Source organism: Castanea sativa, chromosome 9 (genome assembly GCF_040712315.1).
Source record: "Castanea sativa cultivar Marrone di Chiusa Pesio chromosome 9, ASM4071231v1".
Taxonomy (NCBI): domain Eukaryota; kingdom Viridiplantae; phylum Streptophyta; class Magnoliopsida; order Fagales; family Fagaceae; genus Castanea; species Castanea sativa.
In genome coordinates this window covers 1,062,200-1,134,288 of record NC_134021.1, presented here as the reverse complement: position 1 = coordinate 1,134,288, position 72,089 = coordinate 1,062,200, and the positions used below count along the sequence as shown (strand labels likewise).

General features: G+C 34.9%; 6 protein-coding genes across 8 annotated transcripts in view; 5 read left to right on the top strand and 1 right to left on the bottom strand.

Annotated features, from left to right (window-relative positions):
- LOC142610100 (heat shock 70 kDa protein 1) overlaps window positions 1-2,618 on the top strand; it is a 3,225-nt gene extending 607 nt beyond the window's left edge. Inside the window, exon 2 of the mRNA XM_075781816.1 lies at window positions 631-2,618. Within this exon, the coding sequence (XP_075637931.1) occupies window positions 631-2,357 (1,727 nt within the window). The 3' untranslated portion in view covers window positions 2,358-2,618. The remainder of the gene's footprint in view (window positions 1-630) is intronic.
- An 8,432-nt stretch (window positions 2,619-11,050) lies between these two features.
- Window positions 11,051-13,729, bottom strand: LOC142610176 (uncharacterized). Of its 2 annotated transcripts, none has more exons than XM_075781921.1 (2): window positions 13,422-13,729; window positions 11,051-13,253 (listed from the first exon to the last, which is right to left on the bottom strand). In XM_075781921.1, the coding sequence occupies exon 2, from the start codon at window positions 12,784-12,786 to the stop codon at window positions 11,296-11,298; it is 1,491 nt and encodes a 496-aa protein (XP_075638036.1). In that variant the 5' UTR covers window positions 12,787-13,253; window positions 13,422-13,729; the 3' UTR covers window positions 11,051-11,295. The 2 variants fall into 2 exon arrangements, with proteins under 2 accessions (XP_075638036.1, XP_075638037.1); XM_075781922.1 differs by having other exon boundaries at window positions 11,051-12,936.
- An 18,356-nt stretch (window positions 13,730-32,085) lies between these two features.
- Window positions 32,086-32,550, top strand: LOC142610447 (RING-H2 finger protein ATL52-like). Its single transcript, XM_075782257.1, has one exon. The coding sequence runs from the start codon at window positions 32,086-32,088 to the stop codon at window positions 32,548-32,550; it is 465 nt and encodes a 154-aa protein (XP_075638372.1).
- A 6,248-nt stretch (window positions 32,551-38,798) lies between these two features.
- On the top strand, window positions 38,799-39,278 carry LOC142610446 (RING-H2 finger protein ATL33-like). The gene has a single exon (XM_075782256.1). It carries the CDS (start codon window positions 38,799-38,801, stop codon window positions 39,276-39,278), a length of 480 nt encoding a protein of 159 aa, XP_075638371.1.
- A 23,081-nt stretch (window positions 39,279-62,359) lies between these two features.
- On the top strand, window positions 62,360-68,493 carry LOC142609642 (transcription factor-like protein DPB). 2 transcript variants are annotated; one of them, XM_075781279.1, is made up of 10 exons: window positions 62,360-62,460; window positions 63,925-64,088; window positions 64,295-64,359; window positions 64,559-64,602; window positions 65,472-65,534; window positions 65,619-65,759; window positions 65,974-66,042; window positions 67,280-67,381; window positions 67,917-67,987; window positions 68,071-68,493. In XM_075781279.1, exons 2-10 carry the CDS (start codon window positions 63,958-63,960, stop codon window positions 68,243-68,245), a joined length of 861 nt encoding a protein of 286 aa, XP_075637394.1. In that variant the 5' UTR covers window positions 62,360-62,460; window positions 63,925-63,957; the 3' UTR covers window positions 68,246-68,493. The 2 variants fall into 2 exon arrangements, with proteins under 2 accessions (XP_075637394.1, XP_075637393.1); XM_075781278.1 differs by lacking the exon at window positions 62,360-62,460 and having other exon boundaries at window positions 63,868-64,088.
- Window positions 68,494-71,941: 3,448 nt separating this feature from the next.
- The window catches only part of LOC142610005 (dof zinc finger protein DOF2.4-like), a 1,765-nt gene continuing 1,617 nt past the window's right edge, over window positions 71,942-72,089 (top strand). The window contains exon 1 of the mRNA XM_075781722.1: window positions 71,942-72,089. This exon is cut by the window's right edge and continues 48 nt beyond it. Within this exon, the coding sequence (XP_075637837.1) occupies window positions 72,087-72,089 (3 nt within the window). The 5' untranslated portion in view covers window positions 71,942-72,086.

The window sequence follows — 72,089 nt, the reverse complement described above, 5'->3', positions numbered from 1 at the left end:
CTTTGGATCTGTCTAGCTCTGTTTTGAGCTCTCCGATCTACTGTTCTTGTTTTAGATCTGAGTTTATATGCTATTTGCAAGTTTGGTATGGTAGTTTTGATGTTCATCTTTGGAGTTAGATTTAATGTTAATGAAACACGTATTTACTTATGGTTAAAGTAGTTGCTTAAGTAAATAAAGTAGTTGAGAGGCTGTAAATAGTTGTTAATTCAAATAGGTAGTCTTAGATTCAAGAGAAATCATGGTTTTTGTCCTGTGTTAATACTGTTATTGAATCGAAGGTTAATGTTAGTTTTATTAAGATGTAATGGTTTTAAAAAGAAAATACTAAAGCTATTACAAATTGCTGATCAGTGATACATTAGTTTGTAAGCTTAAATGATTGGAGAGTTGTATTATAATCAATTTTATGGAATCTAAATTTAGTTGAAATAATCTGAAATTTTGAAAATAATAAGCTTCTTGATACCTGTTATTATTGGCGAGTCATGTTGGATGACTAAATATATGTGAAATTTGGGTCTTTTTCTGTTTGTTTGTTTGTTAGAATCAATGTTTTGTTCTTTTCTGTTTGTTTGTTTGTTTGTTATATTCAATGTTTTGTTCTTATATTGTACCTATCCTTTGCAGATGCCAAGAGGTTGATTGGACGGAGATATAGTGATGCCTCAGTTCAGAGTGATATTAAATTGTGGCCGTTCAAGGTCTTTAATGGACCTGGCGAGAAGCCCATGATTTGTGTCAACTACAAGGGTGAGGAGAAGCAGTTTGCTGCTGAAGAAATCTCATCTATGGTTCTAATGAAGATGCGCGAGATTGCTGAGGCATACCTAGGTTTCCAAATCAAGAATGCAGTGGTCACAGTTCCAGCATACTTCAATGACTCTCAGCGTCAGGCTACCAAGGATGCCGGTGTCATTGCTGGTCTTAATGTCATGCGTATTATTAACGAGCCCACTGCTGCGGCTATTGCTTATGGTCTTGATAAGAAGGCAACAAGTGTCGGCGAGAAGAATGTTTTGATTTTTGATCTTGGTGGTGGTACCTTTGATGTGTCTCTTCTTACTATTGAAGAGGGTATATTTGAGGTGAAAGCCACTGCTGGTGACACCCATCTTGGTGGTGAAGATTTTGATAACAGAATGGTCAACCATTTTGTCCAGGAGTTTAAGAGGAAGAATAAGAAGGACATCAGTGGCAACCCAAGAGCTCTTAGGAGATTGAGGACATCATGTGAAAGGGCAAAGAGAACTCTTTCATCTACTGCCCAGACTACCATTGAAATTGATTCTTTGTATGAAGGAATTGATTTCTACTCCACCATTACTCGTGCCAGATTTGAGGAGCTTAACATGGATCTCTTCAGGAAGTGTATGGAACCTGTTGAGAAGTGTTTGAGAGATGCCAAGATGGACAAGAGCACAATCCATGATGCTGTCCTTGTCGGTGGTTCAACTAGAATTCCCAAGGTTCAACAGCTTTTACAAGACTTCTTTAACGGGAAGGAGCTCTGCAAGAGCATCAACCCTGATGAGGCCGTTGCTTATGGTGCTGCAGTCCAGGCAGCTATTTTGAGTGGTGAGGGCAATGAGAAGGTGCAGGATCTGCTGCTCTTGGATGTTACCCCTCTCTCCCTTGGTTTGGAAACTGCTGGTGGTGTCATGACTGTGTTGATTCCCAGGAACACTACCATCCCCACAAAGAAGGAACAGGTGTTCTCTACCTATTCCGATAACCAGCCTGGTGTGTTGATCCAGGTCTATGAGGGTGAGAGAACGAGGACCAGGGACAACAACTTGCTTGGTAAATTTGAGCTTTCAGGAATCCCTCCTGCTCCCAGGGGTGTTCCTCAGATCACAGTGTGCTTTGACATTGATGCTAACGGTATCTTGAATGTGTCTGCCGAGGACAAGACAACCGGTCAAAAGAACAAGATCACCATTACCAATGACAAGGGTAGACTCTCAAAGGATGAAATCGAGAAGATGGTTCAAGAGGCAGAGAAATACAAGTCTGAGGATGAAGAGCACAAAAAGAAGGTCGAGACCAAGAATGCTTTGGAGAATTACGCATACAACATGAGGAACACAGTCAAGGATGAGAAGATTGGTGCCAAGCTTCCACCAGCTGATAAGAAGAAGATCGAGGATGCCATTGAGCAGGCAATCCAATGGTTGGACAGCAACCAGCTTGCAGAGGCCGATGAGTTTGAAGACAAGATGAAGGAGTTGGAGAGCATCTGCAACCCAATCATCGCCAAGATGTACCAGGGTGCTGGTGGTGAAATGCCTGGAGCTGATGATGATGTACCTGCTGGAGGAAGTGGTGCTGGCCCCAAGATTGAGGAAGTCGACTAAATTTCTGAGCTGCATTCCCTGTAGTATCAAAGGCGGTTATTTTTAATTTCAAGCAGTTTTTTTTTTTAATCTTATTTTTGACTATCTATTGGGGCTTTGAAGTTATCAGTAATTTTGTTCAAGGCCATCTTATATGTCCCATGCTTCCGTTACATTCGGTTGCTGATTATTGTGGCATTGATGCCTGGAACTATTTTATTGCCAGGCCTTTCTTATATTTTTAAATTAAGTGTTTACATTTAGACACTTGTTCTGCTTAAACTATTCTGTTTGTGTTTTATTTTTATAGTCATGATTAACAGATGAGATGTTTTTTTGCTTCTGCATCATCAGTTGCAAGCCGAAAGGTGAAACCTACCAAAAGTTTTAAATAACATTACACACTTTTTTCACTCACACATAGATCAAAAACGCTCAAACAACATAACTCAACCACTTTTTTCACTCACACATATATCAAAAACTCTCTAACAACATAACTCAAACTCTTCTCTCGAACACCCTCAGTATTTTGAACTAATCTACATTTTCAGTATTGCTGTATTCATTCATAATTGAGGAAGTGGGTTGAGGCTCGGGACAATATTGATCTGCTTCCAAAAGTTGTATATTGATCTGCTTCCAAAAGTTGTTTACTTCAAACAAGTAACGCATTAAGTTTTTAGATGGATCTGAATTAAGATTGGTGAGAACGATTATGCCTAGGTTAGGAGCAAGATATCTGGCTTTTGTTCCTTAAGCTTGATGTCTGAGAGTTTCAGTGACAAACTAGGATCGAGATAACCAGTTAACCACTATGCCAAGATTGCATGATGAAATACCATGCCTAACAAGTTTAAACTCGAACCAAATGTAATTTTTTACCTCTTTTTAAATCACGTGGTAGCCTTTATTTATTCTTTCAATAGAACAGTTATATATATATCTAAGGGTCGATTGTTACATGCTAGCCAAACTTGGATTCACTCTTAGTTTGAGTTTGGCAGGAAAATAGAGAATTACTACCTTTACAGCATTTTTGACAACAAATTCTAGTTGGTGGCAAAAAATTTGGAGCCCAACTTTTGCCACACTTTGTCACAATTCTATGGCTAACTATGACTAGTAGAGAAATAATGAATAAGATCAAGTGAAAATGATGGCAAAAAATTTGGAGCCCAACTTTTGCCACACTCACAATTTTGTGGCTAACTATGACTAGTAGAGAAATAATGAATAAGATCAAGTGAAAATAGTGAAAGAAGAGAATATTTTCTGCACGCTCAGAAGACAACTGGCACTAAACCCTCACAAGTTTTGGACAACTGTAAAGAAGAGAGTCAGATTTCACATTTATTGACTGTAAAATATTGTGTTTTTGTAAAATATTTGCCTATATATAGGTCTTTTGTTCCCTTAGTTTAACACAGTTTTACTTTACATAGTTTGTCACGTAAGAAAGTTATGGTAAAAGTTATGGTTCTAAAATTACTGCTGGAATTTGGCAAGAAAATGATTACCAAACCCAACCACGTACAAAGTTATTTCTCCTGTTAAAGTTGAAGTGCTCAATCCGAAGCTAGAGTATGCGATGCGAGTTGATTGATCCTGGTACCCGCTGGTGAAAGTGGAACTAAACTAACCATTTACATCCAGTCTTCCTTCCAATTGATGTTGAGAGCGTAAAGAAAATCTCCCCTTTCCAATTTTAATGTAGCGGATCACATCTTTAAGTAAAAATGAGGCCATCCAAATTTACTTGGAATCACAGATTAGAGGGAGAAAATGGACATTTGTGGAATTCATTGAGCACATATATCTAATTTCTTCCCTGCCCAATATCCAATATCCATTGGCCATTTGCTTTTTTTGAGATAGTCTACGGAGCTGCGACATTGCCTGATTATAGTGAATAAAATGGAAGAACCTTCTATTCAAATCGGACCTACCCAACTCCTTTACTCTAGAGTTTAGACTTAGGTCTGTTTAGGTAGCGCTTATTTTGTTGAAAACTGAAAACTTATTGTTGAAAATATTGTAGTAAAATAATTTTAAAATGCAAAATACTGTTGATGCGTTTTTCACAAGTTGGCTGGTCCATGAACAGTGCCGTGGGATGAGCCAAAAAGAAAACGCAAAACACACAAACATCTGTTGGCAAACGCACACTTAGAGGCGAAGTTGTGTATACCACCCCGTTAGTTTTTCCCCATCTCTCTCTCAACATGTTAATCACAGTCACTCATATTTTTACTAGCTTCTTTAGTTGAGTTTTTTCGAAAATACTTTATAGCTTTTACCGTCTAGTCACCCAAAACTTTTTATCACTCAGTACTCTCACACTCTCTTCAATTTGACTTCATTAAAACTCTTCCTTAACAAAGCATATCCTAATAAAAAAAAAAGTATCTTCCTTAACAAAGAGTTTTGTAATATGAAGTTATGTGAATTTTGAGAGGTACACAATTCTTGTTTTGCCTTTTCATTTCTATTATCGTTCAATCTTTATTTACTAATCTTATGATTATGATTTATGGTTTTCTTATTAAGTTAAATTTCTATATATTTGAGAGGTACAAAAGTAATCTTGAATTTATTTTTTCACTATAGTAATCTAATTTGGTTGAATTTAGATTCAATTTATTTTATGATTGCTAATTGTTATGTTTAATTTCTATTAATCTTATTTGTTCTTGCAATATAGTCTAGTTTTATTGTATACTTATAATATATTTCTATGAAGGTTGTGGACTAATAATTGTTTAAAGGAATAGGGGGAACTCAAGGGGAAAAAATGACCTTAAAATGATTAATTTGTCGTTTAGTTTTATTAGTATTTTGGGTACTACTAAGTAATTAAGAATTATTTTTGATTAAAATTTCTAACAAAATTTTTGCCACATACTTCCAAGTTAATTGAGAGACTTTTCTTTTTCTGTTTTTGAAAACTAATGCATGATATATATATATATATGAGAAAGTTTATAGATACAAAAAATTTCACATTTGTTAATTGATGTGACTAATTGTTAGTTACAATTATAAAAAAGAATGATGTTAGTAGTGGACATAGGCTCAAAAGAAAACTAATAAAAGTTAATATGATAGTTTTGCTTTGATCCCTTAAATTAAATTCCTGACTCTGCCTCTGTCTATAGGCTTAGTCCTCGTAGCAGGGTTTCTTCCTCTTTTCTGCCTTTCATCCAGTTTGATACACAAGTCTACCTCACACTCATATTATCAGATGATGGGGACAATTTCTAGTTCAATAACTTGATCGTGTAATATGTTCATCAAAAAAAAAAAAAACTTGATCGTGTAATAATAAACTCCTTAAGGAAATAGGTCTCGTAGATAAAGAAGTTGCTGCCACTCATACGCCACACTTCATTAGATCTGCACATTATTTAAACCATATTTTGGCATCATCTTGGTAATGGAGAATGCAGACCCGGCCGCTCTTTGGCAACAATTTTATATGCTATATGTATACATCAACATTTTGAAAGATGGCTGCAATGAATTAATAATAATAATAATAATAATAATACATTTTTTTATTGGTAATGTACACACATAATATAGTACATCTTAATTTCATGACTCTACTCTCTTATATTATTATTATAAGAGAAGAATGTATTAAGTGCGAGTTTGGCTAGATTATTTTTACTAACTTATTTTACTATTCAGTTTATTTTTGGTACTATTCATGGGTCTCATTGCACTTTTTGGTACTATTCATAGGTTCTACTATATTATTTCAGCTAACTTTTACCTTTATCTACAATATTTTCAACAAAAAATTTTTAGTTTCATCAAAATAAGGGCATCTCAAACAGACCCTAAGTGAACTATAAATCATTTGCAGGGCACTATAAGAGTACTATTGTTATAAATTGAATATTTTTTTCCTTATACTATTCCTAAATAATTTTATTTACTTTCCATTCATTTCCTTTGAAAAGATAAAATGTTTGATAATTTGCTTATTCTATCACATTCTGTTCATTTCCTTTATCAACTCATTGAAGGATTATTTACAGTGTGTTTGGTTGCGGTTGGGTGAGGGAAAAGAAAAGAAAAGAATAAAGAAAAGTAAAAGGAAAGACTAAAGAAAAGGAAAAGAAAACATTTCTCTCATGTATGTTTGGAAATAGGGAAGGCAAGAGAAAAGAGAAAATAAAATAATATGCTTATCCAACCTTTGTTTGGTTTGTAAGGGGAAGAGAAATGAAAAGAAAAACATATAATTTTTACTTTTATACCGTGACAAAATAGAGAAACGGATGAAAGAGTTAATGAGTGAAAATTGAATTTTCAGAGCCAACTAAAATTTTAAAATTTTATTACTGATTTCTCTCCAATTCTACCCAAATTGGGTGGATTGTAAAAGTTTTCCTAGTGGATTGATTTTTCTTCACTTTTTTGCTTTCTTTTCTTTTCTCTCATACAAACCAAATAGCAGAAACTCTATCTTTTCCTAATTTCTCTTCCTTTCCTTCTTTTAGCTGTTCCAAATGCGGCCTTAGTGTCATTATCAACTGACATGCAGGCTGCACATTGGTTTGTTTTCTAGTATTCATCGTGAACTATCAATTCTAGGATAACATCTTTTTTTTTTTTTTCTTTTTTGTGCTGAACTGGAAATTTCATTTGAGAGAGAACAAACTATACATGCAGACAAGCTTCACCCTGTGAAGAAGATAAAAAGTATGAGATGGATCTTTCTTCAAGAAGAACGACGGAGAAGAACGACAGAGTGAGGTCGACGGATTGATACCGCAAGGATACATATAGGACGGACCTAATATTTGGTATCCGTCCAGTATGAGTAGTTGTCATGAATTCTTAATTATACATCACACGATATGTCTGATGTGGCTTTGCTTTATCTCCACACAAGCGTACACACCAGGAGTTTTTGCGTTACACGTTTGACCATAATAAAAAGACTCCTATATGGAAATGAATTCTAAGGGATACGTAAAATCCACGAGTCACTCTCCTAGAAGGAAAGAACTTCTTGACCAAGGCGTGAATTTAGGCCCAACGCAACTATAAATACCCAAAAACTCTTACAAAGCAAGGTACGCATAATTATCTCAACTCTGGCACTCTAGGGTTGTAAAATAAGACTCTAACTTGACCTTCGGAGGGTTTTTGGCGGGCACCACACCTGTGCTATCTTTTAGGTCCTTTATTCTCCTTTTACAGGTGTTGCTTTGGTTTGAGGAGTGCTTATAGCTTACTGGTGATTTTTTCGGTCTCATCACCCTGCATAACAGAAACAAAAGAAAGGGGCCGTTACCAATACCAAAAGAATAAAAAAAAAATACAAACTAAAGACCACTTTGCCAGAGAATGAGAAGCCCCATTGCACAACTTGAGCACCCAATAGACATAAACCTTAGGTGAAGATGCCAAGAGAACCCGAGAGTTAACACAAATAGATTTGATTCTCCAATGGGGGGCCGATTTCAAATCAGAATGAAGATTGGAACAAAATTATATGTATTAGGTATATGTGACACCCCTCTCATATTGGGTAGACTTCACAAGCATGAGACCAACCTCTATATAAGAGAGACATTATATATACTCAATCCACATACCTTCTCAATTTTCAAACTAGTAGCATTGTAACAGGCTTGAAACTCAGAACAATAAATTCACCTTTCTTGGCATTATCTAGGATATATGCAATAGGTGCTGTACACGATAAAAAAGATTGGTGAATATAGTTGTTGGATTGAGATTCTATTGCACCATACAATGAGCATCTCATGTGAAATATAAAAGTTGATTTTCAACCTTTAATTTTTATCCTATTAGTTTTTACATATTACATAAATAAGTTTTTACATATTACATAAATAAAGTATGAGTACTTGTAGGGTCTGGGGGATAAGAGCTGGAGTTCAAGTCTTCAAGAGGGAGCTTCACACATATATATACATTTAGATTATGTTAGTAAAAATTTTACCTTGTATAAAAAAAAAAAATTATATAATTTAATAGCCCTAATTATTGTACCGAATCCAGAGCTGTTTTCCAAGGAAGCCTACTGCCTAGTGGTATTAAGTTATTAACCGGGATAAACTGAACATTGTGAAATATAAAAGTTGATTTTTAACCTTTAATTTTTATTCTATTAGTTTTTATATATTACATAAATAAAGTAATTATATGGTGTAATATCACTAATTATTGTACCAAATCCAAGGGAGCCTACTGCCTACTGGTATTAAGTTATTAACCGGGATAAACATTCATGTTTTCTATGCACAAAAAGAATAGTTTTCCGTTTAGTTGAGATGTATGAATCATCAACAAAAAAACAAAACAAATTGTTTGCATCAAAATATTTTGTTTTGTTTATTTTTATAATGTCTTTTTGTCCTTTTGAGTTTAAAATAATAAATTAAAAAACGGAAAGCAAGAAGACATGTGGATGTGGATCTGACCTCACTCATGACGAAAATGCATTTTTCTACTTTCCTAAACAGCTCTATATCTAAGCCAAGTACCATGTTCCTTCGGCTATCATCTGTCTCTGTAATCTACTGACAGAAATGCCTCCCTCGTCAGTTGTATATAGTATTGGCTTTTTTTTTTTCGATGTTCTGCTTCAAAATCTCCTTCTCTAACTTCAAAAAATCAATATTACCTTTACAAAACCTAGGAAGCACGAGTATTGTTATCGGTATTACATCAACCATTTTTGGAAAATTATAATATAAAATAACTAATACAATACTGATATGATATAAAAACGATACAAATTTAATACAAGTATTAAATATCTGTGCTTTTAGCCAACTTTTTAAGGATCTTAATTTGATCCAAGGCATATATAGAAATGATTGATCTTCTATAGTTGCTTCAACTAAAGAACAAAGTTTTTCACCAAACTAATTTTGAGAGAAATTCTACAAACTCATCATGTATCTCTATATTGAGTGAAGTTTGAAAATCTAACCGTTAGATTGTATATTCTTATTATATTCTTCATGTATGTAAAATTTCAAAAAAATCAAAGATCAATTGCTATCTTATCAAACAAATATTAAAATTTCAACTTTTTTTTTATCTAAAATTGTGTATAAAAAATAAGTTTATTGATCGAATAGTAAATAATATCCAATTTGAACTAAATTTGATATGCATGTAAGAACATAAGTAACATGAAATTCAATGGTTAAATTTTTAAAATTTACACCAAAAAATAGATATATGAAAAGTTTAAAAATTTTCTTAGACTAATTTGAAGAGAAATTTTGTTCTTGCAGTACATTCCATCCCTCAAATGCATAAGGAAACACCTAGGACTTGGAAAAGTAAACAAAAGCACCATTAATTGACACTGTTGTGTGGTAAACTCACGCACGGAAATATCATTCAATGCGACGCCGTCCTTGACCTCACCAGTCACACCACCACCAAAGTTTCCTCCAATGGACCTCTCACCACACCCAAATAGACATTTAACGTTGACTCAGCGTTCACATTGATATTGATCAAAACGTTTTGGTTTGGCCCTTCTTTTTATCCCAAAATATCATTCAAAAAAGTCATCTTTATAATTTATAGAGAAACATCCTTTTGCTTAAGTGGCAACACAGTATTGGCTTCTGAAAACTTTGAGACATGGATTGGTGCCTTTCACAATAGTTAGGCACAACCATGAAAAAAAGAAAGATCATAATTTAAATATTAAACAGGCACTGTCTTATCTCTGTCAATGCTGCTCTCAGTCGATACCTGTTTTTTGCAAGGATTATTTATATCAAAATACGCAACCAGTCTTTACCCACCTCAAACAGACCCAAATTTGTTCTGAAATCCGATGATGTATTCTCTGTTACTAAGTTTAAATAAACTATTATATATATAATCAATTAAATAAAAACTATTTGATTCTGCTATAGATTAAGACCAATATGGGAATTGTTTATTTGTTTTTCATTTTATAAAAAGACCAACATGTGAATGAAGGTGTGAGTGTGCTTAGTATTTAATATTTACATGTAAATTGTCAGAGCAAAGTTTAGGTGCTTGAGGAATAGGTGCTTAGTTCCTTAAGATTATATTACGTTCCCAATTGAATTTAATTTATACAATTGTATTGACAAATACAGTAACCAGGTTGTTCATTAGTTAATGCAACCACACGGCTCAATTTGATTGAGGAACAGTACTGCATTTTTGGGTCACCTGAGAAATACTCATGCAGCAGATGATTTCAAGAGCAAGCTTGGCCCCCACCACTGAACTTCCTAGCTGAAAATACTCAAGCTAGGCATGATATTTTGGATGGATCAGTGCATGCGCATTGTTTGTTCACATACAAAAAATAACAATAATGACAAGTCATACTAACTGATGGAAATCACTAGCTTCTTCCAAGAGAAAGATATGCAATGAGAGACTGGAAAATGGAAGTGATTTAACAGCAGGCAAAATTGAACAAGTAACAAAGCACTTGGCCGCAAATTTTGTTTTTATTGGAGATGCTTGACTACACGTAACAAAGTACCGTACGGAAACCGCAGCAAATCAAATCAGAAAGAAATTATTGATGTCAACATACAAGCTATCACAGCAAAATCCCTCTGGATAGCTCATATCGAAACTTTATAAGCTATCAATAAAAGGTGCGAGAGTGAGACAGAAATTTACAGAGGAAGACATGTCCAGGCCATGAAAGGTGATTCAACTGAAGATAAAATGACTTTATAAATAACTTGATTCCAATATAGGTTGAAAAGAATCATTACAGTAAAAGCTGAACAGATTCATGGGCACAAATACCATAACAGTTAGTGAGCTAAATTTGCAAAGACAAATGTGAGATGCACAATTTGTTTCATAGAATACACTGTATGGTACAAAGTTAGTAAAACAATGAAGCACCAACCATGGCAACAATGCCTACAATTTTTAATAAACGCCTATCTCAAGTCAACATAAGATCATTGCCTCCCAGGTGAGGGCGAAGGCAAACACGAACCTCATGTTCTTCAGGCCCCACACGAAGTTTTGGCACTATAATCTCAAGCACAGATCCTGGCCCATCATAATAAGCTTCTATGTTAGCGTCTTCGGGAATCCGGGTTGAAAGTGAGATTTCTCTAACAAATTCCCCTGGAGGACAGTGTTCGGAAGATGGATCTGTAAGCTTGAAAGTCCTATCATGTCTCTTGATAAATGGAATGCCAGATGTGCTCACACAAGATACCTTTATGATACCACGAGTGAGAGTATTCCTCCAAGAAACTTTCACCTTCTGAAGATCCACAAAGGGCAAACTGACAATGATCAAATATCCTTCTTCATCCTCATAGATTGTTTTTGCAGCTGTAACAGGTCCATATACATTCTTCATTACCCCACTAAAGTCATTCAACCAGAGTGGCTCATTAGAGGGAATTACAATATCCGGAATTTTAACAGCCAAGAAGCAATCATCATCATTCACATGTGGGAAAAAGTCCTTCTTCCTCTTGCTGCTGGGTGATAGGTCCATCGCATCACCATTGCTATGATTAGAAAGCTGAGTAGACAAATTCAGGCCAGAACCATTAAGCAATTTTTTTGAGTTGGAATTTGAGGCAGTCTTTATTGGAGGAGCTGGCCTCTCAAGCTCAAAGTCTGTGTTAGGCAGGTTTCTCCATGAACTAAAATCACTTGCTTCTGTAGGGATTGTGAAGTTCAAGTCCCTGCCCGTGAGTTCCATCCACCTCTTCCGCTCTTCCTCATCAAGACCCATAAGATTGGGCGCTGGAACAATTTCAATCCCATGCACACACTGGGGATTCGACAGACCCCTATAATGCTTCCGTTGCATCCTGTGAGATCGGACAAAACCCCTATCAACGCTGAATGGAAACGGACGCTCACCTTGACGAGAATGTCCATTCATGTAACTCCTCAGCTGCATCTTGCCCAATGCATTCTCTGGCCTCTCCTTGAATACCCACATGTACATATTCTCCATGTCATGCTGAACCATGAAGACATCGAGCTTGAGATCAGATTTGTCAAACCCAGACACTCCATTGCTGTCCCGGACAATCTTGGCTTTCGATTTCTCATTTAATGAGGGTTTAAAGTAAAAGCTAAAGAAAAACCAAGCACCCCAAATACTATCAATCCGCTTGGCACATTTCCTTCCAGCCTTGGGGATATTAAGGAAAGTCTCAGTCTCATAGACTTGTGGAGCAAGCCCAACATCTAAAATATCACAGGGCTCCGAATTCCACAATGGCGGAGGCGGGCTGCGTTCGGCTGACAAGGGCAAATTGATGTCAGGTGGACGGGACAGTATGATTTGCCGGTTCATCTCCAAATCTAAATCGTCATGGGAGGAGGCGCTGGAATCCATGGACAAAATGGTGGATGGATGATGATTCTCCATTGAAAGGGCAGTGATGAGAGAATCTACCATTTCTCACATCATCATCTCCTTGGTTGTGTCTGGTGAAGTTGTTGAAATTTTTGCCATCCCCAATACAAACAATTCAAGAAAAACAACCTTTTTATAAAGACCTTCAATCAAATCACTCAATCCCCAGTATATCTCCCCTCCATCAAAACCCTAGATTTATCAAATCAGATAACAAATTCCTCACAAACCCACATCAAGGATAACATAATTATTCAAAAACCCCAACTCAAACAACAACAACAGCAACAAAAAGATTAATTTTTTCTGAAGTATATAAGCAGTATCAAAACTAAAAACAAAAACCCAAAAAATAGAAAATAGAAAAAAGAAAAAAAAAAAAGTAGCAGTTTTCTCTTCAATCTCTACCTATGGAGAGAGAGAAGGAGATTCAGAAAACGCTATAGAAAGACTATATCCAATCCTAGCCCAAGAATCTCCCGAAATCCTCCAAACACAGGTGGGAAACACTGAATCAAAACCATCAAATCCATTAAAAAAAAAAAAACACTTAAAGACTACTTTTTTATTCTTTTACTTAACTGCTACTACTACACACACACACTAAAACAATATATATGTAAAAAAAAGCTTAAATATCCAACCCAAGAAGAAGATTGGGGATCTTCAAAGAGTACCTTTCGGGATAAACATCAGAGAATTGAGAGGAAGAAGAGGGAGCTCCAGAAGCGACCATGATGATTCTCATCTCCACCATATCATCATCATCATCTACAACGACCATTTCCTTTCTCTTTCTCTTTCTCTTTCCCTTTCCCTTTCCCCTTTCTTTCCTTTCCTTTTCTTTTTCTCTCTTTTCTTTTGGGGGTTTTTTTTTCTTCTTTTCTTTTCTTTTTTTCCGTCAAAAGAAACAGACGAAGAGAAGAGAAGAGTAAGAGTGGAGAGAAAAGGAAGCTGTAACACAGGGTCTCGTTTTAAAGACAACAACCTTGAGCCTTCGTTTAGTAAAAGCCCGCACGAGATAGCACCACATATGATGTCTCTCACCGTTTGTTTACGGTGACGGTGCACTTTTTTGGGCTAACGTGTCTACATGTGTGCGTGTGTGACTTCTCATTTCTGAGGTCAATACTTCTCAACAGAGAGCTGTGGTTTGTGATAGCTGTCTAGTCTAGTGCTTATCATCTCACACCTCCTACCAATAGAGAGATTTTTTTTCTTTCTCTCCTTATCCCTTTTTCTTTTAAAATTGTTTTTTTTTTATAACTTTTTTTAAAAATATTTTCCTTTTTCTATAAGTACAAATACAAAAACAAATACCTTGATTCAACATGAGGTGCTTGAACACATGATGAGGAAAGCCCGATAGCTATGCATGTGCTCTTTCTAAACTTGGAGATTCAAGTTCTTGTAATTCTGTCATTTTTTATGATCCGCTACCTGTGGTGGAAAGTTTCTATTCTGGATAAAGGGGGAGTTTATTGTAATAGATTTGTGACTCTGTAATCGTTTCATGTTGCACCTTTTTCTACCAAAAAAAAATATAAAAAATGAGACGGTTATTAAATAATAGAAAAATACACGTTGAGAGAAGCTAATAGCTATACCGATGCTCTGTCTAAACCTGAAAATTCTAGTTCCTGTAATTTTGTTATTTTTTATGACCCGCTACTTGTGGTGGAAAAGTTTCTATTCCTAGATAAGGAGAGAGTTTACTGTAATGGACTTTTGACTCTGTAGCTGTTTAATGTTGTGCATTTTTCTACCAAAAAAAAAATTTGAAAAATGAGACGGTTATTAAATAGAAGAAAAAAGCACATTGATGAAACCCACTAGCTATGTGGATTCTATTACTAAATTTGGAAATTATAGTTCCTATAATTCTTTTATTTTCTATGATCTGTTATCCGTGGTGGAAAATTTCTATTCTTAGATAAGGAGAGATTTTATTGTAATAGATTTGTGACTCTGTAGCTGTTTAATGTTATGCCTTTTCTACCCAAAAAATATAAAAAAATGAGACAATTATTAAGTAAGAGAAAAACACGTTGAGGGAAGCCAATAGCTACGCATATGCCCATTTTAAACTTGGAAATTCTAGTTCCTATAACTCTATTATTTTTTATGACCCGCTATCTGTGGTGGAAAGGTTTCTATTCCTGGATAAGGAGAGAGTTTGTTTGTTTGTTTGTTTTTTTTTTTTTTTAGAGTAGGAGAGAGTTTGTTATAATAGACTTGTGACTCTATAATTATTTAATTTTGTGCCTTTTTTTCTACGGACAAAAAAAAAAAAACTAAAATGGTTATTAAATAAAAGAAAAACAAAATATTTTTTCATACAATTTTTATAGATATGATTAGCACAATACACAAATCTTTTGGTTTATTTCCAACATTTCACTTGGTCCAGTCATACTAGGTTAGAAGAGAAAGCAAACCGATTTTGATTAGTCATCATAAAGTTATCAACAGAGCAAGTCAACGAATTTAAGTTTCAGATCCATTGAATTCTCAATTAATGAGTCGATGATGAGGGAAACGATGATAGAAGGTGATGAATGTGAGGGAGATCTTGATCTCCATGGTCTTTGGAGTCACCACTACTAGATCTCGACCTCTGCAATCAAATTTGGACATCTACAACCAAATCTTGACCTCATCTACATTGAAAAGAATTAGATCTTAACATAACCTACTGAAAGCTTTTGTGGTTGTCGAAGATGAAAGGGGGAAAAGATAATTGGGAAATTTGGATGGCTTTGAGCCCTTACCATCAATATCCAACAAAACCAAGTTAGGTTTGATAATGCATAACCTACCACTAACCAGTAACAATTAATCTATACTATTATTTAAGAGACTCCTCTTATTTGGAATCCTCATTTTCTTGGTTCAAAAATACCCCTATACCCCTATGTTTATGTAGAGATATAACTAAAGGACAATTCGGTAAAAATACAACTCTAACTCCCACTAAAACATTGCCTAAAAAGTAAGGTCCCTCTCTTGTTCATTTTCAAATTATTTTATCCATTTATAAATTGATTCTCAAAATAATATATATATATATATATATAGAAAATAAAGACAATTTTTTTTTTTACTATAAAATAGGATCACTAAGCCCAACGTTTTCACTAAACCAAAAAAAAAAAACCTATCACACGTGCAAAGCGTGTGTGGTGAGGCTAGTACTAATTGATGCTTCTATTTGGCTCGGGTCAGATGAATGAATCAAGTCCACTTGTTGGACACTCCTATATATGGTAAATTTCAATCTATGATGTCCATTTCATGATGATTACTCTTTATTATCAAGCCAAAACATTAATTGATTTTTAATATAATTGCAATTTGAACTTAAGTTTCTTATGTGAGGACAAGAAACCCTATCACTTGAGCTAACTATTAAAAGAGCACAAAGTTACACGATGTTTAATAAATATAAAAGGTTATCATTGAATTTTTCTTAATGAGAAATTCAATTTCTTTTTAAGAAAATGTGATGATCATATAAAAATTTGAATAAGTAAGAACTACCAATTTTCAAAAGTGGACATGTATTTTCAAATGTAAAAAATGAAAAAAGAAAAAATATAAATATAACTCATAGTTGTACAAAAACCTTTGGTCAGTATGACGTTGAGCACGTCCTAACCATAAAATATAGACTAAATTGTAAAATACACCTCTAAAATTTGAGTGTATTTGAATTTAACACCCTAAAATTTTAGAATTTAGATTTTATCCTATAAAATTTTATTCTATTTGCATCAGTAGTCCTACCATCCATATTTTCTGTTAATTACCATATAAACTTGCCACACACGCTTAGTACATCTAATAAAATGATGCCACATCATTTTTATTATGCCATGTCATTTTTAATTATTTAATATGTTTAGACTACAAAAATGACATGATATTATTTTATTGTACAAACTCAACACGTGTAGCAAGTTTATGTAACACTTAACTGAAAATATGGATGAAGTGACTGTTGATGCAAACAAAATATAACTTCAAGGAGTAAAATCTAAATTTTGAAATTTTAAAGTATAAAATTCAAATAATCCCAAATTTGAAGGGTTAGCTTTGCAATTTAAGCAAAAATATATAATCTAAAGTATGCAATTCTAGGAACTTGACATGAGGAAAAAATTAAAGTATAGTGTTTTTTTAATATATAAATATTATCTTTTTTACTGAATACAATTCTATAATGAAATGCGAACAAGTGTTAATTTAAAACTAAACACGAGACAATAAAAAAAATAACAGTACAAAAATAAAGTAATATAAAATGTCTCCTAGTTTTGACGTTTGATTTAAAATTCCTTAAAAATAGATTTCAATTGACCTCATTTACTAACATTAATAATTTAATAGGCAACCTTACAACAACGGTAACTCAATATCCACGCTCCATTACAATTGGTGACAATTGTTTCTTTGACCCAATCATTACGTTTGTTAGGGGTTTTGTAACTTAACGGTATAATGTAATCGAATTTTTATTAGAAAAATAGGGTTTGAATCCCCTCTTCTCATAACTGTAACTATTAGATTATATTTATAAAAAAGACATTATGTTTGTTTTTAATTTCGTATTATTTCTTTTTTATTAATTATAATTGGACAAAGTAAATTCTAATATTGACATATGGATACTCTATTTTTATTTTTTTCTAAAAAAAAATCTCTATTTTTATTGTTTAACTAATTGCAAACTCATGTAGTACACGAAAAAGTTCAAAAAAAGAAATTTATATGTGGTACATATGTAACTAAAATTTTTTAATAAATAAAAATTCAAATTCAAATTTATATAAAAAACAAATAATTTAATTAAAATTTGTTTAAAGATCAAGCATAATTGAGTAATGTTACAGTTATAAATTATTTTATAACAATTTTATAAATTGTTGATATGGCCAACTTTTTATTGGATTTCATTTAGGCTCACTATTAACATGAAACCTCTATTTGTAGTTCTAAAACAAAATAAAAAAATACTTATTAGATTGATAATGTGACCAAATTTGGGCATTCAAAGGCTTATGTGGCAACATTAGAGGTGTAAAAAAAAAATAAAAAATCAATGGTTTCAATTTGTAGTTATATTACATATAGATATTTTTTAAAAGATAGTTGACTAAGATACCAATTGATTTTTGGTGTATACAGCGATTGAATTTTAGATCTCTTATTTGACGATAAAAAACTTTATTAGTTGAGCTAACTAAAACTCACTTTATATAGATATAAAATATAAATAAGCAAAATACAAGATTAACATACTTTCTTTTAATGATGCAATTGGTAATTTTTTAACTTTTCAAACTTTTTTTAGTTATCTTACAAAAATTTATACGTATAGATGTTCTAAAAGCTATGTCATAGAGTTCTTAAAATCTCAATTGTTACATAATTGGTTAAATTTTTCTATATCATCAATTACTCAAATAAATGTGAAAACATTACTAGCATATAATTATTTTAATATTTGTGTTAATTAGGAAATAATTTAAGCCACTTTTTTTTAAATTAAAAAAAAAACCAAATAACTCATTTGACGATGAAATATTGAGATTTTAATAACTCATACAGTCTTATTGCAGCTAATTTAGAAGTAATGGTTTCGGATTTTAATAATTCATAATAAAGTAGGTTTTATAATAATTATTCTTTTTTAAGAAATAATTATAACATGCTGCTAATTCCGCAGCTCGAACCTTTTCCCCCTTAGACCCCCAAGCACTTTGTGCATGGGGAGGTGCCAATTCAGCTATAAGGCATTTGGCATAATAATTATTCTTTATCACAAGTCAAAATACTAATGAATTTTATTTTTATGTAAGTGGGATTTGGTCCCAATTTTTTTGTTTGATAACAAAAAAATCTTTTATCAATTAAGCTAACTACAAAACACAAAAAGAATTTATAGTAGTAAATCTAGTATTGTTGCTTAGCTTGGAGGATCCATCTATTCTCTCTCTTTTCCCCTTATTATGGAGTAATTCTTAGGTACTCCCGGAGCACGGAGAATGGTACTCCCTCCTCTCACATTCATGGTGGGGCCCGCTCATTAAATTTGTAGTGGAGTCCACCATGAATGTGAGAGGAGGGAGCACCATTTTACTATACTCCGGGACTACCTAAGAATTTTCCCTTATTATGACATAGAAGAATAAATTAGGACATTAAGCATGTTTATTACTTATTAAACTATACTGATTTATTATTATTATTTATAATTATAACGGAAAGGTTATAATTTGTTGATTAATTGCTTACCCTTAAACAACAAGTGCAAATTTTTCAGATTCAAAACTGCAATCAAAAAACAAGTTTATAAAAGTCTGACACAAAAAAACATTTTTGAAGGGACTGAATATCGTTCTTATACTTAAACAGGGTAACATCCATTAATTTTATTTCAAAACTAATACTATAATCGAATACGTATTCAATTATAGTATACCCAATCTCCCTCTTATGAATATGTATTTGTTTCTAAAAATAAAATAAAATAAAATAAAATTGAATACCCACTCATGCCTCAATTCAGACAAAAAAAATCTAAAAGAATATTAAAAATTATGGGAAAATAAAAGAAGAAAAAAAGAACAAGATATGGCAATATTGCTTCCGTATAAGTTAACACAAAGAAAGCTGATTCTTGCAGATCAAAAAGCCAAAGATATAAAGCGAAGAGAGAGAGAAAGAGAGAGATCACGGCCGTTAATCGTAGCAGCGAGCGTTATCTGCTACAGCCCTTATCACATTAGGGAAACATTTGAGGCGGTGGCTTTTTAAGACTTGCAATGTGGTCAATGTTTCTTCCTATCACTTACTTTTAATAAATTTCATTAGGCATGTCATTATTGACAAACAAAGAATTATTAGCTCATCAAAAAAAAAAAAAAAAAAAAGAAAGAAAGAATTGTTAAGATTCTACCATATAATATATATCTTTGACCGATTCTACTCCAATCCTGTTCCTCTACTAATCTTTATAGACTTTCTAAAAAATAAAAAAACCAATCTTTATACTATTTGGATTATTTATTAATTTTTAATACATGTTAATTTGACATTTTAAATAAAGTAGAATCATATAATCTAAATTATAATTTTGATAACCTTAGTTGTCTTTCCAATTTTTCTCTCTTCTTTATCAAATAAGTGTCAGAACAACCTCATTAATAAGATGATAAAATGCCTTCAACTTACCCGTTTTCTCATATGAGTTTTTCTCGTCTTGAAGATGGGGTGGGACACTGAGTCACTGACGCTCATAATTTAACCTCACTTCATTGCCATCCCAAATAGTGGATAAGAAGAGAGTTGGTTGAAATTTTTTGGATTTTGACTACCTATGTGTGCCTTTTATATTGAAATAGAAATAACCAACATTTAAAGATTTAGGGTTTTTAAATTGTGTCATACATGGCTAATTTCGTAGTTAGTAATGGAAAGGCTAACGTTTTCATTTTATTCCAATGCATAAGATGGTAAAGTGTACTATTGAAAAAGTAGAGGCGATGTAATATGACCCCAAGTACATGAGAGTAATATGCATCCTGCCCTTTTTCTAAAAAAATAATTATATAAACAAATCTGTCTTGAAATAAGTTTCAAGAGTTTTCATTCCTAGCGATTGCCTATTGGTTCAACAACTCATTAGTTTATTATCGTCTAGCATATTAATTAAAAAAAAAAGATAAAATTATATGTTTAATCCCTGAAATTCAGTCCAAGCTTTATTTTAGTATGTAAAATTTAAGATTTTCATTATTATTCATAAAATTAAATCAAATCGTACCAAGTTAATTATATTTTCTGTTATGTTTCCATTATATTGATTAGGTGTATGTCTAACAGAGAGTTGATGTGACACATTTCTCTTTTTAAAACAAATATATTTTTGGTATATGAAATTTGGCCTAAGTTATTTAGTTCCAAACATTTTAAAAATTCCTTCTTAATTTTTTTTAATAATTCAATAATTCGAAAATGAGAATATAAATCCTAAACGTCGTTTTTGAAAACACCAATAATTATCAATTGAATTACAAGACTCATAACTAATCTTAAAAAAATTAAAAATTTGTTCTTCTATCTCATTCCCGTTGTCATGCAAGGCTAACAGAGTATCAACTTGGCCTTTTGGCCTTTAAATTTTCATAAGGATAGAGAATGGATTTTGTGATCTCAGTGAATCTTTGAGAGAGAAAAAGAGATTGTTTTAAAAGATCAATTTTATTTTTTAATGATTTGTTTCAATCTTTAATATTATATATATAAATAAAAAGTCATTTTAACGTTTGCATTTTGTTCTTCTTTAGTTGGAAATGGAAGATTATTATGGCTTAGGATGACTCATGTTAATTGTTTTAGATTTTTTTTTTCTTTATTTGATCTTATTATTTTTATTGGTAATCTTTGAAGAATTGTATTTGTGCCAAGCTTTAGGGGAGCGTTTGACAAATATGTTTGGGACTTATGGTCATTTTGTGCGTGCGCGTTTGTTTTTAACTTACATATGGAAAGTTCTGTCGTGGAAGTTTAAAAAGGTCATTGAACCCACATACACCTTGAGTGACAAATATATGGCCACGTATGTTGCCTAGAAAAAGGTAAAAATAATTTTTATTTTAAAAACAAAAAAAAGCCACTTAAATAGGTATTATAACATCTAAAGCACTTGTAATTTAATACCATTGTTTGCTATCTATTATGAAGATATTCATAATTCAAATCTTCTTTTTTACTATTTTTAATATATATAAAACAAGGAGTGAATGAGACAACTCATTCGGTACGTTTTATATGTTCAAGGATCAAAAATAAAAAATTTAAGTATTAGGAACTTAAATAGAATATAAATCAAATTTCAAGGACCAAAATGTATTTTTTAATTTAAAAAGCCACATCTGAAATATGGAAAGTTCTGTCGTGGAAGTTTAAAAATGTCATAGAACCCACATACACCTTGAGTGACAAATATATGGCCACGTATGTTGCCTAGAAAAAGGCAAAAATAATTTAAAAAAAAAAAAAAACAAAGAAACCACTTCAACACTATTATTAGTTACTTAAATAAGTATCATAAAAGGTACTTGTAATTTAATAACATCGTCTGCTCTCTATTACGAAGATATTCATAATTCAAATCTTCTTTCTTTGGGGTGAACAAGACAACTCATTTGGTTTATTTATACGTTCAAGGATCAAAAATAAAAAATTTAAATTTCAGGAACTTAAATAGAATATGAATCAAATTTGAAGGACCGGATGTATTTTTTATTTTAAAAAGCCACATCTGCCCTAGCCACGTAAGCAAGCAATATAATGAAAAAGGAATAGAATGACTAACTTAGAGACTGAAGTAGAACTTAAGAACAAATTTTAAAAACTATTTTGTTTAAAGAAAAAAAAAAACCCCAAAAGTATATTTTGACATTAAAAAAACACATGAAAAGATGGCAACATTATCATCTCATATGACTAATCTCAATACACAAACTATTTGTTTAATTTAATAAGCTTTGGAGATTCCCGTTCCATTCTCTGTGTCTTACAAAAGAAGCATTACTAGTTTAAAATTATTGTGATTGGAGTTGCCTTTTTTTTGCTTAAAGAAGAAAGTATTCTCCACCAGTCCTCTCCTCTCTCCCTTTTTAATGGTGGGTGTGGCTATCAGTCCTATCACACTGAAACTCAGATGTGGAACACATATCACTAGTTATTCCTAAACCCACATCTCTTTCTCCCTCTCTCTCTCTCTCTCTCTCTCCAATGAAAAGTGGGATTGCTTTTGGAGTTTTGTGATACATATTGAGTCTTGAACTCTTTTGTTGTGTTCATGTAAAAAATGATTTGAGGTTTTCTTTTTTTAAAACAAAAGAACAACTAGAACTGAGCCACCTAAGGAAGGTTTGGTTCATTTTTATTATTATCGAATATATGTTACTTTTGTTTTTAGACAGTTTCAATCTATGGCTTCCGGATGATAGCTCTTATCATTAAACCAAGACACTAATAAGTTTTTTTTATGTAGGTGGGGATTGAACCTTAAATCTCTTATTCAACCATTAGAAATTTTACTAATTGAGCTAACTGAAACCCACAAATATATATTACTTATTAATTATTATAAGCAAGTACATATAATTTGTTTTGTCTTATATACGCACTTTATGAACCATTAAATATTTTTCTGATGAAAAAGGAGGTGTAAAATAAAATACTAACATGATACAGTTACCTCGTATGCTTATCTCATCTCCAGTTTTTCAAGTGTAAAATTTTGTTGCACATTTTTTATTATTATTTATAAATGTCAAATTTAAAGTTCTTATTCTTCTTCCTTTTGGAGAATATGTAACCAAATATGAGATTTATTTTTGACAAAGTTCTGGTAAAGTAAACATAGGAGGTGTCCATATACAAGGAAACTCTATTATTGTTATTAGTCATACATTTATCCTAAAATGAAATGATATAGGAGGTGTCCATATACAAGGAAACTCTATTATTGTTATTAGTCATACATTTATCCTAAAATGAAATGATATAGGAGGTGTCCATATACAAGGAAACTCTATTATTGTTATTAGTCATACATTTATCCTAAAATGAAATGATTACTACTACTAAATTTTCATAGACTCATAGAAAAAAGGTCTATAAAATTTCCCTTTGAAATCCGTGATGAGCTTAAAGGTTAAGTCATCTAAAAAAACATAAAATTACTGTAAATACACTGTTTTATCAACGTGTGGCCACTGTCTCATAAGACAATAATTGACAAAGTGGAGTGCACTCTACTTAGGCTCCACACTTTCGTGGCACTTGCTCATAGTTTATTAAGGGAAAAGTGAAAAAAAGTAAAAATACAAGGATTTGTCACTCTTCCATTTAAAAAATTAGGGACATGTGTATGAGTTTTATTAATTTAATAATTGATGGGGGTTGAAACATTGAAACTGGAATTAACCAATAATTTAATCCATCCACTTATGTAAAAAATGGAAGTATAATGGACTTGTTTATAGCTTAAAAGTACAAATTATGATAATTTTTTATTAATTTTCTTTTGAGTCACATTATGCCTCAGATAACACCTATGCCTTTAGTTCAGGTGTTTCTGTCTTTGAAACCTACCTGGTAGTTTCATGTTTTCATATACGTACGAAGAGAAATGGAAATGGAGTCACATGGTCCCAAAATTATTAAAATGCAGGCCTGCCTATCACTTTGTTTGATAAATTGACAAGTGCATCACTGAAGTAATGAATGAGAGAAGAATGGGAAGCAACCTCCCTCTGTATTAGCCGAAACAAAATGAAAAAAACAGGTTTATTTACGGGTACTTCCAGCCCCAAGGGGAGGGGGATTAATTAAGTATTTCTAAAGAAATAATTAACTCTCCATTGAAAAATAATGGAATTATTTTATTCCCTCTACATAGGCTCTATTCATGTCAATAGTTTGCTCATTAATTTGTCCTTAGTAAGATCCACTAGGGCCAAAATGAGCATTTGTTCCTTTCGCCCAAAAGATGTAGCAAAATGCCTCTGTTCTGAAACTATCTAGCAAAATGTCATTGTTTTGAAACCTGATTTGATAAAAATTGAGTAATGTGAGAAATTTTACATGGAACTTGAGTTCCATGTTTTTTTTTTAAATTTTTTTTTAAAGTTTTATTTCACATAACTCGATTTTCTAGAAATCAAGTCTTTCATTACAACTCAATTTTTAGAAAATCGAGTTTAAAATATGGGCATTTTGTTAGATAGTTTCAGAATATGAGCATTTTGTTGGAAAGTTTTGGCGAAAGGGGCAAATACTCATTTTGGCCGATCCACTAGCTATAAGCTTTATGTCAACCGGTATTTTCTGATATTTTTAACTTGGACTCGAATTTCTCTCCCGAACCTTCCTAGATGTATCAAAAAGTAATAGTTCAATGATAATAATATTCTTTATGGCGTCCCATATAACCTCACCTCCCCTCTTCCATTATCTATACTTATCAAAAAAATTAAGAACTACTTAACCTGTAATTGAGTTGTGCCTTATTCATGATTTGTATAAGGTCTCATAATTTCTTCTAAGTAAATCAATATCTTTTAATAAAAAACTAAATGCACCATTCTTTGATGACTGTTTTATTTGACACAATAGCACCTAATTAAACATTTAATAGTAGTTCATTACAATAGATTGCAGATTGATCATATACAATGACAATTGCAATAAATAATAACTAAATCAATCAACAATTAGTCACAATACGTTTCATATTGAGAAATTTTATAAATTTCACAAATTTACAAATTATAAACAAGTAATACAATAACAATAGGTGGTTGAAAGAAAAACTCATGCATACAAGGCTTATTTATTAATGTAGAAGAATTTTTACAAAGAGTTTTTTCACAACATTTTTTTTAGTGATATAAAATAATTACTAAGTATTGTTTTAGTCATTATGAAACTTAATCTTTAAAAGAAAAATCATTTAGCTATTTTCACATTAACTCTTATAAGTTAAAATTCTAAAAATAGAGCAATCATTTTCCTAATACAAGTAGAATACTAAGAAAATAAATTGAAATCGCGATAGATAAAAGAGAAAGACAAATGTATTAGTTAAATTAAGAATAAATTAATCCTAGTACTAATAATTGATAGATTTCTTTATTTTTAGAAGGAAACATTCCGCTAGAAGTATACCTCATTGATAGATTTCTTCATTTATAGAAAGGAAACATTCCACTAAAAGTATACCTAATTACATCTTTCCATTTGCATGTTTACAAAAAAAATTAGTTTATTTCAAAAAAGCTAAATTATTTGCTAAAAAGTTGAGACAAAGAGGCAAAAAAAGCCAATTTTTTTTCAACAATTCCCAAACGTACACGCAGTAATCAACCGGCAAAGCAATTAATAGCCACCCACCTCATTGTCATCATACGATTTTTTTTTTTTTGGTTGATAAAAAGTCATCATACCATATTTAACAACCAATCATGGTCATTTATATATCAATTAAAACCTTAAATGTTATGATTTTTCTTCTCCATAACTACCTCCCCAAGGCCAAAAACACCTCATCTATCCAAGGTCTGATTTTCTTAACCGACCAACCATGGACAAGCATATTGGAGACAATGATGGCTTTGGCGAAAAAAAGGAGAACGATGACTTATTATGATTGGAGTAAAATTGATTTTACTAAAAACTACTATATGAAAGAATATTGCATATTGCTAAGGGCATAACATTAATCACAATAGTTAACATCACTTTTACTTGAGTATATCATCAACACTATTTTTATTATGTACCAATCATAATAGATCATATCAACAACTTTGAAAAATAATTTTTTCCTAAGCTAATCGCATCTAAAATTAACTTCAATAGGAGAAGGGAGGTCCTTCCTCCCCAATCCCCATACCCAAACAATAAAGAAGCTAACCTTCAATAATAGGACTGCAATTTGTATATCGGACGGGGCTACCTGTAGTCAGAGCATATGAATTGGGATGAAATTCTAAGAATCTGATTGATGCTTGGGTTAGGTCGGGTTGAACTATAACTAAAAGGATCCCATAAAGAAATAAAAAATAATAATGCAAATGTTAAAATTATATATAACTCAATCCAATGTGCACACCCCTCATAATTGGTTTATTATAATTTGTGTTTTCACACCAAAAAGTTAAAAAGCGAAAAACAGATCCTATATATTAAAGTTATGGCTGTAAATTCTTCACCCATAAAAAAAAAATATTATGGCCGGTAACAACAATGAAGGTGGCACTGTCACTATTGGAAAACTTTAGGATTAATTTTATATATATAAAAAAAAAATTGGTAAAAACCAGAGAGGTGTGACCATGATGGAAATGGAGTAATGGGGTTGGTGGAATTGGTTCGAGCATCATCAATAATAGCTGTGTTATTGTACTTGTGGATGACTCAAGTCTTATGTGAAGACTTAGAAAAAGGAAAATAGATAAGACTTGCCATTGGGCCAAGAGAGTTGTGCTTGTGAATAATTTAGATCTCTTTTTATCTTTCTAGATAAAAATATCTCAATAATTGAACCCAAAACCCTGTGTATAGATATTGACAGATATTGGTGGCATTTGGGATCCTACTCGTATCACAGATCAAAACTGTGTCCAAAGCCCTTTTTTTTGTTTACAAGAAAAAGCAACATCTTAAGTTGGTGGGAATCAAATCTTCCTATCACTCATATTGCATTTCATTGGCTTTTGGGTTGTAGAAAGAGCTTAGTCTGACAATAATATATATATATTTAATCATTTGATGCACCAACTAGCAAAGTCTGAAAGTTAATATATACACATGACATGAGGTTTTAATGGCCGGCCTTGTTGAATTGATCAATAGATTTAAATATAAAATTAACCCGTGAATGTAAAACTTAGATAAGGGAAAAATATCTATGGCCACCTTTAAATTTTGGGAGTAATTGCAATTTGCACCTTTAATTTTGGAAATTTATAATCAACGTACCCTCTAATTAGACTGATTTTGCCAAAAAGTTACTATAGTACGTGTAATCACCAATTCAACTTATGGTTCATCAACTGTGCAGAAATGCCCAAGAATGGGTCATACTATACTTGTACATGACCAAGCCTATGAGGCTATGACCCAACAAATCCGAGCCCAGCAATAATTCACACAATTAATTTGGCTTTGTCATCATGCTCATGCGAGTTAAGTCAGTAGTCACCGACCACCACTACATGCTGTCTAAGGCTTAGTTTGGTTCAGCTTTCTTAGCTATTTTTTTCGAAAAAAGTAGCAGTTTTTTAAAGTATAAAAATGAAATTGGTTTTTTTTTTTTTAGCTTTTAATTAATATGTAAAATTGAATCTCTAAGTTTTATCATTTATCATTTTAGTGTTCTAAGTTTGAGTTTTGTCATTTCAATTCCCCATGTTTCATTTATCTCAATTAAGTTTTTTGTTAACATTTTTTTAGTTTCTGTTGTTAATTTACCAAAAATGACGCTGTTATTTTATTTTTTATTTCTTAATTTTAGAAAAATAGTTAAATTAAAAAAAATTTAATTCCCAACCCACCCACCTTGTCTGAGAAACCCAAGGGGGAAAGAGAGAGAGAGTGAGAGATCAAGAGGGGGAAAGAGAGATTAGGAGGGGGAAGATTGAGAGGGAAGACCAACAATACATATGCCTTTTAGTTCCAAAGAGGTCCTGATACATTGCCGTCCAACAAGTTTTGCTTATATACTTTGTTGCCGTTGCAATGGGTAGGAGATTGATAGTATTATGGGTCCGTTTGAGAATAACTTATATAGCTGAAATTGAAAACTTTTTGTTGAAAGTATTGTAAATAAAGTTAAAAGGTAGCTGAAATAATACAGTGAGACTCATAAATATTATTAAAAAGTACAATATAATTCATAAATAATAATAAAAATAAACTGAATAGTAAAAAAAAGCACACTATATATCTCCATTTTATACATGGAACAACTTCATTACAAAACAAATTAAAATCAGAGAGGACAATGACGCTAGAGACAAACTATAGACCAACCCAGAGAAACAAGTTGCAACAAGATAACTAAGCTGCTAGTACAATTTAATGCAGATAAAGCACTACATAGAAAGGCAAAGTGTCGTATCCACAAAAAAGGTCAACAATTACCTAACTTAGCAGTAAAATTACTACAAACTACGGATTTGCTTTGAAATTGCATCTTTAACAGGCTTGATGAAACAAAAGACAAAAAGGGTGGGTGATCTTCCCTCTCGGTCTCTTCCTCTCGATCTTCCCATTCCCGATCCCTCTTTCTCTCTCTTACCCCTCCTAATCTCTCACTCTCTCTCTTTCCCCCTCTCTCATTCTAGGTTTCTCAGATACCAGGTGGGTGGGGTGAGGATTAATTTTGTTTTTATTTTTTTTATTTAACAATTTTTCTAAAATTAAGAAAACTGCGTTTTTTTGGTAAGTTAACGGCAACAACTAATAGAATACTAACAGATGACTTAATTGGGAGTGAGTGAAATTTAAAGGACAGAAATGACAAAACTCAAATTTAGAAGGCTGAAATACAACATGATGAAATTTAAAAGGCCAGTTTTGCATTTTGGCCCTTTTTTTTTTTTTAAGTAGAGTATTTGATAAAAATTGTCAAAAAGTGTTTTTTTGAAGAAACTAAGTATTTGGCTAACACTTATAAAATTGGTGGTTTGATTTGTAAATTACCAAAAATGACAAGATATATATATATATATATATATATATATATATATAGAGAGAGAGAGAGAGAGAGAGAGAGAGAGAGAGAGAGAGAGAGAGAGAGAATTCTTTGTTTTTAATTACCTCTCTTAATGCAAGTTATGGACAACAGTTTTACAAAAATTTCACAATAAAGACTATATAACAAGTTATTGATAGTAGATAAAAAAATTATAATAATGTCACTAGTAGTTCAAATGAAAACCAATAATAACTTACTGCATAAACCTTTGTATGAAATTGTTATGAAAATATTATGTCAATAGCACTATTTTTTTTAAAAGAAAAATAGCACTAATTTAAAAAGTTTAGAGATACAATAAAATGTGACAATATTTTCACAATACTCTTTGTTTTTAGTTGTGGTCAGTCCTGATCTAATATTTTATTAATTAATTTAATTTAATTTTGGCATATGAAAAATTTGACATCTCTACTATTGTTATAATTTTCTATATCCTAACACAATTGTAATTTTTATTTTGTAAATTTTCTTTCGTGATGGACATGTATCCCACTCAAACCACCTTTTACTTTTATTATTTTTTTTCTCAACCATAGTTTCTTTCACCCTTATCTTCTCTCACAATTATCTTCTCCCATCCACAATTATCTTTTTTTCTGCTTCTCCTTTTCTCTAATTTCATCAAACAGCTTCTAAGAACCAAATCGAACTCCTCTCAAATTTGTCATCCAACCTTACGCATGCCAATTAAAAATCATTAAGGGTGAGTTAATTTTTATCAATTTCATCCAAAATCAACTCCTCTCTCTCTCTTTTCTCTCTAACCCCAAAACCAAATTGGAAGTGAGATTAAATGTTGAGATTTGAGAGTGAGATCAGAAGTGGAGGTTCTTGTCCTTCTAAGTATAATTTGTCATATTTTTTGTGTATGTTCTTCTGCCAATAATTTTCTTTACATATCCTTCTTTGTCTATTTTGTGGTTGGTTGGTTAAAAATTTGGAGGAAAGGAAAAGAAAGAAGAACCACTACTACTGGCACGATGAGATTCTTCTTTTGGGCTTCTTGCAATTGACAAGGAGGGAGCATAAAGTGTAGAGAAATTCTTCTCCAGCTTCATGATGGTATTTTTTTTTGGTAGAGATCTAGGTAAAATTGGGATTTTAAAATAAAAATAGGGATAGATTAGGGATAATACTTAAAATGACCAACGGTAACATTACAAATCATATTTGCATTTTCGCATCGCAGCTCCAAGGTCCAATATAAAAACGCAAGAATCCTTCATATTTGAAAAAGCCACTATTGGGCAACGCGGGATGACAATAATTTACCAAACACATTTTGGGTTTTGGGCTTGGAAACGTGCATTTTGGGCTTTGAAAGTGAAATCAAACGCTCAAATACATTAGAAAGAAAACAGGTCACCAATTATAAGTAAAGTAAATAATACAATCAATTGATTGTGAAGTGAAAAACCTATGGAACCATTAGGATAGTTAACCCTAATTGTAAGAAGAATTTCACTATTTAAAATCAAAGTTTACGACTAGGACATATCCATATTTCTAGTATTTGCATTAGATACTTGCGAATGTCACTATACCTTGAAAGCTGGTTGAGCTCTTTTAAACTAAAATTCTACTATGAATCGTGTTTGTGACTTTAAGGACCACCTTAAATATTTCTTCTCTGATTTAAACGAAGAAGGATTGATTCTATGGCTTCAGGCTTGGATCACCAACTTGAAAACATTGCCTTCATATTCAATTTTTGAATACGCGGTCAATAGAGCATTTAGGGTTTTGGTTTGATGTGTATGTCGACTCTCTTTAAAAGCTCTTTTTTTTTTCTTTTTTTTTTTTTCAATAGATTATAATGTGCACTAATAAATTTTAGAAAGTAAGATACAATTTCAAATCCATCAGCCAATTAACTTAGTGGGCTTGATTAAATTAGGTTTTCTCGTGTCTCGATCGATCAAGACTCAATCAAAAGTGAGTTGAGATTCTAGAGACTTCCTTCTCTTGAGTTGACTCTTGAACACTTATCTTGTACATATGAATTTGACGATTACAACTCAAATAGGTTACACGTCATGGAATTTGCCAGCACTACACCTAATATACATGAACATGAGATTCTCACCCTTGCAGGAAAAATATGTAATTCACTTCTAGCCTAGATCTAAGGAATCTCAACGTTGAAATACAAAATCCCTTCTCGGTTTCTCGCATGCCCTCACTTTCACAACTGGGTAAATGGCTTTTTTCTCTGACTGAAAAAAAAAAAAAAAAATTACTATGGCTATATGCGATTGCAATTGGAAGAGTCGTTTTCATGCATAAATTATTATTTATATTATCATTATTAAACGGGAACTGATTTGTTATAATAAAGCATTGAAGATGTCCCTCAAATCTGTTCGAAGTTATGCATTTCAATTTTATTTTTTTTTCAATGTACGTGCAAATTGCAATATTTCAAGTATTTCTCTCCTGAAAAATAATAGCAATATTTGTTTGCTACCTTAACTTGGTTGATATGAGGGGTTGCAGTTTGAATTGGTCCATGTTTCAGTGAGTCACAAAATGGGATATGATCTGGGTATCTTAGTCCCAAAAAGAAGACGAAAACGTTACTCTTTGTTGGCCTTTAATATATTTAGACTTGACTTCTGGATTGAATATGGCCCTTAGACCTTGAACCTCTTTGATAAAATCAATTTAGGGGCAGTTAGAAAACTCAAACAAGTGGAATATAATTTTCCTGCCAATATCAAGCTAGTCAACAAGTATATAACTAGGATTAGATAAACCTTAACTTTATACCAAAAAAATATAACCTAAAGGTCATTTACCACATCTAATAATTCGACCATGTCCGTGTCACCCACATTAATGAAAATGAAGCCTTTACTTTGTTAACATATAGAAATGTACAAAAGAAAAATTATAAAAGATGTATAGCATGAGCCATAGTCACCTAGATTTCATCGTCTAGATAATGTCCTAATACCCTAGCAATTCTGAGCAGCCATGCCATACTTTCTTCCCTAATGGATGGCAATAAGCACCCCCAATTTAGTCCATATTTTATTGGTCTTCTTGGGGTCATAGCTGGAGCAATTGTGACAGTAATCTACCATTTTTTTGCTGTTAGCTGCTGCAACCAAAGGCGTGAGCCAAGTCCATCAAATAGGCCTCAAACCAATCAAGAAGATAGGCCTAGTAGCACAAGCAATTCATTGGCGCAATTGATACCAATCTCCAAGTACTCCCAAGAGAGTGGAGAAGAAACGTGTGCTGTGTGCTTGTCCGAGTTCAAGGAAGGCGAGGAGGTTCGGGTGTTGCCCGAATGTCTGCATTTGTATCATGTAACTTGCATCGATGGGTGGCTTAACTCCCACTCGAATTGCCCGCTTTGTCGAGCTGATACTATTCCTCCACTGCATGCGGTCTTGTCTACTCCAAGTCCAGGTGAAATTCTGCTGCCAGAGCTCCATAGATTGCCGAATTTATAAGCATAAACTTCAAATGATTTATAGATCGCTTTGCATTCCAATTCTGCTACTCTTGTTTGCAAGATGAATGTGTTTAAAAGCTTGGACCAATCTCGTAGCTAGATTGTGCATGTGAAATATAGATGAAAAAAATGTTCGGTCAATCGCATTAGCAATTTAGCATAGATGTTAAATCATCATATGCTGTGTAGAATATTTGTTCTTATCAATTAAGATAGATACTTCTTTTTTATAATAATTAAGATAGATGCTTCAATCCTAATAGTTTTGTTATCTTCATTTTCATTCAAAGATTATCATTAAAAACCTAATGCATGTAAAGGTTTAGCAATCCTGGTTTAATTTACAATCTTGGTAGTAAAATACTAAAAGCTAGCTAAACCCAATATATCGAATTTAAGATGATTACAATAACAATTTGAATCTAGTTGACTGGTTTGTCTAGGACATACAGAGAAAAAAAAGAAGAAGAAGATATTTATGATAATAAAAAAGAGAGAACATTCATTTAAAGCAACTAGTGAAACTTCTATTATATAGAATATATGGCATATGATAGTAAATAATTTGCGTTTGCTTTTGACATATGGTAGTATTGCTTGACTAATTAAATATTGAAAGATTACGATTTAGATTCCAAAAGAATAGTAGCATATTAATTAAAATCAAGGATAAATCACATGTACAGCGAAATTAGACTCCCTCAGTTATTATCTATACTACTATTTAAGGGGCTTCTCCTGTTTGGATTCCTATTTTTTTAGTTCAAAAATGTCCCTACAGTCCTATGTTTAAGTAGAGACAAAACTAAAGGATAATCCGGTAAAACTCATTTTTTAGTTCAAAGATGCCCCTACAGTCTTATGTTTAAGTAGAGACAAAACTAAAGGACAATCCGGTAAAAATGCAACTCCAACTCCCACTAAAATATTGCCTAAAAAATAGGACCACTCTCCTATTAATTTTTAAATTGATTTATTTACTTATAAATTAGATTTTTAAAATAAAAATCATATATATATATAATAATTAAATACAATTTTTTTTTACAAAATAGGACCACTAAAAAAGAAAAGTCTCATCGCATGCGCGAAGCGCGTGTGATGAGACTAGTATATTATTATTGTTTTGAGAAGAGTCATTATATCTAATTTTACAGAAATGATACTTTGCCGCACAAATGGTCAAAATGATTGACACACTGCTGAAATTCTTCCACGAACCTAAGCTTCTACAATGGAGGATTGCTCAACGCACAGAAGAGAGATGTAGAGCAAGAAGTAGGAATTGTGAAATGAATTTCTTGTATTGATAAATAATTTGCTCTGTTCTTTATATACTAGATACAGGGGAGGGAAAAACTGTAACATAAAAACTAACTATACAACCATAGCTTCTATACACGTGGCAGCTACAGTATTAGCAAACTAAGCTACAATATTAACAAACTAACCAAAATATGAATACTACTAAGCTACAGGTCGTTCTATTTACAACTACTACATGTAGTTTATGTACACAATTGCAGAGCTAATTACAAACTAAAGCAATCTTCAACACTCCCCCTCAAGATGAACTATATATATTTATTAGATTCATCTTGGACAAAAGATAATGAAACTGCTTGTGCCCAAGTGTTTGGTGAAGAAGTCTGCAACTTGATGTCTTGAGGGAACATGGAATGTTTTAATTGTACCATCTTGAATCTTCTCTTGAACAAAATGACAATCAACTTCAATATGTTTTGTTCTTTCATGATACATTGGATTAGCTGTTATATATAAAGCTGCCCTGCTATCACAGTAAAGGGAAGCTGCCTATTTATGCTCTAATCCAAAAGTCTTGAGCAATGATATGAGCCATACTATCTCACTTGTTACTGTAGCCATAGGCCTATACTCGGATTCTATAGAAGATCTAGATACTACATGTTGTTTTTTACACTTCCAAGAGATCAAGGAATCACCAAGGAAAATACAAAATCCAGAAACAGATCTCCTAGTGTTAGGGCATGCTGCCCAATCAGCATCACAATATGATTTAAGCCTCAATTCTGATTCTGTAGAGATAAATAAACATTGGTCTGGACTCCTTTTCAAATACTTAAGAATTTTGTAAGCAGCTTGCAAATGAAGCACTTTAGGGGCAGCCATGAAATGGCTTAATTTATGCACTGCATAACAAATGTCAGGTCTTGTGAGTGTCAAGTACAACAACTTTCCTATTAATCTTCTATAGAGAGTTGAATCGGGAGCATCTTCACTATTAGAATTGCTAAACTTGGCAAATTGCTCCATTAGAATGTTGGCAGGTTTGCTTGCCAATAAACTAGTCTCAAATAGAAGTTCAAAAGTATACTTTCTTTGGCATAATGACAGTCCTTCGGTGGTTCTAGCAACTTCAAGACCTAGAAAATACTTCAAAGTGCCTAAGTCCTTGAGTTTCAACTTATTGTCTAGGAATTGCTTGAAGACATTGACTGCATCTACATCATAACTAGCAATTAGTATATCATCCACATAGATCAAAAGAACGATGATTGAACCTTTATTGACCCTAGTAAAAACTGAATAATCTTATTTTGATTGTAGAAAATCAAGATCAATAATAGCGGATGACAATTTTGCAAACTATTGCCTGCTAGCTTGCTTAAATCCATATAAGGACTTTGTTAACCTACACAGCTCCCCCTTGCTGCGAAATCCTGGTAGAGGAAGCATATATACTCTTCATCCAAATCCCCATGAAGAAAGACATTGTTGACATCTAATTGAGTGAGATGCCAACCATAGACAGCAGCCAAAAGGCCAACAAAGTTCTGACAGTCACAAACTTCACTACAAAGGAGAAAGTTTCAGAAAAATCTACCCCTTCAATCTGTGTGAAGCCTTTAGCAACAATCTTGCCTTGTAGCTCTTAAGAGAACCATCTGCCTTGAGTTTCACCTTGTACACCCACTTACAGCTATAGGAACTTTACCAGGAGGCAATTGAGTCATCACCTAGGTATGATTGGCCTCAAGTGCATCAATCTCAACCTGCATTGCAGCTCTCCACAAAGGATCTTTCAAGGCTTGAGCATAGGAATCTGGTTCTTTAGCAACAGACAAAGAATCTGGTTCGGGTGTTGCCTGAATGTCTGCATTTGTATCATGTAACTTGCATCGATGGGTGGCTTAACTCCCACTCGAATTGCCCGCTTTGTCAAGCTGATACTATTCCTCCACTGCATGCGGTCTTGTCTACTCCAAGTCCAGTCCAGGTGAAACTCTGCGGCCAAAGCTCCATAGATTGCCGAATTTATAAGCATAAACTTCAAATGATTTATAGATGGCTTTGCATTGCAACTCTGCTACTCTTGTTTGCAAGATGAATGTGTTTAAAAGTTTGGACCAATGTCGTAGCTAGATTGTACATGTGAAATATAGATGAAAAAAAATGTTCGGTCAATTGCATTAGCAATTTAGCATAGATGTTAAATCATCATATGCTGTGTAGAATATTTGTTCTTATCAATTAAGATAGATACTTCTTTTTGATAATAATTAAGATAGATGCTTCAATCCTAATAGTTTTGCTATGTTCATTTTCATTCAAAGTTTATCATTAAAAACCTAATGCATGTAAAGGTTTAGCAATCCTGGTTTAATTTACAATCTTGGTAGTGAAATACTAAAAGCTAGCTAAACCCAATATATCGAATTTAAGATGATTACAACAACAATTTGAATCTAGTTGACTAATTTGTCTGGGACATACAGAGAAAAAAAATATAATAAAATAGATATTTATGATAATAAAAAAGAGATAACATTCATTTAAAGCAACTAGTGAAACTTCTATTATATAGAATATATAGCATATGATAGTATATAATTTGTGTTGGCTTTTGACATATGGTATTATTGCTTGACTAATTAAATATTGAAAGGTTATGATTTAGATTCCAAAAGAACAAGTAGCATATTAATTAAAATCAAGGATAAATTACATGTACAGCGAAATTAGACTTACTCAGTTATTATATATTATTATTTTTTTGAGAAGAGAGTTATTATATCTAATTTTACAGAAATGATACTTTGCCCCACGAATGCTCATAATGATTGACACACTGCACCCCATTATTTTTTAAATTATTTTTGGGTGAAGTATTAATTGTTTTGATCATTTGAGAGGTTGGAATTGGGATGAAGTATCAATTATTTTGATCCTTTGGGGAGTGTCTTTTCTTGAAAAATTGGGTATAACAAGTCTAATTTCTCTACAACTTGAGGGTGTCAATGTAATTTATCTATTAATTAATAGAACAAGCTTGATAAAACCAAAAATTGTCAATTGGTTCATTCATCTAATCTAGAGCTTTTGACGATCGTTTAAGATCTGCAAGAAAAAACAGAGTTGATCGAAGAGACTCTCGAGTTGAGTCCTGTGGGAGAGCCTTCGATGCTTAAGTTAGTATTAGCCCTATTTTTTGTATATAGATAGTATTTTGTAAGATTTTTCTCATACCTTAGCAAGTGAGGCAAATTTATAATTTTATAAGTGATTAGATAGCTATTGTGCATAATTGTAGGTGATTATTTTTCTAAATGTAACGGTCGTTGTTTTGATAGGAGTTTTAAGACATTTAGGTTATGAACACCATTGAATATATTGAATGTGTTTGAGTGGTTACTTATCTTTCTTTGATGGCTTACTGGTGATTTAATATTGTCTATTAAGGTAGATTACCAATTGTTTTTCCTAAACTCATCAAAGCTGTTTATTGATTCCACGTAAACAATCGTTCAATGATATTTATTAAGAGATCACCAAATCTAAATATAATAATATTAAAAGAAATAAAATCAATACACAAATTGTGGTGATAAATTGGAAATCTAATGAAGAGTCTTTTTAAAGGAAAAAATCACTTAGGGGGGTCCAGCCCCTTAGAAAATTCACTAGAAGAGACAATAATAATCAATCAAAACATACAAAACTTATGTAACTTAAACACAATCTCATTCTTTCCATCGAGGTGGCCCAGAAACTTGAGAATTCTTTTGCATGAGACTTCTTTATGAATAAATATCTCGTTCGCAACGTCAAAACTCTAGACAGTAACAGTAGCGGCCCATAATCGAAAAAATTAAATCTGTGGGTTTAAAAATAAATAGTCCAAGCTTAAGGGTGAATGGCAATGTGACAAGTTTTATGTTTAGGAACCAACGAAGGGTGGTAGCTTGATGGTAGAGTCCCTTGAACCATCACTCTTACGAGTCCAATATGATTTGAGTCGTGATGCTTCAGTTTAAAATGTTGTGCCCATATAGATAGACACAAGCAGCTTTAGTGGTCTCACATCATAAAATTTGAGTTTAAGTGGGCCAGGACAATGATACCGTACAGTAGCCATTTTTTTGTTCATAAAAAAAAAAGTTTTATGTTTTGAAGAAAGTTGTATATTCAGTTAATCACAAATAAGGACTTATCTATTTTGGCTAAAGGAGAAAGACTTTTAATGGGGCTTATATAAGTAGGTTTAGGTTTTGGTGTAAGTTAATTAAAGACACTCGAAACTTCTGAATAAGGTTTTCACAATCTCATTTAAGTGAGTTTTGGCACGAATTTTCTTCATACTTAATGGTTTCATTCGAGCGAGTCTTGATTTTGCTCAACTAGAATTACTGGTCTTCAAGATCTTTAATCTTGACAAACATTTGCACATCATAAAACTTCAATTATAATAGATTACAACCCTCTTAAATCTTAACACATTGGTTTGTCTTTGTCACGTGAAATTTGCCAATCTCTAAAAACCTCACAAAGATGCTGATATGACCCACAAACAAAATTCTGCAGAAGGGCCTTGTACATGCATATAATTTTAAGCCCCAACCCAGCTAGCCTCGGATGTTATATAAATTCTTCACAGCCCTGGTCCATCCTGATTCTGGGCTGCTCTTCTGGTCCATACTCCATGGTCCATACACACACACTCGTAACTATAGAAAGAAAATAAAATGCTTTTGTAGTGTAGCAATCATGATGTGGGTTTGTCTTCTAACCTCATTTCCCGTCAAGTGTCAATTATTGCTGCTCAAAATTCCAAAGCAATCCCCACACCCACCGTTCACAAGGCACTAATCTAGTAATCTTCTCCATAAGCTACTTAATATACAAAACAAAAAATACAGGAAAAAGCAAAAACACAAAAAAAACAAACAGAACCAGAGTCTAACCACTCTCTATCTCCTCTCCACCATGGAGATCGCACCCACAGCTCTTCTAAGCATCGAACCACCCCCCTTCCCTGCGTCGCCAAGCAGCGTGGACTTATCCCCTCTTGAATTCGTTCTCGCTCTTATTGCCGTAGTCACCATCCCAGCCTTAGTCTACGTCTTCTTCTTCGCCGTGAAGTGCCCTCCGAACCCTTTTCGAAGTCGAAGATACCGGAGCAACTCGAGCGAGACCGATGGACATAGCAACGTAGATGGGGTTGCAGATGTTATTAAGGTTGAGAAAGAAGGCAGCCACGCTAGTAAAGATGTTGTTGGCAGTGAGTGTCCTGTGTGTTTGATGGTGTTTGCGGAGGGTGAAGAGGTGAAGCAACTGAGTGTGTGCAAGCACTCTTTTCATGTTCCTTGTATTGACTTGTGGCTCAATTCTCATTCTAACTGTCCCGTTTGTCGTGCTTCTGTCTCTGTTAAGCAACGTTCGTCGGATGCATCTGATTTGGTTTGAGTTTCACACTACTATTACTATATATATCTAGCTAGATCCGTTATCTTCTTATTTTTGTTTCTTATTGCTTTTTCTTGATTAGTTTCTTGAGGGCCGGGAAGAGAATGTTTTGTTATGAATTTTGTTTGCTTTTCAATACCTTCATCACCGACAAGTTGTAGTTATAGTATTGTTGTTTGAAGGAGAAAAAGATGAGGGAATCCAAGGTAGACAAATAGGGTTAGTGATGTCAAACATTGTGTTTCGATGTCCTTATCATTTTTTGTTTTCAACAATTTTTAAAATCAAAAAATTGTTGTTCATGTCTTAATTAGCAAATTTGATATCTTGTTTGTTCACTGTAGTGTGAAACCTTTCTGGGTATAGCTAAAGCATTGCTTCTTGAGAGATCCAAAATTGGATTGAACATGGAATTCAGCCCTTAGAACTGGTAGCCCCCACTGTTTGGTGACTCAGCTTTTTATTTTTATTTTTATTTTATCACAGTACTAACTACTAAGACAGTATGATTACTTGGCTGAGCTTGGTGGAACTTTAATTAATTCTTTTGAATTTTTTGCTCCAATATCTAGTTTAGGTAGACCAACAAAACCCATTAACCTCAGGCTAAGAGACATCGAATGACAGCTTACCAGATTCGTTTAATAAGGTTTAAGAAAGTGTTTTATCAATAAAAATTAAAGAAGCATAATCTTATTAAAGAACACTTCAAGCAAGACAAGAAATAACAAAAAGGAAAATTATTCTTTTTTCACCCTTATCTTTCATCCTAATTACACTTATCTCTCCAAATTATCAAAATGCACGATTGACCCCCTAATTAATTTGAGAGTTTTGTTACAATGTGCCTCCTACCATCTAATTTGGGGTTAAATCTGAAGGAAAACATGCATGCAAATCAACGACAACTAGTAACTTACAAAACTGCCATTAATGAACCCTCTCCTACACAACCATAAACTCCACCTTCCTCACTGTCATCGACCAAAACTCATTCTCACTAGTACCATTAGTGTTGCTTGCTGCAAAAGCAAACCCCTCCATTCTAACCATTGAACTTTGTAGAGACCCCAGAGTACCCTTTGCTCCTGCTTTAATTTTCCCCAATGCCATCTTTGTCACTCTCATTGTTGACTCATCGGCTTCTTCAACAATCTCGTTGTCAAAAATATTGCTGGCATGAAGTTCGTCGTCACCTCTAACATAATGTTGAAGAGGAGGTAATTTTCTTTTACATGCTTAGAATTTATTTTCCCTGCTTCAGTTTTGTTTTGTTTGATGGAAAATGTAGAATTTTTCCCAAGAAACATATGCTAATCTGAACATATTTTCCATATAGAATGTTTGTGAAATTTAATTTATGTCAAATTATTTCATTTATTGTTGAGAGCTGGATTTTATTTATTTATTTTAAGAATCTTGGAAATTGGAATTGAGGGAAGACATTGAAGGGGTTGGCAAAATTTGTTGCAGGTTTGGGATGGCATTTCTTGACGCTTGTTTGGTTAATGAGAAAACAAAAAAAGAAAAAAAAAAGTCCTTTCTTTGATGTTGGACTCAATTATCAATTTATTTCCTTTCTCTTTGGATTCTCTTAGATATCAAATAAGTTTATTGAGCGGTTTTGCAATCTGGGATGATGTAATTTTTAGTTTGGATTCAGTAGGTTAGTATATATAGAGGGCGTTTGGATGCAGCTTAAAGTTGCTGCGTCCACGTTTTGCTCTTCTTTTTTTATTTTTTGGCTGCTGTGGGGGACAAGCGCGTAGTGCGCGTACTGTGCATGTATTTTTTTAGCAATTTTTTATTAAAAGTGAGTCCCGCAGTACTATTTACATATTTAAAAATTATTTTACTACAGTGTTTTCAGTTTTCAGTTTTCAGTAATAAGTTCTATCCATCTGTGAAACGTGTGAGTGAGAGTGTTGCTGGGTTTGCTTCCTTGACTGAGACCATCTATTTTTTACTTCTTTTGTCTTTTGGGTTGGCGTTATATGCAGTTTGTGGTCATTTTGTGTGTGTGTGTGTGTGTGGGGTCATTGTGTGTGTGTGTGTGTGTGTGGGGTAAGAAAATGCAAGAAAAACTAAGAATGCTCTAACATTTTTTTTTCTTTCTTTAAAATTGAGAAATTGATTTTATTTTTCAATTTAAGTGCTGACCGGCTTTTAAAATATCTATTAAATATTTTTATTTTATTTTATTTGCCACATAAGTTCAAGTGTCAACTGCGCAGTCCATTAGCCATGTAAGTATTTTTCATTAGTGAATTAACGAGACCAAATTGACCGTGACATCAAAATATAGAGATTAAAATAGTGTTTTTGCCTTATTACTTTTAGATTGGTGATAAGAAAAGAGACCTAAGGGGTATTTTAGTAATTTCAAATGGTAAAAATTACCAAAATACCACTTTATTGTTTAGATACCACGTGATTCTCAAGTGCCTACATTTTTCGTTAGACTTAACACTAAATCAAATGGTTGAGGGCACACTGAAACAAAAATATAGCCTTGGGAGATCAGTATTTGTGTGTTTCGATAGTTTGAGAGGTTAATTGAGATTAAAGATAAATGTGAAAAAGTGTAATTTTAGCTAGCCAATAAAAAAAAAAGAAGAAGCAAGTCATAAATTAAGATGAGAATACCACAAGCACTTACTCTAATTTTATTAAGAAGTACTCGCGAACTCACTTGATGCATGAGAAAAGGTAATATAATTATTTTATAATAATATAATGTAAAATTGTAGGTTAAATAGTTCATGTGTTATCTAAAAGTATTTTTTATTTTTATAAGTTTAATGTGATGGAACATATAATATTGTGGGGAGTAAAAGGACCTAAGCGGGCATTTGGGCCTTTGGGCTCTAGCAAGGAGGGCCGATCTGTTCTTGAGCTAAGAATTTGTTAGTACTGCAAATCGGCCCATACGCCGAGGGTCCGAGGACACATCCAAGGGTGAGTTTCTCCTCGGACAGACCCAAGATAACTTGGAGATTCACTACGAAGGGCAAGGCAGAATTCCGGAAAGACTGTTGGTTAAGAGGGGGAAACCCTGAACCTTCTAGATACACCGGTGTTAGAAAAATATCATAAGCAAAGACTGCCACCTCCACATTAAAGACTCTGCACCTACCTCCCTGGCCGCATTAATGGGGAAGTGACCCCTGAACAGTAGAACTGAAACTTCCGGTTACTATTCAAAAGCACTAAGAGAAGAAATATCTAGAGGGGAGGGGGTTTGAGCAACACGTGGATAAAGCATCAGGAAAAGAAGTATTTAAGGGGGGATCAGTCAGTATCCCAAAAAAAAGGAGGAAGAATTGTAATCTTTAAGAAAGAAAGAGAAATAATACAGAAGTAGTCCCCGCTCACGTCCGAGGAGTGTCCATCCGCAATTATCATTCATTATTTACAAGTGTTTGCACACCATACTCGTTATCAAGTTCTCAAGTACTTCTAATCTAGATTTCAAGCCCACACTCTACAAATTTCATTGTTTAAGGCTCACGGCCCGAGCCCATAATAGTCTTTTGGGTCCGTGTGCACCGTGCACTTACAATTGGCGCCGTCTCGCGGGGAATCTAGTCCGGAAGAAATCGGGATACTATGGTAGGCGTAGGTTCACACCATGTAGAATCTCAAGGATCACAACCGGAGGATCTTTTCTAGCGTCTCGAGCGTCGAATGGATCGAGAGGGAAGCGTCCATACGTAATACCCTAGCTAGCCATACTCATGGCGGGGTAGCACCACCCACGAGGATGGTGCTAAAGCCATGCAAAAGGAGATTAATCTTTTGAAAAGAAAACCGCGCCGCGCCGCACGTAAGCCTTCACCGTCCTCATCTAATCCTTCTTCGGAGGGAGGTCCAGGCGGTAGTTACAGCCGAGGTCATGCTTCACCCCCTGCCGCAATGTCCTCTTGTGAGGAGGACAACCCGCCACTACAGACACAAGAAACTTCCTTCCAGGGGCTCGGGGAACGAAGCTATGAGCTCCGGGCGTTGCACCAACTCTCCAAATCTCCATTCTCGTCAGAGGATTGAGAAGGGGAGGCTCCTCAGAGGTTCACCCACCACCTTTACCATCTACAATGGCCGACTGATCCCAAGTGGAGCACGTAAGTCACTTTAACCAGAGGATGGCGTGCACTCTCACAACGAGACCCCGATGTGTAAAGTTTTCCCCCTCTAGCTTGGGACCCGTTGTTACGAGGTGGTTCAACGGCCTTAAATCTAGGGTCCGTAGGTTCGTTCTGGGTGTGCCTTACTGAGCATTCGCTTCGCGGTTTATTACGTGTAAGAGAGTGCCTCGCCATTGGACTCGCTGTTATCCATGACCATGAGGGAAGGGGAGACGTTGAAAGCATACTCCGACCGGTACTAGGAGATGTTTAACGAGATAGATGGTGATTTTGATGAGGTGGCGCTCAATACCTTTAAGGTAGGCCTTCCTACTGATCACGACTTGAGGAAGTCCTTGACCAAAAAGCCCGTCCGCAGCGTACGTCGCCTCATGGATCGTATTGATGAATACAAAAGGGTAGAGGAAGACCAGCAGCAAGGAAAAGGTAAGGAGAAGGTTATCCCGCAAGAGAGAAGGGATTTCAGGTCAGATAGATACCGCAACAACAAGCCGAGGAGGGATTACGTTGGTCAATCCGGCTCGGTAGCACCTCAGACCGTAAACACTGTGTTCCGAGAACCAGTACACCAATTACTGGAGAAAGTTCGTAAGGAGCCCTTCTTCAGGTGGCCTAGTAAGATGGTAGGAGACCCCGCAAAGAGGAATCAGAACCTCTTTTGTCAGTACCATCAGGACGTGGGCCACACTACCGAGAATTTTCAGACCCTTTGGAACCACTTGGAGCAGCTTGTCAATGAAGGAAAACTGAAGCAGCACCTGTGTCAACCTAACGGGTGTGGCAATAATCCGCTCAAACAATTAGAAGAATAATCCATCTCACGGCATCGGGAACAATTAACGTTATCTTCGCCGCACCCGGCAAGATCGGGCCAGTCCCACTGTGGTGATGGCGGTTTCCCATTCTCGGCCAAGAGGCAGTCAGCAGCCGAAGAGGTTGAAGGTGAATTTACCCGTCTTGGGATTTTCGAGGAGGATAAGGTTGGTACCATTCAACCCCATGACAATGCTCTCGTGGTCACTCTCGTGGATAGGGAATTATGATGTGAAGAGGGTATGATTGATTAGGGCAAAGGTGTAGATATCATGTACCCCGATTTATTTAAGGGGCTAATGTTGAAGCCGGAAGATCTTACTCCTTATGACTCGCCACTCATAAGCTTTGAAGGAAAGGCCACAGGCCGAAGGGACATTCGTTCGCCCGTTCAATCCGGCTTAGAAACGGCCGAGGTGGATTTCATCGTGGTTGACGCGTACTCCCCATATCCACCATGCTCGCTGTGCCATGGCTGCACGCTCTGGGAGCCGTCTTCTACCTTGCATGTTAAGATTAAGTTCCCCTCTGTGGAATATGTTGAAGAGATCCTCTCGTAGCCAATCGGTGGCCGACAATGCATATCGGCTTCGTTGCTTCATCGACAGAAGCCGAGTCATCGGCTTTCCATCAAAGACTCATAGCAATTAACGCCCCGATGCACCTGGAGCTGATGTGGAGATATAAGGCTCTTTGTGAAGAGTTAGAGAAGTTTTTGTTACTGGATGACCCAGAGAGGTTCTTCCAAGTAGGCATACATATGACACATCAGAGAAGATGGAGTTGTTGGAATTTCAAGGGCAATATTGATGTTTTTGCGTGGGACCCCATGAGGCTCCGTGCGTAGATCCGAGCTTCATTTGTCATCATTTAAATGTCAACCCCGCCATTGTTCGAGAAGGCAGCCACCTCGGCGTTCTTCCAAGGAACATTTCGAGGCCGTCAAGGAGGAGGTGCTCAAACCCGCAGGGTCGGGGCTATTAAAGAAGTTTTCTACCCCGAATGGTTGGCGCATACGGTTGTGGTCAAAAAGAAGAATGGAACGTGGAGAGTGTGTGTGGACTTCACGCATTTGAACAAGGCTCGCCCAAGGATTCGTTCCTAATGCCGCGTATTGATCACCAGGACGCCACCGTTGGACATCCTTGTATGAGTTTTTTGGACGCCTTCCAGACTACCATCAGATCCTACTGGCATTGGAGGATCAAGAGAAGACGCTTTCATTACTCCAACAGAAACTACCACTATAAGGTCATGCCGTTTGGATTGAAGAATGCCGGGGCTACCTATCAAAGAATGATGACGAATGTTCGAACAAAGAACTGGGAAGACCATTGAGGTATATGTGGATGATATGGTAGTGAAGAGTAAAACAACACCTTCACACGTTAAAGATTTGGCCGACACCTTCCAAGTGCTAAGAAAGTACAGGTTGCGCCTTAACGCCTCAAAGTGCTCTTTTGGTGTGGGATCTGGAAAGTTCTTGGGATATATGATTACTCATAGAGGCATAGAGGTAAACCCAGCGCAGGTCAAGGCTATTCAGGATTTGCAGCCGCCTCGGAATCCAAAAGAAATCCAGAAATTGACCGGAATAATTGCTGCACTTAGCAGATTTATCTCTCGGTCAGCTGACCGGTGCCGTCCTTTCTTCCAATTGTTGAATAAATGGAAGGGGTTTCAATGGACCGAGGACTGCGTGTTAACCTTCCAACAACTTAAACAATATCTTTCTCGGCCACCCATTTTGTCTCGACCCGAGGCGGACGAGGTCTTGTTTGCTTATCTGGCAGTGGCCGTCCACGCGGTCAGCCTGGTCCTCATAAGGGATGAAAGCGGGGTGCAAAGACCTGTATACTACGTTTGTAAGTCTTTGAATGAGGCTGAGGTGCGCTATCTACTCTTGGAGAAAGCACTTCTGGCCATAGTTCATGCCACGCGGAAGCTTCCTCATTATTTCCAGTCCCACACTATGGTGGTTCTTACCCAATTGTCTCTGAAGGCGGTGTTACGCAGCGCCGATTACTCTGGCAGGATGGCAAAGTGGGGAACCATTTTGGGAGCCTTTGACGTTTAATACAGGCCTCGCACCTCCTGAAGCGGCCGTGTCCTTGCCGACTTGTGCGAGTTTACCGAACCATTGCTAGAAGAAACTCCTGAAAGAAGCACACATGGATGAAAAATCAGTTGGTGTGATCACAAAGAAGACCTCGACTTGGAAAGTGTAATGCGGGACGGGGCACGAATCGAGAGGGTCCGGCATCGGACTTGTCCCGATATCCCCCGAGTGGAATTGTCTTCAAAAATTCGAGGCCGTCGTTCTCGGCTACTAATAACGAGGCCGAGTACGAAGGGCCTGGGGTACGAACATGGTACATAGGATGGGTGGAAAGGAAGTCCATGCATTCTCGACTCCCGCTAGTGGTCGGCCGTGTCATGGGGACCATGGAGGCTGTGGACCCAAGAATGCAAGAATACTTGGCCCTGTGTCAAAAGTCGCATGCTAAATTTGATTCCTTTGTCTTGTCTCACATCTCTAGGAGCTGGAAACACCCATGTGCATTCTTTGGCCACGTTAGCAACGTCTTCGGCTCGGTGGTTTGCCAGATTATCCTCGTGGAGGATTTGCTAGAGCCAACTCTTATCGCCGTCAACGCAGCTCGCATCCATCCGATAAGGCCTGACCTAGTTGGATTGACCCGGCCATATCTTTTCTTAAGAACGACATCCTTCCTAAAGACAAGTCCGAAGCGTATAAGATACGTCGAAAGGCGCCACGTTGCTTCGGTTGTCCGAGGACCAGAAATTGTATAAGCGATCCTTCTCAGACCATACTTGTTGGCGTGTGCACCCCGAATCAACGGAAGCACTTCCGGAAGAACCGCATGAAGGGATTTGTGGGAGCCACACCGGGAAGATCCTTATCCCATGAGCTCGACTCGGGTTATTGGTGGCCCAATATGTGCAGAGAGGCTCAGACTATGCTCGAAAATGTGATCAATGCCGAGGTTCGCCCCTAATATTCATCAACCTAAAGTGGGTTCTCAACCCTCTCTCCAAATTCTTGGCCTTTCGCACAATGGGGATTGGACATAGGCTGGGGCCATTTTCGAGGGTCAGCAGTGAAAACAAAAGATGGCTTCTCGTGGGGACAGACTACTTCACTAAATGGGTTGAGGCCGAGCCCTTAGCAAATATCAAAGACGTTGATTCCAAGAAGTTTGTCTGGAAAAACATCGTCACTAGATTCGGTATACCACACACACTTATCTCGGACAATGGCGTTCAATTCGACAGCAAGGCTTTTAGGAAATATTGTGGTGATATGGGCATCATAAATAGATACTCCATCCCAGCTTATCCTTAGGGAAATGGGCAAGCCAAGGCCGTTAACAAGGTCATAGTCAGTGGGCTCAAGAAAAGGTTGGACGATGCGAAAGGTAGATGGGTAGAAGAACTCTCACATGTTCTGTGGACGTATCGGACTACACCGCGCAGGTCCACGGGGGAAACGCCATTCTCCATGACTTATGGAGCTGAGGCGGTGATACCTCTGGAATCTGGTTTTCCCACCCTAAAGACGAGTTCTTTTAGCCCGGAGAATAACGATGGCCTCCTGGAGAAAGGCTTGGATTTAGTTGAGGAACGACGCGAGGCAGCTATGGTCCAAATGACTTATTATCAACAGAAGCTTAAACGGGGATATGATGCTCACGTGAAGTTAAGGCCACTCGCACCTGGGGATCTTGTACTAAGAAAAGTTGTGGGTGCTTCTAAGAACCCAGCTTGGGGTAAGCTAGGACCAAACTGGGAAGGCCCCTATCGCATTGTTTCAGTAGCAGACATAGGGTCGTATCGGCTAGCTGACCTAGATGAAAGAATTATACCACGCCCATGGAATGTAAATAACCTTCGAAGGTATTATTATTAATAAAATGTGCTTTTGTTAGTTAACAGTTCAAAGTTATAAATACCTCGGGGGTTTGAAGTTACTATTCTTAAGTGTTAAACAGAAACTTGGTTAAGTATGGTCCTCGGACCACAAACCTTGTGGAAATTGATATCTTATCATTTGTTAAACAGAACCTTAGTTATGCCGGGTCCTCGGACCTCCTACTTTGGGGAAATTAACATTTGAAGTTACTATTCTTAAGTGTCAAACAGAAACTTGGTTAAGTATGATCCTCGGACCACAAACCTTGTGGAAATTGATATCTTATCATTTGTTAAACAGAACCTTAGTTATGCCTGGTCCTCGGACCTCCTACTTTGGGGAAATTAACATTTGAAGTTACTATTCTTAAGTGTCAAACAGAAACTTGGTTAAGTATGGTCCTCGGACCACAAACCTTGTGGAAATTGATATCTTATCATTTGTTAAACAGAACCTTGATATCTTATTATTTAGACATTGTTCTTATTCTTATCACATATTTTGTGGAAGTCAAATGCTTTACCATCTGTTAAATTGGATCTTAAGGTAAGCAGCTGTAAATATCGAAACAAAGATTCTGTAAGGTATGATCTTCGAACCTTACACTCTACTAAAATTGATATCTCAGATTACAAAGTTTAACTATCATGTGGGCTTTCTAAGTAAGGCACTGCATACATCTAAGCTAAGTTAGTTTTTGCCAGATTCTTGAATGATATACTTTGCAAAGCAAGTGTGCATATGGGTGTTTAAAAGTTATAATTGTTTAACTGCGTGGAGTTAAACTTATTTATTCTGTTCTTCCTTTAACTATGTGTTAGTGAGAACTTTCATGACAAAGCACAAAAAGAATAAAGTAAAATAAATACAACTTGAATAAAGGTTGAATAAACATTGTTCTTCATTAATTATAAGTAGAATACATCATTACTTGAAGAAAACTGCAAAGTACAGAAAAAATCATATGCTAGGCCCTAAGCTTTGGGAGGGGGGTCTTGGAGGGAGCTGCTGCCAGCCTCTGTGCTCTTTAGCTCCAACTCAAAGGCAGACAAGACTCGTTTCCCTTTGTCTGTTGGAGGAAGGATGGGCTCCACGTTCTGGCTTGGCTCCTGCTTGGCAGCTTCATACCCGTCCTTCTCTTTATGGGAACCTTCAGGTTCTGTAGGATCAGGAATGAGTTCTAGCACCACGGGAGGAAGGGCAGCAGAGGCAACAACATGAGGGTCTTCTATCTCCTGTATGTCTAGGGGAAGCCAAACGTTCTCGGGCTTCCTCAGCTCGGAAGCTTGAGGAACCCCTGCTGCGTTCAAGGCCTCTCCCCGTACCCGTTGACAATACTCCGCACAAGGCCGCGAAGGCTTCGTCAACTGCTCCTGCGTTGTAGTTACTCCTCCCCGATAGTTGGCCTACTTAGCGGCCTCCTCCAATGAGCGCTCGTGGTGCGAGCCTCCTCCTTCATCCGCGTAAGCTCCTTCTCCAAATCGAGTGTGCCCGTCGGGCTCGGGGAGATCTCGTCGTCCTTTTGGCGAAGAAGCTTACGTTGCCCCTCCACTTGGTTCCTCCATCGTCCTTAAGCCGGCCTCGCACCATCTTTCTCTCTTTAGATCGGCCAGCCGCGATGTGATCTTCCCATTTTCTCGCTAGGGCCTCGGCGTAGGACCTTCGTCTCTTGCCGTAGCTCTTGCTCCATTCCAGCTCGCTTCCGAGAATCCTCCACGAACTTCTCGGCCGCAAAAACTTCTTGGATGGCCTGCAAAAAAAATGTCAGGGGGTTAAATGTGGTAAAGTGTTTACAAATGAACCTAGAGTATAAGTGTGAGGTGGAACTTACCAGAGCTAAATCCCTTTTCAATGAAAGGAACAGCTGCGGCTGGCTCATCTTCTCCAAGGCTTCCATGTCCTTGGGCAGCAGAAGAGGATGCTCCAACGCCTCTACCAAGTGGAGGGCATGGCCTTGTTGGAATAACCGGATGTTGGACTGGAGGGGAATTGGCGCTCCATCCAGTCTCAGTTCGGGAGACCACATAGCTGGTGCTCGGCGCACCTCGGCCATGTCTCTAATCTTGCCGCTTTCAACTGAATGGGCGCGCCCTTTGCCCTTGTCCAGCTTCTGCTGCTAAGCTAGCGGTGGCTGCTGTTTCAGCTTCTTTTGCTTCTCGCCATCAGCCCCCTCGGCCTCCACCTTCCTTTTCTTCTTTGGATCGTCAGCAGGAGGCTTGGGGTCAACTGGAGGAGGGGGTGGTGGCAAGGCAGGGGGAGCTTGGGATCCCCTCGTCCCCTTTTTGGCAACTTTCTCCCCTCTCATGTTAGAAGGTCCTTAAGCACGTCCATGTCCTCTTCAATAGAGCTGTCGTCTGGACGTGCTATCACTAGACCGGCTGTCCTAGAGGTCTCGGCGGCTTCCTCTTCTTCGTCGGAGAGGACGACAAATGGGCTTCCACGAGGCCTTTGGACGTCCTCAAGTTGAAAGTTGTTTATCTCCTCGTCCAATGTGTTCGACGAAGACACTTGCTCCTCTGGGACAACTGTTGCCTAAGAGTGCGTGGCGAGGGGAATTGCCGCAATGGGCTGTGTGTACAATACAATGTGGGGGTCGTCAGGAATATCGTGGTCGGCTAAGAAGTGTGGTCTGGCTACGTGAATCCTTCTTCGCCTCCGGTCACCCGCAACGATGGCGTTCTCAATCTCCTGGAAGTCCCAGGATATAGGGTCGTACCCTAATATCAAATGAGCCGCTCTCAGTTGCAAATCTTCACTCACGAACACCTTTGAGCGTAGCACTCGGTTCAGATCTGCAACGTTGCAATGGCTCAGGCGCGGGCGGACGAATTGTTTATCTGCAAAGAAAGACACCAAAACAGATAAATATGGTCAGATTTGTAGGAAATGTAATAAACTAAAGTTAAAATACTTAGTAAGCGTAAGTGGACATTTAAACATGTTTAGATGGAGCTATGGGGCAGGAAGTTAGATCCTAAGGAGTCACACCTGGATCTCCCTACTCGACCGGGCAGTGAGGGCCGTCGTGCCAGTTGCCTGAGGCGATGAGGTAGTCGTCCTTCATGCCTTTATTGGACTTAGGCAGACAAGAAATCAACCCAACTACGCTAGAGCGGGACTTGATGTAATAGCCTACCCCAGTAAGTTTATGGCATTCGTACATAAAGACGACGTCATGCCAGGTAAGGTTCAGACCCATCTGCTCGTTTAGAGCATCGACGCTTCCTAAGACTCTAAAGACGTTGGGAGCACACTGGTCAGGACACAACCGGTGGTTGCGGAGGTATTCCCTGGTCACGCTTCTCATAGGGAGGGTCATCCCACCTTCTATGAAGGCAATCATGGGAATGATAACCTCTCCCGTTTTCCTAGACCCAGTCACGGCTTCCGCCGGACAGTATCTTAAACCTACGTCGCTGGGAATGTGGTATTTGGCTCTAAAATCTTCCATCCCAACGGCGGTGTCAACTAAACACTTAAATCTACCCATCAGAAAGGAACGAAAGATGAAGTTTTAAGGGAAAGAATGGTTAAAATGGAAGCCGAGGACAGGATCCGAGGAGAATGGGTTAAAGAAGAAGAATAAGAACTTACAAGTTTGAAGTTGTGCGAGTTTTCACGGATTTCTGCAGAGAAAAGGTGATTACTGATCTTTTGATGGGATTAGCCTCTGAAGAAATAAATGAAAGCACAGGTTCCCAAAGCGTCACGACGTGCGGAAAGCAGCCTTGAAATTTCATTCGTCCCGCCCAAATTTTCAGGGGGTAACAAGGGCCGTTAGATGCTCATCTCACCGTTGAATATGGGGGACAAGGTGTAACTTACGGTAATAAATGCGCGCGTTTTTGAAATTAAAACCGCCAAGTGGCATCCTCTGGAACACGAAACGATCTCCACACGTGCAGTTATTTACAAAACATGTGGGGTAAGTTCTCGTTGGATCAAAACCCTATTTATCTCCTCAGATGTTGAAAAATAGAGTTTTGAGGGGCTATTGTGGGGAGTAAAAGGACCTAAGCAGGCATTTGGGCCTTTGGGCTCTAGCAAGGAGGGCCGATCTGTTCTTGAGCTAAGAATTTGTTAGTACTGCGAATCGGCCCATACGCCGAGGGTCCGAGGACACATCCAAGGGTGAGTTTCTCCTCGGACAGACCCAAGATAACTTGGAGATTCACTACGAAGGGCAAGGCAGAATTTCGGAAAGACTGTTGGTTAAGAGGGGAAAACCCTGAACCTTCTAGATACACCGGTGTTAGAAAAATATCATGAGCAAAGGCTGCCACCTCCACATTAAAGACTCTGCACCTACTTCTCTGGCCGCATTAATGGGAAATGACCCCTGAACAGTAGAACTGAAATTTCTGGTCATTATTCAAAAACACTAAGAGAAGAAATATCTAGAGGGGAGGGGGTTTGAGCAACACGTGGATAAAGCATCAGGAAAAGAAGTATTTAAGGGGGGATCAGTCAGTATCCCAAAAAAAGGAGGAAGAATTGTAATCTTTAAGAAAGAAAGAGAAATAATACAGAAATAGTTCTCGGCTCACGTCCGAGGAGGTCCATTTGCAATTATCATTCATTATTTACAAGTGTTTGCACACCATAGCCTGTTATCAAGTTCTCAGTACTTCTAATCTAGATTTCAAGTCCACACTCTACAAATTTCATTGTTTAAGGCTCATTGGGCCTGAGCCCATAATAGTTTTTGGGTCCAGATACAATTGTGCACTTACAAATATATTTTGTATTCAACACTATATAGTAACATATCCAAGAATATTTAGAAGAAAATATACACTCATTTCATGTAACATAACATTAAGTTTAAATTATTATGAGTTTAAAATTGTAGCATTTTTTTTCTTTCTAAATATAAATATAATACCCATATTATTGAAACTTGAATTTTAAGATAATCTTGTGAATATTTATCATTTTAGTGCCTTTTTAGGGCCCTTATCTCTAATTTGTAACACTTATTTTTTTAACCTAATTAAATTAAAGAGTTTGGCCTAAATAGAATAAAATTTTATACTTTTCAACCTAAAAATTAAGAAAAATAAATAAATTTGAGCAAATAACTGAAAAGACAACTTATAGAAAGAATCAATTTAAGGTCCTAATTAGTCTAGTTGAAGTTTGTGTCGCCTAACATCAATAATATTTTTGTCTTTGATTTATTAGTTATGAAATGAAATTCATACAAAGCTGTGTCTAAAAAAATAAATTAATAATTAATAAGGCTTAAAATAGACTGAAGTGAATTGAATTGAACCAAAATAGATCAAAGTAGACCAAATGGGTTGAGTTGAATAGACCAAAATGCTACGTTGATGTGGCTTTAACAGGAGAGAGAGAGAGAGAGAGAGAGTCTATATATATAGAGAGAGAGAGAGAGAGAGAGAGAGATCTATACATATATTCTTAAGATAACAGATCGCATAATCATGATTTCCAATAGAGATTGAACAGGCAAAAGAACCTATTCTTTGTTTTAAATTAATTATTTGGTTGATGATACCTACATGTCCATAGTGCTTCTGACCAATTTACATGGTTATTATACCTAGGGATGACAATTTAGATCCGACCAGCGGATACCCGGCTCGGCCCGACCCTAATGGGCCGGATTTTACCCGGCCTGATAAAGAATAGGGTCGGGTATGGATTTAAAAAAAAAAAAACCCAAAGCGGGTCCGAGTTTTATAAAAAAAAAATCCGAACCTGACCCGAAACCTGGCCCGGATAATACCCGGTTATATATATATATATATCATTGTAAACCCTAATACCCCAGCTGCCCTTCAATCCTATTTCAATTCACTTCTCTCTGTCGCCCTCACCCTAACCCTCATCTCTTTGTCACACCTCACCCTCACTCTCATACACTCACAGTCACCGATCCACCCTCACCTTCATACACTCACAGTCACCGACCCACCCTCACCCTCATGGTTGCCGTTTGTCACGGAGGAGCTCGAAATCCATAGATTGGACCACCCTCACCCTCGTGGTGGTTCACCGTTGTTGCCGTTTGTCAAGGAGGAGTGCGAAATCCATAGATCGGACCACCCTCACCCTCGTGGTGGTTGCCGTTTGTCACGGAGGAGCACGAAATCCATAGATCGGAGCATGAGATTGTTAGATCAGAGAGAGATGTGGTCTTGTTGTTAGATCGGAACACCACTGATGGAGCTTTAGTGGTCTGAGGTTTTTTTTTTTTTTTTTTTCGTTTCATTTTTTTTGGCTCATTTCCTCTCTCAGTTTTTGTTTTTGGGTATTTGTTTCAGGATTCAATATGTATAGAATGTAATGAATGTGTATATTTTGTGTTGGTTTAGTTGTGTTGCTGTTTGTGGTAAGAATGGTGATTTTTTTTTTGTTGAGAAGCAAGAATGGTGATTCAATCAGATAAGAATGGTGAATTTGTGTTGCTGTTTGTGTTTGTGGCTGGATGGGCCCCTTGGGGCCTGCGGAGACCTGGCGGGCCGAGTTTGGGGCTAAAAAAAAGACCCGTTTATTAAACGGGCCGGGTAACAGAAAAAGACCCGCAGGTCGGGTTCGGGTATAAAAAAACCCGGCCCGAACCCGACTCGTTGCCATTCCTAATTATACCAGCTGGGGGGAAAAATTGTGTTTCGGATACATGCCATACCTTCGCAAAATTATTAAAAAAAAAATCCAATGGAGGATTGGAGGTCGTTAGATGAGATTCATGGGGAGCAAGCATTTTCCATCACTTAGATGCCATATGACCTTTATTAAAAATAAAAAATAAAAGCAAAACATGCGGAAGCTCATAGGAATTATGCCAGCATCACCCAAAAGGCCAAAAGATTTAGAGGGTTATATGATATATTCATTGCTATTTTTGTTCTTGTTAGTTACTTTTCCTCTTCTTCTAAGTCATAATTAAGTTATTTTCATCCTCACCAACCGAGTAATTCAGTTTGCTTCGTTTTAGAATGGAGATTAGGAATTCCAGATTGTGCTCGAGTATCATTCTCACAAATAGAGAATCAAATGCACATAACTCTTAAATTCAATGTGAGAGACTATAAAAATCACTTCTCCCATTCAAATTTTCACGTTTAAATTCTAATCATAAGAACACCCATAAGGCCATAACCCTAATTTTTTTTTAAAGAAAGCGAATATGAAAAGAATTGTATAAAACTGAGAAAGAGAACCTTGATTGACTTTTAGGCTTTCTAAGAGTTTTTTTTATTATTATTTAAATTTAATAAATAATAATAATAATAAAGGCCACATCACACTTAGCGTGCATTTGGGTAAAGCGTTTTGCAGCATTAGGCACTGTTCACGCGTTTTAAGCATGGGACCCACAAATTGTTGCAAACAAATGAAGAAAAAAGCAGACCCACTGCACAGTGTGAACAGTGTTTTGCTATTTTAAAAATATTTTCCTACAGTGTTTTTAGTAATAAAATTTTAATTTTCAGCAAAATAAGCGATATCTAAACAAACCATTAATCTCACTATTTGGCGCATTAGGCTTTTTCATTCAAGTACAGACAATGACTATTTGCCCCCCCCCCCCCCCCCCAAAAAAGATTAATGATTATAATGACAAAAGGTTATGGATCATTATTAAAAATGGGACAAAGGTTTAGGAATATATATACCGATAATATATCCATACGATGCATGGATTTATAATAAATTTTATGTAAAAGAAAAAGTAAATCATAAAAATAATATCGTAACTATCATAAGCTACTTGAAATTCTAAATTAATGATCATAATATATACATATATTAAGTCACTTGATGTAAGAACAATATGTAGTGTGCGATTTTTAATATATTAAAATATAAAATTATGATAGATGATTAAAATAAGTAAAATAAATATTAAATTTGATTTCAAATTTATGCTCCGTTTGTTTCGATGTAAAGAAAATACTTTATCATGTTTGTTTTGTTGTAAAATCTTGTTAAACATAAAACATTTTACAATCAAACTGAAAATTAAGGCAAGAAGAAGTAAAATGTTTTACACTTAAAACAAGTGTAAAACATTTTACATCTCACGCTCAGTTGCTTCTCTCCCTCCTAAACTCCTCATCAGTCATGGTACGACTTCACCAACTTCTCATCAACCACGACCACCATGGCCGACCTTGTGTCACCGCTTGAGGCCTATTGTCACCACCATCGTGTTGGTGGCTTCCATCTCCACCATCGCCAAGCTCCTCTAAACCCCAAATGTCACCATTGCCATTGCCATTGCCACTAGAGGCAGTGTGCTCCTCTCATCTCACCCTTTTTTTTAATCTCATTGTCACTAGAGGTTCTCAAGTTTTGATAAGAGATTTTGACTTCTTAGGTTTTTGTGTTTTCAATATGGGTTTGTGAGTTTTTTGGCTTTCTTTTTTATGGTTATTGGAATGGTTTGGTCGAATTTGTGCCGAGTTGGTGGTTTAATGTTTATATACTGTGGATTGCTGGTGGTTTTTATACTTAGATTTGTGGTTTAATGCTCAGATTTTTAGGTGGCGGCTATCTTCTTTTCTCTCTTCTGGATCTGGTTTTGAGGGTGGTGGGTAGTGGTGCTCATTTGGTGGTGTTTTTTTTTTTTTTTTTTGCGGTGGTTGGTGGTGGTTTATGCTCATTTGGGGGTGGCTGGTGGTGGCGGTTTTCATTTTCATGCATTTTCCCATTCCAAACACTTAAAAATATCTTCACAGTAAAATTTTTTACATTTAAAAATATTTTACATCAAAATAAAGGAGGCGTAAAAAAATAATTGATGTATCACAAATTACAAAAACAAAAAGAAGAAGAAGTCAAATATTAGTTTATTAGGTGATTGAAGCCCACACATCACATTTATCACCAAATCAATTTTTAAATTTTTTATAATAAAATTTGTAACATGTCTTAATAAGATAATTTTTTTTTTTGAATTTCTTCAAATTTAGTAATTTGAATTTTGGATAGATTAAATTATCCTACTAACCACACCTTTTCGAATTCAATTTTTATAATGAACTTGTATGAGGTGTTTCTTTAAAAAAAAAATTTATCCTATCAAAAAAAAATAATTTATAATGAAATTTAACTTTCCCCCAATTAATACTCAACATGTGTATGAAAACTTTATAGACCCAAGTGGGGGTGATTTGGTTATCTATACTACTATTTAAGGGGCTTCTTTTGTTTGGATTCTTCATTTTCATAGTTCTAAAATATCCCTATACCATTTACTTACAAATTTTTAACTAACAGGGATAAATATGTAAAATAAAACTTTTTTACTTTAATAACCTACAAACTGACGTACACTTTGCCAGTTTACAACCCAATAACATCTACTGTCACTCTTCTTCAAATTACACAAATTCAGTCTCAACAGTACGCCCTCTTCTTTCTTCTTCTTCTATTTCCAAATTTGGGTTCTAAACAATTCAACATAACTTACACAATCTAAATGGCTTTTCAAGTTCTATCTTCTGCATCTCTAATCTAAATTGTAAGTTGTTCTTTCTTTTCTTTTATTTTATTTTCTTCGTCATTGACTATTGTTTGAGTTCTTACCTTCCATGGCTACCAATGATTTAGAATTTGAGGTGTACTTACCTATGGGTGAATGAGATTTTTATAGGGATTCAATGGTATTTGACTATTACTTATTACCTGTGATTGACTTCAATATCACGTGCTTCAAAATCTTCTCTCTTTTTTTCCTTATATTTTCCTTCTTCATTTTTGTTCCTTGGCACCAACGTGTATCTATATTTCTTTTTCTTTTCTTTTTTCCTTATCTTTTCCTTTTTATTTTTTTGTGTGGATATTTTCAAACTTTTCAGTTTCAAGTTTTAACTCACACAAACTCTTTTTTTGAAGTTGTCTATACATATAATAAAGCCCAAAAAGAATCACTTTGGCATAAAACTCAATTTGAGCGTTTGTTGTATACCTTTATCATTTGTATCTACGAGTATCAGATTTTTTATTTTTTATTTTTTTGCTTATCTTTTCCTTTTGTGTGTGGATATTTTCAAATTTTCACTCAAACACAAACTCTTTTTAAAGGATTTGAGTATGAGAAGTTTATCAATAACAAATTGATGTTTATCACTTTGTTTAAATTCAATTATTTTTGTTTGAGATTTAAAAAAAATTCGTGATTTTGAGAGGAGAAATTTTTTTGACATTTTTTTTTTCTTTCTTTTCTTTAAAGTAACCCAACATACTTCCCTAAATGGTTCAAAAAAAAAATGTACTTCCCAAAAAAAAAAAGATTAAAAAAAAAGAGTAACAGAACAATTAAGAGTATTTGAGTTTAAAAAAACAAAAAACAAAATAAAATAAAAAAACAAAAGAAAGGAAGGACCAAGAAGTAACCGAATTCAAATAGAAAATATACTTTTCAAATAGGGAAGAAGAGATTTAGAAAAAAAAAATTGAAAAAAAAAGTGAGAATTGAAATTTTAAAGAAACAGCAATATTATAAAAAATAAATGGAGAGATAAAAGAGGTTGAAATTTAGGATTTGATGAAAAAAAGAATAGTTTAGTTTTATGTGGGAGTTAAAGATATATTTTTGCTGAATTATCCTCAAGTTTTGTTTGTGTTTGAATTCCTATATAAAAATAAAAAGGAAAACTTTTGAAAATACGATAGTGAGAGTTTGTGTTTCAATTTCCATTAAAAAAAGCACAAAGTTTAAGTATAAAATTGATTATAACCTAAGACTACAACTATACTCAATAAAATAAACATTAGCCTCTTTGAGGCTATTCTATTTTTTTGGAAAGTCAATAATTTGCATCTATTATAATTTGGAATTGGGGTGTAATGAGTATTATGAGTTTGCAGGTGAAATAATTTATCATCATGCCCCTAAGTTTTTTTGTGATTGAAAAATATAGTAATCTAAAATTATAACACATCCAAATTATTAACTTTTTCCCAAAATAATAGAAGAACATGTGCGTGTTCAGAGGCTAGTATACTTAAAACACAAGGTTATTTGAATCGAAACACTTCTGGCGGATCATTGATCTTCGACAACAGTTTCGCCCTATAACGTTTCTATTTCTAGGGTTCTTTCTCTTTCTTGATAACAAACAAGTTGATCTTCATTTCAGGTACCTCACTCTCTTTTTTCTCTATGTTCCTTTTCTTTATAACATTATATACATGGATGTTTGTCTTATGTTAGGTTGTCCCTTTCGAAGGTTTTAATTCCTCAAATTTCGGAATTTCATGGTACAGAGTTGTCTCTGCTCTGTTTTTGTCTCTGTTCGATATTTGGGCATTTGTTTTGGTTCGAAAACTTGCCAATACGGTAGTGAAAAAACTTTGATCTTTTTTTTTTTTTTTGCTTTTCATGGATTTGGGTCTGGAAAAGCTTGAGGCTGAGGAGATATTAGCGTGGTGGACAAATGGGTTCATTTATCTATTTATTTTTTAATTTTAGAGTTTGGCAATGGTTTCTTGGTGTTTACAAATGAAGATCAGCCATTATTGTAGGACTTGTGCTGTTTTGCACGTTAAAGAAAGTGGGTGTTGAAAATGTGACTTGTTTGGAATTTCCCTTCTAAACTAAAAAGAGTTTGTCTAAGGCCTCGGTAAATGTAAACCGATGTTCCCAACGTGACTTTTTTCACGCTACATTGTCAATACAACCAGATGGTTGAATTTAATTGGCGTGCCTAAAATACAACACCTAAGGAACTGTATGTAAGTTTTGCCCATAGTGGAAAATTTGAGTAGAATAATACCATGGTGAAGGGAAGGGAAGGGAAGACTAATTCATTGGACAAATTTGGTCCCAATGTAAATGTCACATTGGGTACATTGGTTTAACAAGGCCTTACATAAACTCTTTTAGTTTTGAAGAGAAATTCCAAAGAAGTCACATTTTTCCTGCTCACTTTAATGTGCTGAAGTTTGTTGTTTCCTATACATCTAAATGTAGGCCCTAAACTTAAGTAGAGACGAGTGGTCTTTCCTCCATGTAAGACTAGAGACAACTTTGGAGGTTTAAATCTTAGCATTACTTGCTCTATAGTCTATATTGACTTTCGGATTGTTTTTGGAAGATTTGGTGGCAAATAGATTTTGTGAAATGAATTGAATTCAATGTGGATCATTTGGAAATTGTGATTTTGCATGTTTCTAAGTGACCTTTTCCTTTATGGGTTGTCAACATATTAAAGAAGCTCTGAGGCTTAAATTTTTTATAACTACAAGTTTTGTTTTTTTACAGTTTAAGTTTTGAGACTTGTTATGAGATGCACCAGGAATAAATGACATGGCATCTGCCGGTGAAAGTAATACTGGCCTATTCTGAGTAATATTAACTTGCCTTTGTGAAAAACCAAACAAAAAGCTATAGAAGGCTAGTATAGATGATTTTCATTCCTATAATCTGTATTTGCTTTATGATATAATTATAAACAGCTACTATGCTGCAAATTACCTCCAAATTTTCACATCTAAATTCTAATCCTAAAAACACCCATAAGGCCATAACCCTAATTTTTGTTTTAAAAGAAAGCGAATATTAAAAGAATTGTATAAAACTGAGAAAGAGAACCTTGATTGAATTTTAGGCTTTCTAAGAGTTTTTTTTTATTTTTAGATTTAATAAAACAATAATAATAATAATAATAATAATAATAATAATAAAGGCCACGTCACACTTAATCTCACTATTTGGCGCATTAGGCCGTTTCGTTCAAGTACAAACAATAACTATTTTGGCCCCCCCAAAAAAAAAAAGATTAATGATTATAATGACAAAAGGTTATGGATCATTTTCAAAAATGGGACAAAGGTTTAGGAAAAAAAAATATAGTAGAAAAAGCATGTATATATACACTGATAATATATCCATACGATGCATGAATTTATAATAAATTTTATGTAAAAGAAAAAGTAAATCATAAAAATAATATCGAAACTATCATAATCTACTTGAAATTCTAAATTAATTATCATAATATATAAATTTGATTTCAAATTTATGCTTTGTTCGTTTCGATGCAAAGAAAATATTTTACCATGATTATTTTGTTGTAAAATCTTGTTAAATGTAAAACATTTTACAGTCAAACTAAAAATAAAGGCAAGAAGAAGTAAAATGTTTTACACTTAAAACAAGTGTAAAACATTTTACATCTCACGCTCAGTTGCTTCTCCCCTTTGCCAACTTCTCATCAACCACGACCACCATGGCCGACCTTGCGTCACTGCTCAAGGCCTCTTGTCACCATCATCGTGGTGGTGGCTTTCATCTCCACCATCGCCGAGCTCCTCTAAACCCCAAACGTCACAATTGCCATTGCCACTAGAGGCGGTGTGCTCCTCTCATCTTACCCTTTTTTTTATCTCACTGCCAAGGTTCTCAAGTTTTGATCTAAGTTTTTGGCTTCTTAGGTTTTTGTGTTTTCAATATGGGTTTGTGAGTTTTTTTGGCTTTCTTTTTGGTGGTTATTGGAATGGTTTGGTTGGATTTGTGCCGATTTGGTGGTTTAATGTTCATATACTGTGAATTATTGGTGGTTTTTATACTTAGATTTGTGGTTTAATGCTCAGATTTTTAGGTGGTGGTTATCTTTTTTCTCTCTTCCAGATTTGGTTTTGGGGGTGGTTGGTGATGGTTTATGCTCATTTGGGGATGGCTGGTGGTGGCTTGCATTTTTATATGTTTTCTCATTTCAAATACTTAAAAATGTCTTTACAATAAAATTTTTTACATTTAAAAATATTTTACATCAAAACAAAAAAGGCATAAAAAAATTGATGTATCACAAATTATTAAAAAATAAAATTCAAATATTTTTTTATTAGGTGAAGCCCACACATCACATTTATCACCATATCAATTTTTAAATTTTTTATAATAAAATTTGTAACTTGCCTTAATAAGATAAAAATAATTTTGAATTTCTTCAAGTTTAGTAATTTGAATTTTTTTTATAGATTAAATTATCCTACTAACCACACCTTTTCGAATTCAATTTTTATGATGAAGTTGTTTGAGTTGTTTCTTTAAAATATATATTCTATCAAAAAAACAAAAGTTTATAATGAAATTTAACTTTCCCCCCAATTAAAACTCAACACGTGTATGAAAACTTTATAGATCCAGGTGGGGGTGATTTGGACTTGTACTTAAAGCACAAGGTTATTTGAATCGAAACACTTCTGGCGGATGATTGATCTTTGACAACAGTTTCGCTCTACAACGTTTCTACTTCTAGGGTTCTTTCTCTTTCTTGATAACAAACAATTTGATCTTCATTTCAGGTACCTCACTCTTTTTTCTCTATGTTCCATTTCTTTATTATATTATAAAACATTATATACATGGATATTTGTCTTATGTTATGTTGTCCCTTTCGAAGGTTTTAATTCCTCAAATTTCGGAATTTCATAGTACAGAGTTGTCTCTGCTCTGTTTTTTGTCTCTGTTCGATATTTGGGCATTTGTTTTGGTTCGAAAACTTGCCAATAGGGTAGTGAAAAAAATTAGATCTTTTTTTTGGCTTTTCATGGGTTTGGGTCTGGAAAAGCTTGAGGCTGAGGAGATATTAGCGTGGTGGATAAATGGGTTCATTTTAAAATTTTTAAAATTTTAGCGTTTGGCAATGGTTTCTTGATGTTTACAAATGAAGATCGGCCATTATTGTAGGGCATGAGCTGTTTTGCCCGTTAAAGAAAGTGGGTGTTGAAAATGTGACTTGTTTGGAATTTCCCTTCCAAACTAAAAAGAGTTTGTTTAAGGCCTCGGTAAATGTAAACCAATGTCCCCAATGTGACTTTTTTCACACTACATGGTCAATAAAACCAGATGATTGAATTTAATTGGCGTTCCTAAGATACAACACCTAAGGAACTATATGTAAGTTTTGCCCATAGTGGAAATTTGAGTAGAATAATACCATGGTGAAGGGAAGGGAAGTCTAATTCATTGGACAAATTTGCTCCTAATGTAAATGTCACATTGGGTACATTGGTTTAACAAGGCCTTACATAAACTCTTTTAGTTTTGAAGAGAAATTCCAAAGAAGTCACATTTTTCCTGCTCACTTTAATGTGCAGAAGTTTGTTGTTTCCTATAAATCTAAATGTAGGCCCTAAACTTAAGTAGAGACGAGTGGTCTTTCCTCCATGTAAGGCTAGAGACAACTTTGGAGGTTTAAATCTTAGCATTATTTGCTCTATAGTCTATATTTGACTTTCGGATTGTTTTTGGAAGATTTGGTGGCAAATAGATTTTGTGAAATGAATTGAATTCAATGTGGATCATTTGGAAATTGTGATTTTGCATATTTCTAAGTGACCTTTTCCTTTATGGGTTTTCAACATATTAAGGAAGCTCTGAGGCTTAAATTTTTTGTAACTACAAGTTTTGTTTTTTTACAGTTTAAGTTTTGAGACTTGTTATGAGATGCACCAGGAATAAATGACATGGCATCTGCCGGTGAAAGTAATACTGGCCTATTCTGAGTAATATTAACTTGCCTTTGTGAAAAACCAAACAAAAAGCTGTAGAAGGCTAGTATAGATGATTTTCATTCCTATAATCTGTATTTGCTTTATGATATAATTATAAATTCTTTACTAATTAATTTTTTAAATTTTTTTTTGAATTTCGTATAACCTTTGTCAGCTTTTAGTTTTATAGTTTTTTTTTAGCTTACAGCATACTGCCTAGGAAATTAAGGATAGTATGCGAGGGATTTATCTTCTAGATTTGATGGACTACAGGTACTTGAGATATATTTTTGGTGGTTCGAATCAGAAAATGTCCAGTGGAGGGGTTCCAGGTGGGGCTCCACCGAAGATTATTAATGTTGGAGCTTCTTACCAAAGCAACCATGGAATGAACCATACGGCTTCCCATCAGGAGAATGCCTGCAATGCAGTTGTTGAAAGGTGATTAAAAGTTCCTTATGTGTCATTATTTTCATTTTTCTTGGTACCAATATGTTAGCAGCTGAACAGAAGTTACTGTGTTACAGTATTTTTATATAAGAATTTGCATGGGAAGCAATAATTGGCACTTTTAGACTGTAGAGAATTGGTTCTTTAGGCTTCTCAATTTTGATTGTGTTCTTTCTTTTTACCAAATAAATAAATAGAGCAGCAAAGAAGAAAAGGGAATCAAGAATTATTGGTGGAGGACTGCGCCAGTTCAGTGTTATAGGTGTGTACAACCTAAATTGATTTACTGCAAGCTGTCTTTCTTAAATTTGTGCTTTAGCATATTTTCTCAGTTCAATCATGAAATCTACCAACCATAGGGATGTTGAAGCCTGAATGGTTTGTTCATGGTTTAATGATTGTCAATATTACGACTGGTAATTCTTTGCCATGTAAACAATTTGTTTTGTTCTTTTTCTCAGTTTGTCAGAAGTTGCAGAGCAAGGTTAGGACTACATATAATGAGGTATATTTTATGCTTTAATTGAAAATGTGAAGATTGTTTTAGTGAAGAAGCTTTATGGAAGAGAATCAAGAACTCCCTATGTGCTAATTGTCTCCTTGATCAAATTAAATAAGTTTTTTTGGCATTTTTTCTGATCACGAATATTTTACATTTACTTCAATGGTGATTTTGGGATTTCTCTTTGACCATCCAAATAAAAATCATGCTTACTCAACTTGAGCAATCTATTGAGATTTGAGAAGCCATAGTTTAATGTTGTATATTGTGCAATTTCAAAGCCAATAAATATAAATTTTATCTGAAATGGCATTTCCTCCTTCCATAATAATGGGATGGAGGGTAAGTCATGGGTTCTAGACCCACTGAGCGCATGAATAACTTATGAATAAGAAATATTATGCAATTCTAAAGCTTTGAACTTTAATTGATGCTTTCTATAAAGTGAAATTTCAGGTCGAAAGTTAGATTGTTCTATATGACTAGTATCTTAAATAATATCATAGCATAAGTCATTCCCTTTGGTGGTCTATGATTGTGGAACATGCTATGTTATTTTTCTTAAAATCATTGGGTAATGCATCATGGAAAATAATCTGTCACTTTATTTCTTAAGTACACACGGCTTAATTTCAGGTTTATCTATAGATCGTGCAATTGGCCTTATAGGGTCCAAGCAAAAAGACAAAAGAAAATGTCCTTATGGGAAAACATATCGTCCACTTCTCTAAATAAGCACCCCCCAATATGAGTCCAACAATGTTTGTTCATATGTTTTCACTGGGACTAGTAGAAGAGTCTTTGCCTTTTCTGATTGATTACCTCGTGTACTTTTAATTTTTAAATTTGGTGGATTGGTTGATGGGGTCCAGGTTGCAGATGAAATAATTGCAGATTTTGCTGGAACACATAGTGATACAATAGTGCCTTTGGAGGTTCAATTCAACTCAATAATTAAACATTTTCTTTTTGCTATAAGCTACTTTATTATATTGTGAAATGACATTTTGGTTAACCAGTCTGATGAGAAGAATATAAGACGACGGGTATATGATGCACTAAATGTTCTTATGGCAATGGATATCATTGCCAGAGACAAAAAGGAAATCTGGTGGAAGGGACTCCCAGAAACAAATATGAAGGATTTGGAAGAGATTAAGGTTGGTAAGCAACCTCACTTTTTATTTACTTAAATTACACTACAAAATTTATTGGACCTCTCTCTCTCTCTCTCTCTCTCTCTCTCTCTCACACACACACACACACACACACACACACACACACACACACACACACACACACACACACACACTAATGAATACCAGAACATATAAATAATCTGACAGTGTTAATTTTGTTGCTGTTTCTATGCAGGCATTGCGTGTAGAGATGATGAATAGGATTGGAAAAAAAGTAGCCTACATGAAAGATATAGAAGAACAGGTAATGTTTTGTGACAATGCTTTATAAATTTGTCATTTGATGATTATGTTAGATTTAAAATATATATATATATATATATATATATATATATATTTGAAGAATAATCATTTTACTGTTTCCTAGGTGCAGTCTGCAACTCCACACCAGTGTTTTATGTATTCTTTTAAGTGAGATTGATATCTGTATTGAACATTCTCAATTCTATTTATCTGTTAATAGTTTTGACAGTCCTCTTCGTCTTCCCATGTAGCTTACATCTATCATGTGATTTTCGTCATCGTCTCTGCTTAATTTATTGAGTATTCTTGATAATGCAAGATCATTAAGATGCTTGATGCTGTCAACAGTGTGTCTAATTAATGCTAAATAAGTATAAATATTGTAGCTCTCAAAGTTACAACTTACTCTTTGTATTTGAAGTTTTTAAAACCATGGTATAAGACCCTCATTTTTATGCTAATCATGTACATGATATTGGTAAAGATTATTTTGGGTGTGGAGATTTTTTTTCTCCAAAAGGTAAATGGGTAAGTAGGTCTGTGTCAAACTGGGAGCATTTAATTGATGTCCTTAGTTTGTTTCTTGTGTTTCTTGTGCATTTTAATCTTATACAAACGTTATAAGAAAATCCATCACTGGAGTAACCTTTTAGAATTTCCTCCGCTTATAAGTTCTAGGGGAAGGGTGAGGTCATGGGTTCCAGACCTATTACCGCATTTGTAACTTACCATTGAAAAAATGTATAGAAATGATTACTAAATTCCAAAGCTAAGTATTATGTGGAATGATGGCATGTAAATAGGGCTTCAGTTTTTAGCAAATAGATACTCCTTTTACTTAAAAGATATAATGAAGTTGAAAATTGACAATAGTATACTCCACATGATTCATAAACTATTCCTACATTCATGTCATGTTATATGACCTATTTTCCATATTTCAGAAATTTCAATTAGTTAGGATTATATATACCAATATTCCTGAATCAACAGGATATATTCATCGCATTGGGATGAGACTGGTAGGCTCAAGGGTTTAACACTTACTGCATATACAAACAAAGAAAAGTTAGAATGAGGACAGTTTATACTTATTTATTACTCTGCTTTCCATGTTCTCAATTCTTTTAATGAAATGATTTTTATTTTTATTTTTAAATTCTTGTAAGTTAAATTATTGTACCCTTTTTTTTGTGTGTGTGTTCTCAACTGTTTTGTGGGGAAAAAAAAAAAAAAAGATTTCAGGTCTCCAGAATTTGATGGCACGCAATCGTCAGTTACTTGAGTGTGGAAGTGCCTCTCCAGAAGGAAGATTTTCTTTGCCTTTTCTACTGGTTGAAGTATATATTTTCCTCCAATCTATATGTTTGTTTTGTATAAATAAATAAATAAGTTTGTTTGTCTCGCATTAGTTGAAATTGAAACGTTATTGCAGTTCTGTTCTGCGTTTCCACCTTATTCTATTTCTGAAACTATTTATCTTGTTTATGGTTAGGATGAACTGGAAACTTATGCTTACATTGTTAATGCAATCTTCTTCAGGGCTTAGAAACCCCTTATGTTTTCTGCTAAAAACATACAAGCTTTTTTTACATTGCAATGAAAAAGTTTAAATAAGCCCCTGTTCTCTGCCCCTTTCATAATTTCTTTGCTAAGTAGCCCCTTCAATAACTACTGAAGATAACCGAAAGTTTTATTCTACTTGAACCAAAAAAAAAAATCAAAATCAAAATTTTCTGAAAACCTTTTATCTTGTTAAAATGCAAGTGGGAAAAGTTATGTTTGTGGTTTGGAATTATGAAATACATTCTAGTTGTCAGTTTCTGTTATGTGGGCCGTGAATTACCTAATTGTAACCCCTCTTTCTCTCTTTAGACAACCCCTCATGCTACGGTTGAGATAGAGATTTCTGAAGACATGCAATTGGTGCACTTTGACTTTAATAGGTACAAGTAATTTGCCTTATTATGAAGAGAATTTAATGTTGTTCATGGTAATGAATCTCATACCACTCTGTTTCATTTGATAGTTCACCCTTCTCCTTGCATGATGATGCTTACGTTCTGAAGATGATGCGGTACAACCAACAGCCAGAATGTAGAGATGTTTCTCCAAGTTCTTTTGTTCAGTCTTCTTCAAGCTCCGGCACTACTCAAGGCACCAAACCCTTTCATTGGAACTCTGAAACACACTCTCTGAGATGAACGTAGGTTGGAAAGCATAAGTAGATTTATTGTAATGTAAGAAGGGAAAAGAAATAGGCAAAGCACACGTATAAATGCATCTCAGCTGATGTTTATACGTCAATATATTTTGTTGTTTAAAATGGTTTTTGGATATCAGCAGCAGTTGCATGTTTGCTTTTGATTTTTAGGCTGAAGAGAGCCTTGTAAATAACAATGTGCTACCATGTAACATGTTTTTGGGCAATACAAATGGAGTTTATCGCATCATTAGCTTCTAATGCTGTATCACAACAGATGACCATCAAACTGTTTTCTTGTGTTATGCATGGGATTTGAACACGCACTGTATCATATGATCAACTATATCTATTTATTTATGATTATGTTTTTTTTTTTATTGTTGAAATTAGGGGTGGGACATGGGAGGTGATTTTTTTCAATGAATAAAAAAAGGTAGGAGGTTTCTGAAGGTTGTCATCATAACGTCCTACCTACCGAGCGTTGAGCCATAGCTAACTTAGCCTCACTAGGACACCAATGGCACTAAGCTAGTGTTTTAGAAATATTAGCTAACTTAGCCTCACTGGGACACCATTGGCACTAAGCTAGTATTTTACAAATAGTCCATAGGTGATTTCCGTTGCGAGAGTAAAACCCAGGACCTAGTGCCTGTTAAACTCTTTGGAGTGAACCTGGTGACCATTGAACCACTGCCCGTGGTGGTAGTGGCGGGTATGGTAAGTGATTATTGATTGGTAAGAGTGTCCTTACTCCTTAGCATTCATCTATTGTAAAAAAAGGTAGTGAAAATAGTTGTCCTTAGCATTGCTCTATATTGGTAAATATGTTGCAGAAAAAAATGACTTGAAGGATACCACTTGCCTGATTAGCTTTCTTTTAGATGTGATCATAGTTAACTCAATAGGTGTTCTGCTTACCTTAGGGTTTGAGAGGATTATATGAAGGTATAGCTTATATAGATCATGGACCAGATTATGTGCCCTACAAACTCAATGATGAGTGAAATTTTCTTGTGGATGGGCATTTGTAGTGGACTTCGTTGATTTTTATTTATTTTTTGGTTGTTGAAATAATATTTCTATTTAAGAATTATTTATTTTCGATAGTTTATTTACATAATGTGTGACAAAAAATTAAAAATTAAATTATTTGAAATAAAATTAAGACAAAAGGTAGTATAAAACACACAAACAACACATAAAATAAGTAAAAAGTTGGCTTATAATTACTTCCCAAAACTAACATAGAGCAAAAGTATTGTCAAAGGTTAGAGGAACCTGAAATAAGTTAATCATCCCTGTCTCACTTTTAAGGATAACTCAAGTGCAGCATTGTTTGAGTGCCTATTAATTGCTTTGGTTGTTCCTTGATCATTGAATATATGTAAAAACAGTATCAAAAGAAACAAGGGACTGATTTGAAGAATTTGCCCTTTTCCTTTTTGCTTTTCCCAAAATTTGTTGGGGGGAGAAAATTGCTAGTAGAGTAGAATGGAGGAAACTTTGACATGGTGAACAGAGTATTTGCGAAAATCTAAATGTCAGAGTGTATATATATAATATATATATTTCTTTCATGATTGTCAGTGTTTGTTGGAGCGGAATTTGGTACTTCGATAAGATGGCTCCTGGATGGAAGATGTACGGAATATTAACGAACTTAAGTTCTTTTGTCTTCATCAAAGAGCAGTCTACTACTATTCATGTCCTAACATTCTGCCTTGTTATTTATTTTTTAAGTTCTCTACTTTTTTGTTTGTTTGTTTTGTTGTGTTTTTTTCCCCCTTAATAAAAGTCTGAATTTTAACTTTGAATGAGAAGAGAAAGTAATATTGTTAAATGATAAAGGTATTCTGTTAACAAATCTCTTTACAATTAATAAAAAATTAATTCTCATAAGAAAATAGAACAAAATTTAACAAAAGAATTAATATAATAAAAAAAAATTATTGAAGGGAATAATGACAATTTGTACGAAATAAAATAAATATTCAAAAAAAAAAAAACAAAATACAGTAAAATACAAAAGTATATATATCCAAGGATTGAGCTAATGCCAGATACTATTAGAATTTTGTTTTTATTCAATTTTATTTCTAAACACAATGATCATTCTTCCCCTTTGACTACTATTTATATCATTGACTACCTAAAAGAATAACTCTAGAAACAACTAATTTCACACTCAAATTTATAATTTATTGATTTGTGTGACTATAAGTGGTCGATATTTTTCACTCACTATTAACTTGTGTTACCTAATATTTTTTGTTGACCATTTAGAATTATACAAATCAACAAATTGTGAAATTATGTGTGAGAATTGTTGTGTTTGTAGTATTGTTGTATTTAAACACTATGATACATATAATTATTATAATATATAATCATTCCTTGAAAGGAAGTGTACTTGTTATTAGTTCGAGATAGTTTTTGACAAATCGTTGAAAGAAAGCATACATGTTATTAGTTTAAGATAGTTTTTGTAATGGGTAATTCTTGTTGCACACATTACATGAAACAATTAAAACAGTGACTTCAAGTCATAATTTTAAACTAGATATCATTTTAGTTGTTTCATGTTGTGTGTGTACGTACACACAATGTGCAACAATCACTACTCTTTCATAATTTATTTAAGAGAAGTGACTAGTACAGGTATCTAAGTGTATACATATATAGTACACACAATTGCATTTTCCAAAAGAACTCTTGACTATAAGTCACAATTTCAAAGTTCAAAATCATTACTTAAAGTACGTACACACGCAGTATGCAACACTCACTATTCTTTTGTAGTTTATCCAAAAGAAATGATTAGTGTGCACAGTTAAGTGTACGCATAGTACACACAACTGCATTTTACAAGGGAACTCATGACTTCAAAGTAACCAATTCTCTTCTAAATTGTAGCATGACCATGCTATGTGTACACTAGAGTCTGTGTAATAAACACTAACCTTTATACGGTAAAAAAAAAAAGGTGAGAGAAAAGGAAAAATTGAAAGAGAATTGTAAGGGAGAGTGAAAGGACGCACTTGAAAGGAGCGTGAGGTGGCACACATCCACATTAATTCGCCATGCAAAATAAAGACCTAAAAGAGTGGGGGAGGGAACAGAGAGGACCGGGGAAAAGGCTTACTAGGTCGGGACACATCGACTGTTTTCACAAATATACAGCAAACCACACCAAGCCACCAAGAACTAACTTTTCTTAGTTTTTTTTTTTTTTTTTTTTTTTTTTTTGGAGAAGCAACTAACTTTTCTTAGCTATTAAACAAAATTCCTTACCTCAATTTTTCCATTCATTACTTTAAGTACTACAAAATCATTATTAAAACCTAGGCATTGCCTATGTAGTAGTATTATTAAATAAACATAGGGCTGGTCTGCACTTTAATTTCTCTCTCTCTCTCTCTCTCTATCAATGAGACAGACAGACAGTCATACAATTTAACTTTTTCTTCATGCTAAGAGAGAAAACCACTTACTATAATCTCTTTCTTTTTTTTCTTTTTTTTTCCAAAACACAGTACCCATGTACCCAACAGAGCATCGCAAAGAAGCTTATGAGTTAAGAAACATCAACTTCTCTAAACCCTAAAAAGCAATAAAACAAAAAGAGTCTTAGTGAGAAGGAACAAAAAAGAACTAACATTATATATAAATATATCAAAAGGACCCTCCTTTATTTTTGCTCTTCATTCCCACCTTCCCTTCCTTTCTCTTTCTCTTTCTTTTTATCTCTCTCTCTCTCTCTCTCTCTCTTTGATGTGATTCTCCACTATTATCTCCAAAAACTTATCAACCTTTTACAAAAGAGAGAAAGAGCAAGAACCATG

Coding starts and splice junctions, on each gene's coding strand:
- LOC142610176 (XM_075781921.1), bottom strand. CDS start 12,786: ATGGTAGATTCTCTCATCACTGCCCTTTCAATGGAGAATCATCATCCA.
- LOC142610447 (XM_075782257.1), top strand. CDS start 32,086: ATGGATGGCAATAAGCACCCCCAATTTAGTCCATATTTTATTGGTCTT.
- LOC142610446 (XM_075782256.1), top strand. CDS start 38,799: ATGGAGATCGCACCCACAGCTCTTCTAAGCATCGAACCACCCCCCTTC.
- LOC142609642 (XM_075781278.1), top strand. CDS start 63,883: ATGCGAGGGATTTATCTTCTAGATTTGATGGACTACAGGTACTTGAGA. Junction 64,603..65,471: donor TTAGGACTACATATAATGAG/GTATATTTTATG, acceptor GATGGGGTCCAG/GTTGCAGATGAAATAATTGC. Junction 67,382..67,916: donor TGCCTTTTCTACTGGTTGAA/GTATATATTTTC, acceptor TTCTCTCTTTAG/ACAACCCCTCATGCTACGGT.